Source organism: Choloepus didactylus, chromosome 21 (genome assembly GCF_015220235.1).
Source record: "Choloepus didactylus isolate mChoDid1 chromosome 21, mChoDid1.pri, whole genome shotgun sequence".
NCBI classification, from domain to species: Eukaryota; Metazoa; Chordata; class Mammalia; order Pilosa; family Megalonychidae; genus Choloepus; species Choloepus didactylus.
This window is the reverse complement of record NC_051327.1, coordinates 311,054-383,142: the sequence shown is the minus strand read 5'-3', so window position 1 is coordinate 383,142 and position 72,089 is coordinate 311,054. Positions and strand designations below refer to the sequence as shown.

Here is a 72,089-nt window from a genome sequence, read left to right as displayed (position 1 = left end):
TTTCCGAGCAGTTCCCCACTCCCTGCTGTGCTTTTCTAGGACCTCTGTTGAGGGAGGGAGGGCCGTGCCACGTCACAAGTGAGCGCCGGCCTCCAGGGAAGCCCTGGGCCACTGGGCTGTGTAGGGGCATTCCCAGCCCGCTTCAAAGATGGTTGAATGGGACACATTAACTTCCCCCTTTCTGCACAGCTCCGCTCTCCCAGCTCTGGGACAATCAGCCATGGGTGTATTAAAGGCCACTGTCCACAGCTGATATTGTGTCATGTGAGTGGTGCTGCGGGAAAGACTCCCTGTCAGGCTGGGTTTCTCGGCTGGGCTCTGTGCTGTGTGTTCGGCCCTGGGCAGGAGCAGCCCCATCCGCTGGGGTGATGGCTGCGAGGCTGGGTTTCTCAGCTCGGCTCTGTGCTGTGTGTTCAGCCCAAGGGAGGAATAGCCCCGCCCGCTGAGGAGACGGCTGCAAGTTGTGCATCTCCCCTTTGTTTCCCTGGACCCGAAACAATCAGCAGTGGGTGTGGGAAGGGATATCCTCCACCCCAGACACCGAGGCGTTAGTCCAGACCGCTCCCGTCTTATCTGCAGCTGTTCCCGGGTTTCTTTTATTTTTTAAAAAACTCCAACCCACCGTTTCCCCCAAATGCAGCATGGCCGAGGGATTCAGCCTTCTCACTCACTCGTTTCAGAATGCAGACTCCTGGTTTCACCAAACGCACGTTCCCTGTGGCTTTAGCAGAACTTGTCCAGCTGGTGCTACTTTGGAAGTGGTGTTCTGGGTCCTTTCTGGTTTTTTATCTAGTGTTTTCCACGGAGGTGTTTTTTTCTCTGTCTCACCTAGTCGCCATCTTAGGTTCCTCCCTCATTATAGGTTTTAAAATATCTGTACCTTTGCCCAAACCATTTTGTATTTGTACAACTAATATTAGTTTTTTTTTTTTACTAGCCAATTATTTCTGGAAAGAGGCTTCAATTGAAACTTTTGCATGAAAGTTGTACAGCACTGTTTCTTAAATTATTCATCTTTGCTTGTTCCTCTTTTCCCATGCACTCAAACAGGTGAATGTTCTCAGAAACAGTCTCTAACTGATATTTGTGAAAGAACACACAGCATTCTTCAAGTCTTTTAAGAAAAGATTCAGAAATCACATTATGGAGGAATAGAACTTTGCTGGTCATTTCAATCCCAAAATTTAGTGTTATCATAGTTAACAGAGGACAGATGGCCTCTTGTCCCTTACAGAGGAGACATACTACATAAACTTCTGAGTTTCTTGCCTTGCTAGTAGCGGGCTTGAATAGACTTGGTCAAAAGAACAGTTCAGCAGGTACATCAGGTTTATGGAACAATGTTCAAACAAAGTAAACATCTTCAGAACAAAAGAATCACCAACTCCAAGAGTTGTCATAGCAGTGACAACTTCACAGTAATGCAAAGAAGAGATTAAAGCATCTTGTTCACCTGGGTTTCCGTGGCAATCAAAATTCCCATCTGCAATGATCAAGTGAATGGTAGCCATGTTGCTTATCAAATTCTGAAGTCCAGTCAGATAGTTTAGGGTCATTATATCATTGGTGTCATCTGGGCCAAAGCACCACCAATGCAAGATATTTGCAATAAGCCCATCACCCATAATCATCATAAGATTATCATTTGCATCATGATAAGGATTCAGAGTACTGACTACCCAACTCCAGTCACAGGGGAACTGATGGGATTTTAAGTATTGATTGAGATGAGCTATAAAACCTCCTGGAACTTAACAAAGGTGTAGAGAATTCAATTTTCCATTCTGAAAAGCTTCTTATGGAGTAAGTAGAAAGCTGCACAAAATCTCATGGAACTTACATCATGCTTGAGTACAAAGTCCAGTGTTCACCGACTTTCATATGTGAGAAATTGTTTTTTCAGCTTTATTAGTGAAGACAGTATGTTCATGTCACTCATCCAGTTTCTTATCACTCAGTAGGTTTGTTTGTTTTGCTTCATTTAGGGGGCTCTTCAAACCAAGAAATGCATTAAATCCATTGTGTTCACAGGTGTAAACACACTGGCATCTGGTCACTGCCACTCATTATTAAGTGGCTTACCATAAGAAAAATTCTTGGCAAAGAGTTAAAAAATGTAAGCAAGAACATCTGGGTTAAACATTTCAGAACTAACTATCTGATGAACTGGTGATGTTCTGAACTTAACTCATTTTCAAAATAAATTAAAATCTCTCATGCTCATCTTGGACACTGGTCAAGGGAGCCTGCATTTGCTCTCTGCATGTGAGGGGACCATTCTCCATTTCTGCCCTTGGGGCTGCTTCCTGAAGTGGTGGCTCCTTGGGTCTGCAGCACCCCAGGGAGCAGGGAGGGAGGTGGCCTGGACCCACCTTCAGGGCACTGGGACCAGGAACTCATGCCCACCTCCAGCTGCAGTATGACTTTTAAGGTTGTCCTTTTATGTGCAATTGTTTTAACTTCACTAGAAAGCTTCCTTTACTCTCTTCTTTCTCCCAGAATTCTGCTCTGTACTTTGTTTTTGTGCAATTTCTTCCCACCTTCTATGAGATGTTTAACTTCTCTCTGTCTTTCAGTGTTCCTTTTCATCAGATTTTCCATTCCTGGGATCTGTGTTCCATTCCTGGGATCTGTTCTTCAGTCCCCCCGACCCCTGTTTTTTCCCTTGAGTTTCCTCTGCGTTCAGCTGCTTTTCCCCATTAGGGTATCCCAATGTTCAAAAAGGCCCATTTTTCCATTTATGTGATCCAGAATCAGAGACTGGGTTGAGTAAGTGCACCTCTTGGCAACAGTTCTGCTGCAGTCTCTTTTATTTCCTGGTGGTCCTTTTGTATGCACTCATTTGCCAGCCATTTGTGTTCTAACCTGGGTCTCTGTGGACTTGGGTATGCCTGGATATGCATGGGGTTTAACTTGCTACTGTGAGTGGCTCTATGGTCCAAATCTATGGTAAGAAGCCCCTGGGCTATGCTGCCTCCATGTGACTTTTAAGCTGCCCGAGACTGAATGAGGGGAAAGAATCTGGATTGACACACCTGTTTCACTGATCTCCTACTTTATTTCCTTTTTCATCAATTCAGCATTTGTAGAGTCCTTCTGCAGTTTCTATTGTCTTCTAGAGTTCTAAGCAAGTGAAATTTGTTCTTCTATTATTTGTTTTTGATGGGAGACTTTTTCAGGGGATGCCTTACATTGCTCTGTTAATGAGTGTCCGGCGCTTTCTCCGCCCCGCCTCGAGTCCTCGGTCGGCCGGCGATGGGGACCAGAGAGATAAGGGGAGAGAGGGTGCGGACAATGTCTTACCCGACGCACTCGTGATCACTCTGGACTCGCAGCAGTGAAGCATGTAGGCTTTTAATGGAACTAGGCAATCATCCTCTTTACAGGTTCCGCCCGGGGCAAGACGCCTCGGGGGAGAACAACCTCGATGCGGCCGTCAGGCGCGGCTCCTTGTGGGCTGTCTCTCCGAGCTCTGCCCGGGAACTTTCTTATAAACCTTACGTATATCCAATGGGCAAACGCCACGCATACAAGCATGATTGGTGAATACAGAGGGTTGTCACATACATCACAAAGCGGAAGCAGGATGTGGGCGCCATCTTTGCACCACTCGATGGGCGGGGGGAACTCAAGGGCAGGCTGCAGCTTGTCTACTAGGCCTAATCCGGAATGTGGCTGCTCACATCTCCCCCTTTTTGTTTTTATTTTGATGCCCCAGTGTCTCCAGTGATGAATGTGCTCCCGTGGACCTAGATGGCCCACAACGTATGTTTTGGTGCTTTGGGGAGTCTGGACTAGGTCCCGGCCATACTGCGGCGGGGCCTCTGGCACCGACCAGAATGCTCACTTCATATAGAGACCGGAGAGCCCATGAGCTGGAAACCATGTGGCTCTCCTTGCAGTACTCAGTCTCGCAACTGGGGGACAAGAGGGTTAGGAGAACGGTAGCCAGTGTCGAGGGCGTCACTAGGTGTCTCTGTGCAATGGCAGGGGTCCCGTCTGGCCACAACTAGGACTCTGCCCAAGAGATCTACCTGAGACAAAAATAGGACCACTGGTGCCGATTATTTATATCCGGGATTTTGCCAAATACTTAGCTGCGAACCTTGCCCCCAAATGCCCCGCTTCGAGTGGTTGGGATGGGTGCTGGGCAGAGGGACTATAGTCATCAGGAGGGTTACAGGCAGAGGACATGGCCATCATGGCGGTAACACGTAATTGCTGTTGTCTTTGAAACAAACGCTCCAGCAAACTCTTAACAATGATCAAACCTACTAATAACCCCACAGCAAGAAGAACCCAGTTGGTCAGATTAGGCCAAGAGAACCAGGAGGGAAAAAAGGTCAATATTCCTGGCCCTCTTCCCGGTCTGCTGGGGAGTGGTCGACACCGTCGACATCATTTGACCGCTCATCACGCGAGTTGAGGACTGGATCCAACAGGTCACGTTGGGGGTTTAACGACCCGTCAGGCTGCAGTTCTTTGGTGTTCTCAGGCGACTGCACGGTTCTCACCAGTCTTTCCGGAACCCACACTGGTTGACGTCCTGGTTCCTGGGGAAAAACACAAACAGAGCCTCTGGCCCAGCTGAGCACCGGGTCAGGGCCTTTGTACTCGGGCGGGGGGTACGGCAAAGGTTGCCCCTCCCCTGACCGGCCCATCGGGGTTTCCGGGTCTGGCAGCAAAGGATAATTACATTTACTGGGCATGGCCACTAGAGGGAGCTCTCGGCGAGGTCCTTTGGTGGGACCGCCCAAGGCGTCAGTTAGGAGCTGGGGTGTCCCTGGGGGTGCAGCGGTAGACATTGGCGGGGCGGAAGGCCGCACGGGTGTGGCGGGAGGCTCCTCCCACTCAATTAGCGGGGATGCTTCCGGTCCCTCGTCTGCCTCGCTTTCAGAATCTGAGTCAGAACTATCAGAACTAGTACTCGACTCTGGCGGCTTGCCCTTATGGGTGCCCTCCGCGGATGAAACGGACTGAGTTTCTTGGAGCGCATGTCGCACCTGCAACAAGGCAGCAGGCGTGGTCAGGCCCATGGCCGATTCCAGCTCAAGTACAGCACGAACAGTCTCCCATATAAGGACCAGGACTGGGTCCAGACAAATGCCCGTTTGGCGCGCTCGGTCTATATCACGACCAAGTTTCATCCAAGAGGGCAGATTAAGGCTGCCAGAACAAGGAAACCAGGGGGCAAAAGTGGCCACATCATCAAGAAATCGCTGGAGAGAACTTTTCTTAACTGAGATACCCCGCTGCTTCAAAAGGGTCTTTAAGGGGGTTAATAGGGGTGAGCTTTCAGACTGCCCCATGCTTGCAGTCGGCACTATCTCTTAATCACTCGGAGAGCTCTTCCGAGTCCCCGGGGCTACCTGAACGCCCACGGGCCCTAGTCCTCGCACGAAAAAAAAGGGGTGCTTACCTTCTCGCGGTGATCAGTCGCGGAAGTCAAGCCACGGATCCCGGGAGCACGTCTCCGTCGGGTCGAGGGGAACGCGAATGAGGGTCCCCGTACGGGCCACCACTTGTCCGGCGCTTTCTCCGCCCCGCCTCGAGTCCTCGGTCGGCCGGCGATGGGGACCAGAGAGATAAGGGGAGAGAGGGTGCGGACAATGTCTTACCCGACGCACTCGTGATCACTCTGGACTCGCAGCAGTGAAGCATGTAGGCTTTTAATGGAACTAGGCAATCATCCTCTTTACAGGTTCCGCCCGGGGCAAGACGCCTCGGGGGAGAACAACCTCGATGCGGCCGTCAGGCGCGGCTCCTTGTGGGCTGTCTCTCCGAGCTCTGCCCGGGAACTTTCTTATAAACCTTACGTATATCCAATGGGCAAACGCCACGCATACAAGCATGATTGGTGAATACAGAGGGTTGTCACATACATCACAAAGCGGAAGCAGGATGTGGGCGCCATCTTTGCACCACTCGATGGGCGGGGGGAACTCAAGGGCAGGCTGCAGCTTGTCTACTAGGCCTAATCCGGAATGTGGCTGCTCACATCTCCCCCTTTTTGTTTTTATTTTGATGCCCCAGTGTCTCCAGTGATGAATGTGCTCCCGTGGACCTAGATGGCCCACAACGTATGTTTTGGTGCTTTGGGGAGTCTGGACTAGGTCCCGGCCATACTGCGGCGGGGCCTCTGGCACCGACCAGAATGCTCACTTCATATAGAGACCGGAGAGCCCATGAGCTGGAAACCATGTGGCTCTCCTTGCAGTACTCAGTCTCGCAACTGGGGGACAAGAGGGTTAGGAGAACGGTAGCCAGTGTCGAGGGCGTCACTAGGTGTCTCTGTGCAATGGCAGGGGTCCCGTCTGGCCACAACTAGGACTCTGCCCAAGAGATCTACCTGAGACAAAAATAGGACCACTGGTGCCGATTATTTATATCCGGGATTTTGCCAAATACTTAGCTGCGAACCTTGCCCCCAAATGCCCCGCTTCGAGTGGTTGGGATGGGTGCTGGGCAGAGGGACTATAGTCATCAGGAGGGTTACAGGCAGAGGACATGGCCATCATGGCGGTAACACGTAATTGCTGTTGTCTTTGAAACAAACGCTCCAGCAAACTCTTAACAATGATCAAACCTACTAATAACCCCACAGCAAGAAGAACCCAGTTGGTCAGATTAGGCCAAGAGAACCAGGAGGGAAAAAAGGTCAATATTCCTGGCCCTCTTCCCGGTCTGCTGGGGAGTGGTCGACACCGTCGACATCATTTGACCGCTCATCACGCGAGTTGAGGACTGGATCCAACAGGTCACGTTGGGGGTTTAACGACCCGTCAGGCTGCAGTTCTTTGGTGTTCTCAGGCGACTGCACGGTTCTCACCAATCTCTCCGGTACCCACACTGGTTGGCGTCCTGGTTCCTGGGGAAAGACACAAACAGAGCCTCTGGCCCAGCTGAGCACTGGGTCAGGACCTTTCCATTGCCCCGACAGAACATCCCTCCAACGGACCAGGCCTCTATGCGGAGGACCTGGGGTGGTATGTTGTAGGGCAGGCGTCATGGTTGATGCGTTTTCATTTAAATAATTGTATGTAAATAGGGCGGCAGACAATTGGGCCCTGGGGGACAGACCATGACCTATTCCCCCCTTTTGCTTTTGTAATAATTCTTTAATGGTTCTATGCGCTCTCTCGATGATACCCTGCCCCTGAGGGTTGTATGGGATGCCATGTTTTAGGTGAACTTCCATAACATCACAAAATTTTTGGAAAGCCTTGCTGACGTAAGCCGGTCCATTGTCTGTTTTCAAAGTTTTTGGCTTGCCCCACATTGCCCAAGCTGCAAGGCAATGCGCAATAACCTGATGGACCTTTTCCCCTGTCTCGGCAGAGGCAAACATCACCTGAGAACAGGTATCAATTGACACATGCAAGTACTTGACCCTACCAAACTCGGCAAAATGAGTAACATCCATCTGCCAAATGTCTCCCGGGATGAGACCCCTAGGGTTTACTCCTATTGAGGGGATAGCTTTTCGAGTGACACAATTTCCACAGGCTCGGACTATGTCTCTAGCTATTGCTCGTGGTATCTTAAACCGCCTAGCCAGGGTACCCGCGTTGATGTGGAACCTGTGATGGAATTCTCGGGCTAGTTGGCAAGGCGTCAGTGCAGGAAAGACATGTGGCTGCCGAGTAGCCATATCTACTAAATGGTTACCGCGTGCCATGGGGCCAGGTAAGCCCGTATGAGCCCTAATATGAACTATGTGAAAGGGATGCCGTCTCGCGAGAATCACCGTTTGAAGCTCGTGAAAGAGGGTGCTCACTGTGGAGGAACCCTTTATAATGCCCACAGCTTCCAAAATTCGCAGAGAGTTAACAACGTAGATGGAATCAGAGATAATATTCAGAGGGTCTGGAAACTCTTTCAAGACCGTGGTGACGACCTGCAGCTCGACCCACTGAGGTTTGAGTGGCTGAAAGAGAACAGTTTTGGGAGCATCTCCTTCCACACAATATGCTCCTATACCCGAGCTGGAACCATCAGTGTACACAGTGAGAGCGCCTTTAATTGGTCTAGGCGACGTGACCCTGGGAAAAATCACCGGGTGTCGGGTGACAAACTGTAGGAGGGGGTCTTTGGGGTACTGATTGTTGATACATCCCGAAAAGGTGCATCGGAGAATGGCCCATTGATCTATACACCCAGTAAGCACCTCAAGTTGCTGAGAAGAATAAGGCACCCTGAGGTTTTTGGGCTGCAGGCCAAAATGTTGTATTGCTTGTTTAATGGCCTGTAGGGCCAGTTCAGCGACTGCAGTGGGATAATGTTCTAAAATCCTTTTAGGGGAAACTCCGGGGTGGACCCAGAGTAATGGTCCTTGTTGCCACAGCACCGCGGTGGGTTGTGCTTCTGTCGGTAGAAGGCAAACATCAAAAGGCTCACTGGGGTTCACTCTCTTTAATGCAGCATTGCTGAGCGCCCGCTCTACTTGGTACAGCGACTGCTTAGCCGCAGGGGTGAGATGTCGAGGTGAAGCTAGATCCGGGTCCCCTTTCAGCAACTCGAATAAGGGCAATAGATCTGCATTGGGTATCTTCAAGTATGGGCGGATCCAGTTTATGTCCCCCATAAGTCTTTGCAAGTCATTTAGTGTGTGTATATTGTCTAATCTGAGTGTAACTTTCTGGGGTGAGATGTGGGTGGGCGTGAGCCTTGCTCCCAAAAAGGTGACAAGCTCGGTCATCTGTATTTTTTCCGGGGCCACTTCTAAGTTGGCTTCTCGGAGTGTTAGAACTAAATGTGCTAATGTGGTCCTAAGGAGGTCTACTTGTCCATGGGTCAACAGGATGTCATCCATGTAATGGAGGATCCTTACTTGGGGAAAAAGCTGGCGGGTACTGGCTAATTTTTCAGCCACGTACAACTGGCACATGGTAGGGCTATTAGCCATGCCCTGAGGCAAAACCGTCCATTCAAAACGACGACAGGGCTCCTCCTGATTTAGGGAGGGCACAGTGAAAGCAAATTTTGGGGTATCCTCGGGGTGAAGTGGGATAGAAAAGAAACAATCTCTAATATCTATAATAAAGACAGGCCACCGCTCTGGCAGAGTTGAGAGAAGGGGCAGTCCCATCTGGACAGGCCCTAGGGGCTCCATGCAATTATTGATGGCCCTTAAATCATGTAATAGCCTCCACGTGCCTGATTTTTTCTTGATGACAAAGATAGGGGTGTTCCAGGGTGACGTGGAGGGAACGATGTGCCCCCTCTCCAGCTGATCTGACACTAAGGCGTGCAATGCTGAAAGTTTTTCCTGAGGTAAGGGCCACTGAGGTACCCAGACTGGAGCCTTAACTTTCCATGTTAACTTTATAGGTGTAGGCGGGTATGCACCCTCAGTGGCCCCTAGGAAAAACCCAGGCCTTGTCTACCGGGGTTAGAGTCAGCCTGAATGGGCTTCACGCGCCCTTGCAAGGAGGCCCCCAGCCCCCTGCCCGGGACATATCCCATTCTATTCAGCAACTGTTTAGAAGTTGGAGAGTAGCCTGTGGTTAGGGTTACATCCATTTGAGCTAGAATATCTCTTCCCCATAATGAAACAGGCAGGGCCAGCACATAAGGCTGGAAACTGCCCTGATGTCCTTCCTCATCCTCCCAATGGAGAGTAGTGGCACTCACCATGGGCGCTGAGATTTGGCCGATCCCTCTGAGGGTGTCTTCCGCTTGGTTCGTTGGCCAAGCGGGGGGCCAATCTTGCTGTCTTATAATCGACCTATCTGCTCCGGTATCTAACAGACCTAGGAAGGCTCGGCCTTGCACTTTAAGAGTCAGCATGGGTCGAGACTCCAGGGACATTTGAAGATCCTCAAAAACCTCTCCGGAGGATCCAAATCCTTTATTCCCCCTCTGTCCTGGCTTGCTTGGAAAGACTGAATGCAGGCTGGGCAAAAGCAGAAGCTGCGCCAACTTATCACCCTCTGCAATGACCAGAGTACCCTGCAGAGACTGTACCATAATCTGGACATGGCCTGTGAAATCTGAGTCTACAATACCTGGTATAACTGTTAACCCTTTTAGGGCTGTGGATGCTCTCCCTATTATGAGTCCCACAGTTCCTGCTGGGAAGGGCCCCTTGAAGGAGGTCCCCACTAGCTGGACTCCCATGGCTGGGGTTAGTACGAGCCTGGAGGTGGCACAGAGGTCCAATCCTGCTGATCCGGGAGATGCGCGGGTCTGGATGGGAGCCGCATCGCCCGCTGGTGTGTTTGGGGGCCCACCGCAAGGGTGGACCCCCTCTGCCCGTTTTTTGAATCCTGTTCGGGGCGGCCAGAAAGGCGTACTCCCTGCGCGCTGAAGGCTGACTTACAGTCCTCTGCGCGATGAGGCCCCTTGTAGCAGCGGCCGCACAGCTTAATGGCCGCACGCGGTCCGCGGAGGTGCTGAACGGCGGGCGGTTGATCTTTATTAGGGCAATCTCTCCTAAAATGTCCTGACTGGCCACAGCCATAGCACCTTTTTGGCCTTGCCCCCAAGGCTCCGGGGTCCTTTGCGGTTACCTGTAGGGAGCTGGCTAGCATAGCAGCCAACCCTGCATTAGTTAACGGGCTACCAGCGTCTCTGCAAAGCCGAACCCATTCTGTCAAGCTCTTCCCCTTATTCTGTGCCAGGATAACCTTACATTCCCTATTGCATTGCTCAAAAATCATCTGCTTAACTACAGTTTCCGCTACCCCTGGATCTGAGAAGATTCTCTCAGCCGCAGTCTGCATCTTTGCCACAAAATCCACAAAAGGTTCTGTGGGACCCTGGTGAATGCCGCTGAGTGAGGCCTGGGCTTCTCCCTCTCCTGTCAACTTTTTCCATGCCCCTATGAAACAGCGGAAAATTTGGGCGTAAACTTCCTGGGGGTATCCTGTCTGATTTTGGGCGTGAGCACTTTTCCCTAACAACATATCTACATTCCACCCGCCGTGCCTCCCCGCCGCATTCCTCGCTGCCTGCTCCTCAGCTAACTCCTCAAACCACGCTTTCCAATCGATAAACCGGCCGGGTGGCAAGCAGGAGCGAGCCAGCTGAAGGATATCAGCAGGTGTATGATTTAGGGTGGAGAGGTTCTCAACCATGTTCAGGGTGTAAGGGGCGTTGGGGCCGTACTGATGTACGGCTTGCCTCAGCTCCTTCAAGAGCTTGTAATCATAGGATTCATGCAGATTACGACCTTGGTGATTGATGATGACTGGGAACATTTCGGAGACCGGTTCGGGCTCGAGCGGTTGATAGCCGCCCAAAATGCCAAAAGGTCTGAATGTGGTAAAGGGGCTCCACTTCCAAAAATGCCTCCTATTGTCATTTGAGGGTGAAGGGCCCGGAGGGTCCACGTAGTCGGGCGGGGGTTCTGGGTGTTGCGAGGGGGGGTCATGGTCTCTACTCGTCATGGCCACTAGAGGGAGTCCTGTACAAGGGCCCCTTGCGGAGTCGGTTAAACCGTCCACCGGATGCAGGTGCTTCCTTAGGGGTGCAACGGTCGTTGCCGGTGGGGCAGAGGGCCGCGTGGGTGAGATAGGGGGTGCCTCTAGATCAATCAGCGGAGGCGCTTCCGGTCCCTCGTCTGCCTCGCTTTCAGAATCTGAGTCAGAACTATCAGAACTAGTACTCGACTCTGGCGGCTTGCCCTTATGGGTGCCCTCCGCGGATGAAACGGACTGAGTTTCTTGGAGCGCATGTCGCACCTGCAACAAGGCAGCAGGCGTGGTCAGGCCCATGGCCGATTCCAGCTCAAGTACAGCACGAACAGTCTCCCATATAAGGACCAGGACTGGGTCCAGACAAATGCCCGTTTGGCGCGCTCGGTCTATATCACGGCCAAGTTTCATCCAAGAGGGCAGGTTGAGGCTGCCAGAGCAGGGAAACCAGGGGGCAAAAGTGGCCACATCATCAAGGAATCGTTGGAGAGAACTTTTCTTAACTGAGATACCCCGCTGCTTCAAAAGGGTCTTTAAGGGGGTTAGTAGGGGTGAACTCCCGGACTGCCCCATGCTTGCAGCCGGCACTGTCTTGTAATCACTCGGAGAGCTCTTCCGAGTCCCCGGGGCTACCTGAACGCCCACGGGCCCTAGTCCTCGTATGGAAAGGGGGTGCTTACCTTCTCGCGGTGATCAGTCGCGGAGGTCAAACCACGGATCCCGGGAGCACGTCTCCGTCGGGGCGAGGGGAACGCAAATGAGGTTGCGGGTTCGAAGTGCCCCGTACGGGCCACCACTTGTCCGGCGCTTTCTCCGCCCCGCCTCGAGTCCTCGGTCGGCCGGCGATGGGGACCAGAGAGATAAGGGGAGAGAGGGTGCGGACAATGTCTTACCCGACGCACTCGTGATCACTCTGGACTCGCAGCAGTGAAGCATGTAGGCTTTTAATGGAACTAGGCAATCATCCTCTTTACAGGTTCCGCCCGGGGCAAGACGCCTCGGGGGAGAACAACCTCGATGCGGCCGTCAGGCGCGGCTCCTTGTGGGCTGTCTCTCCGAGCTCTGCCCGGGAACTTTCTTATAAACCTTACGTATATCCAATGGGCAAACGCCACGCATACAAGCATGATTGGTGAATACAGAGGGTTGTCACATACATCACAAAGCGGAAGCAGGATGTGGGCGCCATCTTTGCACCACTCGATGGGCGGGGGGAACTCAAGGGCAGGCTGCAGCTTGTCTACTAGGCCTAATCCGGAATGTGGCTGCTCACAAATGAGGTCACCACACATGTTGTTTTGAATGCCATGCATCAACCCAGCAATATGTGGCAGAGGTGCTCTAGTAGAGGGAATAGTCTTATTTAAAATTCTCTGTAGTCTGTAGTTAGCCTCCACTCATTAGTAGTGACTATAAGCACAGGCATTGAAAGATGTCATGGTGGGTATCAGCATTCCTTCTTTAAGTCAGCTATGATAGGCCTTAGCCCCAGGATTGTGGTACCACTTGCATGGGTAGGGAAAGATTAACTTGTTCCCCCCAGGCTGCACCCACCAACACCATAAAAGCCTTATGCTTGTTTCATGACACTACCTATTGACTGAGGAGATCCATTCCAATTATGCACAAAGGGATCATGTCAGGGAGAACAACCATGACAGAAGTATCTTTTTTTTCCTTTAAACTATTTATTTTGAAATAATTTCAAACTTAACAGACAGTTGCAAAAATAATATAAACCCCATACAGAGAACTCCAACATACCCAACCTCCCCCCTGCATCAGATATCCAGAGCCACAGATTCTAACATTTTGCCATATTTGACATATGATTCTATCTACCCATCTTTCTACCAATCATCTATATATATTAATCCAACTACATCTATTTATCTATCTACCAATCATCTATCTATATCATTTTCTGAATATTTGAGACTGGTGGCATACACCGTTCTCCTTAAACACAAAATACTTCCGTGTACATTCCCTAAGGACAAGGATATTAATTTATTTAATCACTTTAAGTGCAGTTATGAAGTTCAAGAAATTTAACATTAACATAGAGCTTATATCTATAGTCTAATTTTTTTCATAAGCCCCAATAATGTATTTTTTTATTTTGATATAGATTCAAAGTTATAGGAACAGTTGCAAAAACAATACAAACCCCATACACAGAACTCCAGCATAACCTGACCCCCCTCCCCTGATACCCCGATCCACCAACTTTAACATGCCATCACACTGCCATTTCTCTTTCCCTCCCTCCCTCCCTATCATCCATCATCTGTTGCTCTGTCTTCTGAACATATGAGAGCTAGCTGCACACATCCTTGAACATACACTATAATTCATGTATACACTTCCCATGACAAGAACATTCTTTTGTGCAATCCCATTAAGCACAGCTAAGAAGTACAAGAGATTCAACAATGATACGAAGCTTACATTCTATATTTCCTTTTCCTTATGTCTCAACTGTGTCCCTTTGAGCTGCCTGTCATCTATCCTCCAATCCCATCAAAGTTCATCCTTGGCGTTCAATTGTCATCTATTTAGACTTTTTTTTTTTTTCAATTGTGGAAACATATATACAGCCTAAATATTCCCATTCCACCCCCTCCTTAGCCTTCCATTAGTGGGATTAATCACATTTAGAATGTTGTAATGCTCTTTCCCACCATCCATTACTAGAAATTTCCCTTCACCTCAAACAGCAACCCTATACTCATTTCTTAACTCCTCATTGGCCCTTCCCCCATTTCTCTTAACCCAAACTCTACTTTTCATCTCTATGGTTATATTCTCTGATAATTTCTTTGTGTTTACTGTGGGGCTTAAAATTAACATCTTAAATCCATATCAATCTTGTTTTTCTTTGATACCACCTTCACTTCAATAGGACACATAAACTATGTTCCTATACTCCTCCATTCCCCACCTTTATATAGTTGTCTAAAATTACATATTTTACGTTGAGTTCAAAATCACTGATTTGTCATTAAAGTTTGTGTGTTTTATATCATGTAGGAAGTAAATAGTGGAGTTACAGTTCAAAAATTATTGACTTCTATTTGTATTCCAATGTGGTTGGAGAATGTGCTTTGAGTATATTCAATTTTTTTTTTTAATTTCTTGAGGCTTGTTTTATGTCCCAGCTTATGGTCCCTTCTGGAGAAAGACCCATGATCACTGGAGAAAAATGAGTGTCCTGGTCATTTGGGATGTAAGGTACTATATATGTCTGTTAAAATTCTCTATATCTCTTTCTCTTTTCTTTGTGTCTCTGTTGGCAGGGCTCCCTTTAGTATCTGAAGTAGGGCAGATCTTTTATTGGCAAACTCTCTCAGCATTTGTCTGTCTGTGAAAAATTTAAACTCTCCCTCAAATTTGAAGGAGAGTTTTGCTGGATAATGTAGTCTTGGTTGGAAATTTTTCTCTCTCAGAATTTTAAATATGTCATGCCACTGCCTTCTCACCTCCATGGTGGCCACTGAATAGTCACAACTTAGTCTTATGTTGTTTTCTTTGTATGTGGTGAATTGCTTTTCTCTTGCTGCTTTCAGAACTTGCTCCTTCTCTTCAGTATTTGAGAGTCTGATCAGAATATGTCTCAGAGTGTGTTTATTTGGATTTATTCTATTTGGAGTTCTCTGGGCATTTATGCTTTGTGTATTTATATTGTGTATGAGGTTGGGGAAGTTTTCCCCAACAATTTCTTTGAATACTCTTTCTAGACCTTTACCCTTCTCTTCTCCTTCTGGACACCAATGAGTCTTAAGCTTGGATGTTTTATTTTATTTATTGTATCCCTGAGATCCATTTTGATTTTTTCAATTTTTTTCTCCATTCTTTCTTTTCTTCCTTCATTTTCTGCTCTGTGGACTTCTAGGACACTGAGACATTGTTCAGCTTCCTCTAGTCTTGTATTGTGAATATCCAGAATCTTTTTAATTTGGCCAACAGTTTCTTTTATTTCCATAAGATCTTCTATTTTTTTATTTACTCTTGCAATGTCTTCTTTATGCTCTTCTAGGGTCTTCTTTATGTCACTTATATCCTGGGCCATGGTCTTCTTGATGTCCTTTAAATCCTTTGCCATGTTTTTGTTCCTTGATTGTAGTTCTTTGATTAATTGTGCGAGGTACTGTGTCTCTTCTGATATTTTGATTTGTGTGTTTGGAGTTGCATTAAGATTTTCTGTTGTTTTTGGCCTCTTGGCATTTGCTTTGCTTGATAGGGTTCTTTCAAGTTGTAAAAAAAATACCTATCTAATTTTTCAGAAACACAGGTTGGTGGCATACACTTTAACTAACCAGCAGATGGCATCTGTGTGTCACCTATACCCCTCAAGTCAGTTCTCCACCTTGTCCCTGCAGTGTGTGGGGAAATGATTCTTGTGGGGTTCAGTTGGAGAACTGAACTGAACTGTGTGTTGCTGGAGCCATCTGCCCTGAATGTGGGGTGTGTGTACAGGTGGCCAGGGAGGAAGGACAGCTTCAATATTCAAATCCCCCAGGTTCCTGCAGATTCAAGGCTGCCACAAGGGTCTAAGCCTTCATTTCATTTCAACCCCAGACCCTCTCTCACTCTGTCCCACAAACCACCAAACTTGGCATAGTGTCCCTGAGTTATCCGAGCAGGTCCCCCCACCCAGCCATGATCCTCCAGGACCTCTGCTGAGGGAATGCTGTGCTGTATCACCAGTGTGCGCCGTCCCTCAAGGGAAGCCCTGGGCTGCCGAGCCGTGCCGGGGCACTTTCAGCCTGATGCAAAGACGGCTGAACGGGGCATCTCCATACCCCCCTCCTCACACAGTTCCTCCTTCCCAGCTCTGGGACAACTGGCAGGGCTCTGGGCTATGGGCATGGTCCCAGGCAGGAGTTTGTCGAGCCCTCTGGGGAGCCAGCTGCTCGCCGTGGGGTTTCTTTCTGCTTCTGCCTCTTCCCTCCATTCCCCCAGCCCCAAGGGTATCTGCAGCAGGCTATCTTCCAGGCCAGACACTGACAGGCTGGCCCAGCCCCCTCTTGCTGTGTTTTACTGCATGGTTCCCACTATCACAGCTGCAGCCGCTCCTGGGTTTTTCCCTCCCCCCTTTTTTTTAAAGAGCCCGTTGTTCTCCAAACACCAAACCCTGGCTTCCCCAGACTGCCGTGTGGCTTCGGGTCTTCCAGCCAGCTTACTTGTTTCAGAATGCAGACTCCCAGTTTCACCAAGTATATGACCCCTGTGGAACTAGGAGACCTCATCCAGCTGCTGCATCACTGTAACTGGTATTCTGGGTCACTTTCTGGTTTTTATCTAGTGTTTTTCACAGAGGTGCTTTTTTGCCCTGTCTCACCTAGCTGCCATCTTAGTTTCTCCCAGTAATGTAGGATCATCATCCAGGATCATGTATTTCATTTGCCATTATATCTTTAGTCACCCTTTCCTTCCTTTTTTATTAATTATGAAAACATATTTAGAATATAAATCTTCCCATCCCTACCCCTCCAAAGCATACCATTCATGGAATTAATCATGTTCACAATGTTGCAGTATCCTCACCCATTTTTGAGCCTATACTTCACCTCAAACAGAAACCCTACAAACATTTGGCACTAACTTCCCATTGCCCCTGCTTCCCTCCCCTGGTAACCTGCACTCTACATTCTGTCTTTGAATTTGCCTATTTTCCGTATTTCCTTTGTGTTTAGCATGGACTTAAGTTTATCATCCTAAATCTATAAAAGTCTTGTTTGATTTGATACCACCTTAACTTCAATGGCTTACATAAACTATATTCTTATAGTCATCCATCCCCCATCTTTACATAGTTCTTGGCACACATTAAATCTTTATACACTATAAGTCGAAATCCATTGATTTATCATTACTTTTTAATTCATTTGCCCTTTAGATCCTGTGGAAAGTAAAAAGTAGAGTTACAAATTAAAAATACTTTAGTATTGGTATTCATATTTACCGAAGTAATTATCTTTACTGGAGATCTTTATTTCTACACCTGGCTTTGGTCAATTGTTTAGTGTCCTTTCCTTTCAACCTGAAGAATTCCTTTTAGCATTTCTTGTAAAATTGTTCCAGTTTGCTAATGCTGCTGTTATGCAAAATACCAGAAATGGATTGGCTTTTATAAAAAGGATTTATTAAGGTACAAATTTACAGTTCTCAGGCCATAAAAATGTCCAAACTAAGGAATCAACAAGAGGATACCTTCACTGAAGAACAGCCAATGGTGTCAGGAAAACCTGTTAGCTTGGAAGTCACGTGGCTGGTGTCTGATGATCCTTTGCTCTGGTTTCAAAATGGCTTTCTCCAAAATGTCTCTGGACTCATCTCTCTTAGCTTCTCTGGAGAAAACTCTGGGCTAGCATCTCCAAATATCTCCAAACATCTCCAAGTGTCAGCAAGCATCTGGGCCTGGGTGGCTCTTCCTAAAGGACTGCAGTAAACTAATCAAGACCTACTCTAAATGGGTGGGGTCAAATCTCCATGAAAACATTCAATCAAGAGTATCACCAACAATTGGGTGAGTCACATTTCCATGGAGACAACCTAATCCAAATATCCCACAAAATTGGATCAAAACATGGCTTTTTGGGGGGACATAATATATCCAAACTGGCACCTTCTACCCCCTGGACCCCTCAAAAGATGTGTTTTTACCAAATGCAAAAATACATTCATCCCATGACAATATCACAAAAACAAATCATTTCAGTAACAATAGTTGGGTACAAGAGCTTGTCAAAATCAGCTACAGGTGTGGTCTGTGTTAAGGCAAAACTCCCCTCTGGCTGTGGACCCTGAAACTTAGAACAAGTTAATTTCTACCAATATATAAAAGAGAGACAGTCCATAGGCCAAACATTCCCCTTGCCAGAAACTAAAAGAAAAACAGGGTTCATGGGACCAAACCAGATGCTAAAACCTGCAAGGCAAACTCCATTAGATTTCAAAGTCTGAGAGTCATTTATTAAATGATGTTTTATCCTTGGGGTTTGAGAGAGCAGGAGTCCAACCCTTTCCAAGGACCTTTGCAGCAGCCCTTTTCTCTCCAAATGTTGGGGGTGCATGCTCCAACCTATCCACGCACTGGGGAGATCACCTTCTTCTTGGCCCCACCCTCTTCAAACATTGGGGTGGTACCCAGACTCTCTTTCATCTCTGGGGCAAGCACTCAACCCTTTTAGAACAATGGGGTGGTGGCCAGGCTCTCCAATTTCCTGGGAATGTGCTCCACTCTCTCTGAGGCCTGGAGCAGCAGCACTCTTCCTGAGCATCCAGTTGGAAGACCCACCCTCTGCCTCCCAGGCAAACTCATCCTTTCCATGTGCATGGTTGCTGTGCTTTCCTTGTCCAAGATTTCTTGACTCCAGACCTCAATTCCCATGGTTCTGTCTTTAAAGAAATTTCTCCTTCAATTTGTTCCTTCTCCATCCCCTCCAGTCCAGACCGGCAGTGATTCCATTTATACAGATCTCACAAAAAAAAATTGTTGGCTTGGCATGAAGCATATAGGGGTCAAAACCATAAGACAATAGGACTTAACACAAATCCTTTCTGGATAATATAATATAGGCTCTAAAGACAGTTCTGAGAGGCTTTGAACAGAAATGTTGAATATGCCATTTGCAAACTGGAAGAAAGTTGATCCTTGCTTTAAAGTGGTGGAGAATTTGGCAAAACTGAGCCCTGGTGTCAGATAGAAGGCAGAATTTGAAAGTGACAAGCTGGGATACTTAGCTGAAGAGATTTTGAAACTAAAAGTTGAACATGCAGCATGGCTTCTCCTTGTAGCTTACAGTAAAATGTGAGAGGAAAGAGATAAGCTAAGAATTGAACTCTTGAGTACTGGCTTGTACTGAAATGGTGGTCAGGTTCCATGTTTGGTTAAATCCTCATGTGGGGCACTGTCCTCTGGGGTCTCACTTCCTGGAAGCCCAGAATTTTCTAAACCATGAATTTCTGATTTCATTGTACCCAAGAGTTCAATTTTTATCTTATCATTTAAAAAGCCATTCTGACATGTTCGGTATTTGCAAACTCAGCAACACATCTCTTCTCTGGTACCAAAATCTGTTATGGTTTGTTAATGCCGTTATGCAAAATACCAGAAATGGATTGGCTTTTATGAAGGGGATTTAAGTTACAAATTTACAGTTCTAAGGCCATAAAAAGTGTCCAAACTAAGGAATCAACAAGAGGATACCTTCACTGAAGAACAGCCAATGGTGTCAGGAAAACCTCTGTTAGCTCAGAAGGCACATGACTGGTGTCTGATGATCTTTTGCTCTGGGGTTCTGGTTTAAAAATGGCTTTCTCCAAAATGTCTCTGGACTTGTTTCTCTTAGAGAAAACTCTGGGCTAGCATCGCCAAATATCTCCAAACATCACCAAGTGTCAGCAAGTGTCTAGGCCTGGGTTAAGCATCATGACCTAAGGTTCTGCTGGTCTTGAGGTCTTAGTTCCAAAGGGAGGAATGATTCCACCCTAACTCCACTGAACTGAAACATCAGATTGCCACCTGAACATTTTGTGCTCTTCAGGCTCCTGAATAAATGGACAAAGGAGGTAATAATTATACTGGCTATAGCAATTCATCCTGATTGCCAATGTGAAATTGGGCTGCTACAACATAATGGAGGTCAGGAAGCTTATGTCTGGAATACAGGAGATCCTTTAGTGTGTCATTTTGTACTGCCATCCTCTGTGCTTAAAGTCAATGGAAAACTGTGGACACCCAATTTAGGTAGGGCTAATGGCCCAGAACCTTCACTAGTGAAGTTTTGTGAGACTCCCGCCAGGCAAAGAACTACTAAAAACTGAGGCACTTGCTGAGGGCAAAAGAATTAAGGAATAGAAGCTACAGGAAGCTACAGCCACATGAGCGCCATGGCAATGAAGTTTGTAATTGTTGTGAATATTTTTCTTAGTTCATTATGAATATGTATTTGTATATATTTATTTGTATAGTTTCTTTTTCCGTCTTATCCCCTTATCATATAACAATAAAACATATAGGTGCAGCATCATCTCTTGCCTGTGCTTCCAACCTACTGTTGACGTTCCCTACAAATTTCAGACTTGTCAGTCTCTACATGTGAGCCAATTGATTAAAATAAATCCTATTATCTATCTATCTATCATCTATCTATCTCCCCTATCTACACATACACACACAAACACATGGCCTATTGGTTCTGTTTCTCTGTGGAAACCTGACTGATATAGTATATATATCTGTGAACAAATATAGAGAAATAGATAATTTGTCTTATTTATATTTGTAATGTGGAAATTTGATTACTAATTTTGGCCAAATCTTTCCTTCAATTGGGGCATATTTTGGAATATTTCCCAGAGAATTGAAGTCAGTAGTTTATGAATATATTGAAGAAGACCTAGGCTGCCCATCCAATCTAAGTAATAAACTGGCTTATAAATTCATAAGTTAAATGGTGCCAACTACTTTTTAAATACATGTAATTTTTTTTGGTCAGGAAAGTAAAAATTCTAAAAGTTTGTATCATTTTCCCCCTACATATTGATTAAAGCATGTTATGTATAATAAATTGCACCTATTTATAATATATACATTATTGAATTTTTAATGTATATACAGCCATGAAAACCTCACTGAAAGGTAATAAACGTGTAAGTTCCCCTTTTAATCAATTTATACATCCCTTCTCTGTATTCCTACCATCCCACTTCCTCAAGCACAGATGAGAATTTTATGGAATTATATGTGACAGGATCATTAAGATTTTTTTGTCTGAATATTTGTCAGAATAAATATTTGAAATTTATCCATGATGTTTTGTTCTTTTGCATATTAAGAATTTCTGGGCAAGAATTTACCACAATTTATTCTTTACTTTGGAAAGAGACATGGTGCTTAAAACCTAAATCCAGAAAGTAACATGATTGTGAGAATTTTTTCATCTCATGTTCTACTTTTAGTGATAAAAATTAACTTATCCAACAGCAGCGTATGATTCAGAGGAATTCCACCAGAGCCATAGAGCACAAGAGGGAGTAGGACCCATTGTGAACCTGAAACTGAGCTCTACAACACTGCCAGTCAGGCAAGAAACATAAGGCTGCCAATGCTCAGTCTTCTCTGAAGCAGAATCCTATGGAGGCTTTTCAGGGCTGTGGTTAGCTATGGTGGCTGATTTGGGGTTTCTGTGGATGATTCTTCATGACTGCTTTAGTTTAAATTTCTTTTAGACTTAACATTATTTTGAATATTGTTATTCCAGCTACTTGGTATTTGGATCTCATTCTATGGATTTCCTTGGAAGCATGTTGTTATTGCCATCTATTTAGGGAATGCTTCATTTAAGATAGTTGTATAGGGCACTGTTCTTCCTGAGAGTATATTAAATTACTTTATTTATAAAATACCTTATATATAAAGTACATTATACTTTTAAACTTTGAGTCAAAAGTAAGCAGGATATATTTTTTATTAAATTCAGTTTTATTGAAATACATTCACACACCATACAATCATCCATGATATACAATCCACTGTCCACAGTATGATAACATAGTTATGCGTTCATCACCACAATCTATCTCTGAACATTTTCCTTACATCAGAAAGAACCAGAACAAGAATAAAAAATAAAAGTAAAAAAAGAACACCCAAATCATCCCCCCATCCCACCCCATTTGTCCTTTAGTTTTTATCCCCATTCCTCCACTCATCCATACACTAGCTAAAGGGGGTGTGATCCACAAGGTCTTCACAATCACACTGTCACCCCTTGTAATCTACATTCTTATATAATTGTCTTCAGGAGTCCAGACTGCTGGGTTGGAGTTTGGTAGTTTCAAGTATTTACTTCTAGCTATTCCAATACATTAAAGCCTAAGAGGTGTTATCTATATAGTGCATAAGAATGTCCACCAGAGTGACCTCTCAACTCCATTTGGAATCTCTCAGCCACTGAAACTATTTCGTCTCATTTTGCATCCCCCTTTTGGTCAAGAAGATACTCTCAGTCCCACGATGCTGGGTCCACGTTCATCCCCGGGATTCATACTCTGCATTGCCAGGGAGATTTACACCCCTCGGGGTCAGGTCCCACGTAGCGGGGAGGGCAGCGAGTTCACCTGTCGAGATGGCTCAGTTAGAGAGAGAGAGGGGGCCACATCTGAGCAACAAAGAGGTACTCAGGGGGAGACTCTTAGGCACCATTACATACAACTTTAGACTCTCCTTTGTGGTAATGAGCTTCATAAGGGCAAGTCCCAGGCTCGAGGGCTTAGCACATCAACCCGCCAGTCCCAATGTTTGTGACAACATCAGCACCAGTCCAGGTGAGGATGTCCAACACATCCGCACTTTCCCCCAGATCCTCGGGGCTGGGGAGGGGGAGGCTGTAAATATATTTTTTATTGTCTGCCCAAATTACTCTAGGATGTGTCACTATTTCACTCCAGCCTATACTAACCTACCGTATCTCACTTTAAGCAGGATATTTTATATTCACTGGCCCTTTCATTTGTTTCCTTTTGGATTACTAGCATAATCACAAATTTATGCTTAAAATGGAAGTTAACATGGTAGAATAATCTAATCTTTTAAGTAACAAACTCACTGAATAATAGAACTACTTAACCTCAATGAGAAAAGATCAATTTATAAATCCTTTCCATCAAAAATAAATACTAAATATTATGTATTTGGTGCATCCTTTGATATATTGTCAGTTTAATTATGAATTCTGAAAAGCAGATTAAGACTATATATTTGAAACCTTGAAAATGACCATGTCTTTTTATTTAGTATAATTCCACTTTTGATAATGTAACATAATGAAATAACCATACATGCATTCAAAGACCCGATATGAGGATATTCAATGGAATAGAATTCATTACAGTGAAAATGTGGCACAACCTTAAAGATTCATAGTAGTGAAATTATTTAATCACTGTATATTCTTATAGTGGAATATTAGGCAGCTTTTAAATTTATATGTTTCAGAGGCATTTCAGGGCATGTAAAATACTCTAGATATAATATCAAATGGAAAAAATCAGAAGGCTGGAGTTTCTGTGTAGTATAGTTAAAAATGTATATGCTTTTACAAACACATAGAGTGGAAAAGTCCTGCAAGAAAATACCATAAAATGTAAAAGAAACAATATTGATAGGGGATGAGATAATTTTATTTCTTTTTCCTAATACATTTCTATTTCCAAAAATTTTTAAAATTTGATCATGCACAGTTTTTCAAATGGAATATCTTTTTTTAAAAAAAATATAGATTATATAATGTCCAAAATCTAAAATTTGATTCCTTGAAGTGTTATTTTTGTGCAGAATTCATCTTTTTAAAAAGTTGTAATTGTACTTTTCTACATTCTTACTCTGAGAAATCATTTTTTAAAAATGTAAATAAGTTACTGATATTCTGATTATGTGAATGAGAACCACCACCATAATCAAGATATGGAACACTTTTGTGTCTTCTAAAATGTTCCCTTGTCCCTCTTTGCAGTTGAACTGTTCCACTTTTGATTTCAGGCAACCACTTATCTGCTCTTTGGCTGTGGATTCCTTTTGCTTGTGATAGAATTTCACAGTGATGCAATTACACAGTATGTCTTCTTTTGTGTCTGACTTTTCTCCTCAGCATAATAGTTTTGAGATTAATTCATGTCGTTGTAGGTATCAGGAATTTTTCTCCTTTTAATGGTTATTAGCACAGTTTATATACACATCTGTTGACATAAAGTTTCTTCTCCCTTTTTTCATTTAAAAGTATTTTTCCATGTTCTTAGAAACTCATATATCATTTATTTCTAAAGGTAAAGAACATTACTGTTTTTGTGATTATATCAGTAATACCTTCACTTAGAAGAATATATTCAAACAACATAGAAAAGTATGGAAAAGAAAACTGAGGCCCATTGAGATTCCTACCCCCCACCACAGGGGGACTTTTGTTGGCCTTGATTTGAATATATTTCAAATTAGCTTTCTGTTCAAAAATATACACAACCTTGCATAAATGAGATTTGTCTCTGCATGACTTTTGATTTTTAAACTCAGTATAATATTTTATGCATAAATATTTAAAGGCTGCAAAACATTTTATAGAAAGTAACACCAATGCTATGCCTTGAGATTGTTTTAGTGTTTTTACAGTTATAAATCTCTTGGAGGAGTGGGGAAGATGAAGTTTTAGAAAATCACAATATAAAACCAAAAATTATGGATATATTATTTTTATGCCTGTGTCTGTGTTTATTTTTTATGTTCCATGGCAGTTTATTGAACACTTTTTTGTTTGTTTTTTTAAATATGATTTATTCACATACCATTCAATAATCCAAAGTATGTAATCCATTGATCACATTACCATCGTATAGTTGTTCATTCATCACCCCAATCGATTTTTTTTTAATGTCCTTTGTCCCAAAGGCAACCTGTATTAGGGTTCTCTAAGGAAAGAGAATCAACAAGAGATATCTATAAATATAAGATTTATAAAAGTGTCTCATGCAACTGTGGGTATGCATGAGTCCAAATTCCATAGGGCAGACAGCAGACTGGCAACTCCAATGAATATGTTCAATGAACTCCTCAGGCAGCAAACTGGCAACTCTGATGAATGTGTTCAATGAACTGGGAACTTCAGTGAACTCCTCAGGAAATGATTCACTGGTCAGCTAAAGAAGAAGTGAAGGTCCTTTATCTGTCTTGCTTAAAAGTCTTCAAATGATTGGATTAAATCCAGCTGACTGCATTCTCTCATTGTGGAAGATTCACCCATTGTTGATTTAATCAGTCACAACTGCAGCCAATTGACTGCTGATTTAATAAATCAGCCTTCTGGTTTATCAACCAGCCACAAATGTCCTTGCAGTAATGGTTAGTCCAGTGTTTGATTGATCAGACACCTGGGTGCCATCACCTGGCCAAGTTGACACATGAACCTAACCGTCACACATTCTTTATGTGATTTCTCAGCAGCCTCATTGTTTTGTGGATTTTGGTGGTTCTGAGGAGTAATATAGACAATGTGCAGAAAGAGAATCCTTCCAGTTTTTTGTTTTTCTTCCGGTTAGAAGACTCACATTCTACCAACTTTCTCCCAGGATGTGGGTATCAGTGTGACTCTCTATAAAAAGAAATATATTTGTGCTAAAAGTTTATATTCAAGGAAAAAGTATTTTACACCATTCTAGAATGTACATATTTTACCACCAAAAAAAAGAAAGAACATCCATTGTAGGTCTATTCAAGTCAAATTTAGCTGATGTCCTAAGGACCACAAAGCCTACAAGCTTCAAAATATTAGGGATTCCTGAGGTAAATAAGAGCTTCATTATTGATTTTCCTACAAATAGGATGTGTATTAACAAATTTAAAAAAAATCACACAATTGAAAAATTAGGATCCCTTTAGATATAAAGAATATATCATTTCTTAAGAAAAAGTCAAAAAATATAATTTCATTTTAGCCACTGGCACTTGATATTGAAATGAATAATTGAAATGAATAATTTGTCTTTTTTTTAGTATTTTTTTTTTATTAAATTCAGTTTTATTGAAATACATTCACACACCATACAATCATCCATGGTATACAATCCACTGTTCACAGTATGATAACATAGTTATGCGTTCATCACCACAATCTATCTCTGAACATTTTCCTTACATCAGAAAGAACCAGAACAAGAATAAAAAATAAAAGTGAAAAAAGAACACCCAAATCATCCCCCATCTCCCCCATTTGTCCTTTAGTTTTTATCCCCATTTTTCTACTCATCCATACACTAGCTAAAGGGGGTGTGATCCACAAGGACTTCACAATCACACTGTCACCCCTTGTAATCTACATTATTATATAATTGTCTTCAGGAGTCCAGACTGCTGGGTTGGAGTTTGGTAGTTTCAGGTATTTGCTTCTAGCTATTCCAATACATTAAAACCTAAGAGGTGTTATCTATATAGTGCATAAGAATGTCCACCAGAGTGACCTCTTGACTCCATTTGAAATCTCTCAGCCACTGAAACTATTTCATCTCATTTTGCATTCCCCTTTTGGTCAAGAAGATACTCTCAGTCCCACGATGCTGGGTCCACATTCATCCCCGGGAGTCATATTCTGCATTGCCAGGGAGATTTACACCCCTTGGAGTCGGGTCCCACATAGGGGGGAGGGCAGCGAGTTCACCTGTCGAGATGGCTCAGTTAGAGAGAGAGAGAGGGCCACATCTGAGCAACAAAGAGATACTCAGGGGGAGACTCTTAGGCACCATTACATGCAAGTTTAGACTCTCCTTTGTGGTAATGAGCTTCATAAGGGCAAGTCCCATGCTCGAGGGCTCAGCACATCAAACCGCCAGTCCCAATGTTTGTGACAACATCAGCACCAGTCCAGGTGAGGATGTCCAACACATCCGCACCTTCCCCCAGATCCTCGGGGCTGGGGAGGGGGAGGCTGTAAATATATTTTTTATTATCTGCCCAAATTACTCTAGGATGTGTCACTATTTCACTCCAGCCTATACTAACCTACCGTATCTCACTTCCTATTCAAAGTTCCATGCAATTGTGGTGTTTGAACAAATTGACTGTAGAGTTGTACCATTTAGAAAATTTAGATCCTGTACCAAATAGATATCTATTGCCTTGGTCTCATATGGAAGTTGAAGTTTTAAAACACAATCAGTTTCAACCTTTACCCTTTGGCTTGGCTTGCCCTGGTCTTAACCAGACCTGCTTCATTCATATCACTAATTGAAGTCTGGGCTATTTTTCAGCTTGTTTTTTTGACAGTGGCTGTATGCACTAACACTGACATTCATATCTGCTGAGCTCTAGCTCTGAGTTTCAGGTGTTTCAGAGATATGCATTGTTCCAGAGACCAATCAGGCTATACGCTAGGGGATCAGCATCTCAAAGTTTAGAGATAGGCATTACAATTCAGGGATAGAGTTAACTGCTGTAAGAGCTTACAATCTAGGGACTATTACAATTATTATGTCCATGTTAGGCTATGTTCTAAGTTTCAATTCTGAGTTTACACATTGTAGTTAGTCCATATTGGTGAGGCATCATCCCTCTCACCATGTTTTCTCCAACACTTTTACTCCTATATATATATTTTCCTACAATTTTATAGTTATATTCACATACCATACATTTATCCACAGTGTACAATCAGTTGTTCAAGGTATCATCATAAAGTTGTACATTTATCACCATAGTCAGCACTTGAACATACTGATTACTACAAGAAAAGTTGTTTTTTTTTAGCAATAAGAAAAAAATGATAAAAAGAAAAACAATATGTCATACAATACAATATACTAGTAAGGACAGCAAATAGCACTGCTACCAAGAATCCCATATTCCTCCTCTATATCCCCCTCTCATATACATTTAGCATTGGCATAGTGCCTTTGTTACATTTAATGGAGGTATATTACAATGTTACTGTTGACAATAACCCCAATCTATTTTTTAACATTTTCCTTGTACCAGAAAAAGTGAAAGGATGAATGAAAAAATAAGAGTTAAAAACAGAACACCCAAATTGTCCCCCCAACCTATTTTTCCTTTATTTTTTTTTACCCCCATTTTTCTACTTATCCATCCATACACTGGTTAAAAGGAAGTTTGATCCATATGGCTTTCACAATCACATTGTCACCCCTTGTAATCTCCATTGTTACACAATCGTCTTCAAGATTCAAGGCTACTGGGTTGTAGTTTGATAGTTTCAGGTATTTACTACTAGCTATTCCAATTCACTAAAACCTAAAAAGAGTTATCTATATTGTGTGTTTAAGAGTGCCCACCATAGTGACCTCTCAGCTACTTTTGGAATCTCTCAGCCAATGAAACTTCATTTCATTTCATTTCACACTCCCCTTTTGTTCAAGATGTTCTGCTTCCCACATGTATATACAGATTCATCCCCAGGAGTCATATTCCCATATACAGATTATCCCCAGGAGTCATATTCCCTGTTGCCAGGGAGATTTACATCCCTGAGTGTCAGATCCCATTTAGGGGGGAGGGCAGTGATTTTACCTGCCAAGTTGGCTTAGCTAGAGAAAGAGGGCCACATCTGAGCAACAAAGAGGCATTCAGGGGAGAATCTTAGGCATGATTATAAGCAGGTTTAGCCTCTGCTTTGCAGTAACAGGCTTCCCAAGGGCAAGTCCCATGATAGAGGGTTTGGCACATCAATACCACCAGTCCTCAATGTTTGTGAGCACATCAGCAACCATCCAGGTGGGGAAGCCCAACATCTCTCCATTTTCCCCCAGTGCCTTAGGTGGGTTCTGCATATTTTTTCATTGTCCTTTTTCTAAATTAACTATTAACTGTATAAAAAAAATTTAAAAAATACAATAAAAAACATTTCAAACAAACCAAAATAAGGGAATAAGAAAAAGACAGCTAACCTAAAAGAACTACATTACTTTCAACATGTTCCTATTCTACCCCAAGAAAATATACAGACTATAACTCAGCAAAAGACTAAGACAGACAGATAACCTAAGATAACAACATTTCTGTGAACTTGTTCCTCCCATACCCATGAGAAATTAACAAACCATAGTCATTCCTGGGCAATCCTAGAACATTAAATTTACCCACAATATCTTATCTGTTCTTATTAGGTTATCATTTCCACTTCACTAATTGCTATCTATCACTAGGTCCCTTACATTCTACATCATAAACCATTTATTTTACATTTTTTCAATGTTCACATTAGTGGTAGCATATAAATTTCTCTTTTTGTGCCTGGCTTATTTCACTCAGCATTATGTCTTCAGCATTCATGCATGTTGTCGTATGTTTCACGACATCATTCCTTCTTACAGCCGTGTAGTATTCCATCATGTGTATATACCACATTTTATTTATCCACTCACCTGTTGAAGGACATTTGGGTTGTTTGCATCTCTTGGCAATTGTGAATATTACTGCTATGAATGTTGGCATGCAGATGTCTGTTCATGTCACTGCTTTCAGATCTTCTGGGTATGTACTGAGAAGCGCAACTGCTGGATCAAAGGGTAACTCTATATCTAGTTTTCTAAGGAACTGCCAGACTGTCTTCCAGAGTGTCTGAGCCATTACACAGTGCACCAACAATGAATAAGAGCTCCAATTTCTCCACATCCTCTCCAGCACTTGTAGTTACCTGTTTGTTTAATGGCAACCATTCTAATTGGTGTGAAATGGTATCTCATTGTGGTCTTAATTTGCATCTTTCTAATAGCTAGTGAAACTGAACATATATTCATGTGTTTTTTGGCCATTTGGATTTCCTCTTCAGAGAACTGCCTTTTCATATCTTTTGCCCATTTTATAATTGGGCTGTCTTTACTATTGTCATTAAGTTGGAGGATTTCTTTATATATGCAAGATATCAGTCTTTTATAAGATACATAGTTTCCAAAATGTTTTTCCCATTGAGTTGGTTGCCTCTTCACCTTTTTGACAAATTCCTTTGAGGTACAGAAAATTCTAAGTTTGTGGAGTTCCCATTTATCTATTTTTTCTTTTGTTGCTTTGTGCTTTGGGTGTAAGGTCTAGGAAGTGACCGCCTAATATAAGGTCTTGAAGATGTTTCCGTACATTATCTTCTAGGAGTTTTATGGTACCATCTCTTCTGTTGAGGTCTTTAACCCATTTTGAGTTAATTTTTGTGTAGGGTGTGAGGTAGGGGTCCTATTTCATTCTTTTGGATATGGATAGCCAACTCTCCCAGCCCCATTTGTTGAAAAGTCTGTTATGTCTCAGTTCAGTGGCTTTGGGAGCCTTATCAAAGATCACTTGGCAATAGATCTGGGGGTCTATCTCTGAATTCTAAACTTGATTCCATTGATCAATATGTCTATCTTTGTGCCAGTACCATGCTGTTTTGACAACTGTGGCTTTACAATGAGCTTCAAGTAAGGGAGTGTAAGTCCTCCATCTTTGTTTTTCTTTTTTAGGGTGTTTTTAGCAATTTGAGACATCTTCCCTTTACAAATAAATTTGATAACTAGCTGTTCCAAGTCTGCAAAGTAGGTTGTTGAAATTTTGATAGGGGTTGCATTGAATCTGTAGATGAGTTTGGGTAGAATTGACATCTTTTTCTTTTTTGGTTAAATAAAATATTTTATTAAAATTGGTTTCACCTATTTCTTTTTTTAATGTTCATTTTATTGAGATATATTCACATACCATGCAGTCATACAAAACAAATCGTACATTCAATTGTTCACAGTACCATTACATAGTTGTACATTCATCACCAAAATCAATCCCTGAAACCTTCATTACCACACACACAAAAATAACAAGAATAATAATTAAAGTGAGAAAGAGCAATTAAAGTAAAAAAGAACACTGGGTACCTTTGTTTCACTGTTTGTTTCCTTCCCCTATTTTTTTACTCATCCATCCATAAACTAGACAAAGAGGAGTGTAGACCTTATGGCTTTCCCAATCCCATTGTCACCCCTCATAAGCTACATTTGTATACAATTGTCTTCAAGATTCATGGGTTCTGGGTTGTAGTTTGATAGTTTCAGGTATCCACCACCAGCTACCCCAATTCATTAGAACCTAAAAAGGATTGTCTATATTGTGCATAAGAGTGCCCACCAGAGTGACGTCTCAGCTCCTTTTGGAATCTCTCTGCCCCTGAAGTGTATTTCATTTCCATTCACATCCCCCTTTTGGTCAAGATGTTCTCCATCCCACAATGCCAGGTCTGTGTTCCTCCCTGGGAGTCATATTCCACGTTGCCAGGGAGATTCACTCCCCTGGGTGTCTGATCCCACATAGTGGGGAGGGCAGTGATTTCACCTGCCAAGTTGGCTTAGCTAGAGAGAGAGGGCCACATCTGAGCAACAAAGAGGCATTTGGGAGGAGGCTCTTAGGCACAATTATAGGGAGGCCTAGCCTCTCCTTTGCAGCAACAGTCTTCCCAAGGGAAAATCCTGTGGTAAAGGGCTCAACTCATCAAACCACCAGTTCCCTATGTCTGTGGGCATGTTAGCAAAACATCACGGTGGAGCAGGCCAATACCCCTGCATTCTCCACCACCTCCTCAACGGGGCTCTGCATATTTTTTCCCTTGTTTTTTTTTTTTTTTTTTTCAACTTTTTTTAAAATCAACTGTATGAAAAATAAAAAAAATTTAAAAAAGCATACAATAAAAGAACATTTCAAAGAGACCATGACAAGGGAGTAAGAAAAAGACAACTAACCTAAGCTAACTACTTTACTTCCAACGTGTTTCTACTCTACCCCAAGAAAGTAACCTAATATAGCAATATTTCTGTGAACTTGTTCCTACTATACCCATCAGACATTAACAGACCATAGTCATTCCTGGGCATTCCCAGAACATTAAATTTACCCACGATAGCTTATCTGTTCTTATTGGATTATTGTTCCCCCTTCCTTAATTACTCTCTATCACTAGTTCCCCTACATTCTACATTATAAACCATTTGTTTTAGATTTTTCAAAGTTCACGTTAGTGGTAGCATATAATATTTGTCTTCTTGTGCCTGGCTTATTTCACTCAGCATTATGTCTTCAAGGTTCATCCATGTTGTCATATGTTTCACGACGTCACTCCTTCTTACTGCCATGTAGTATTCCATCGTGTGTATATACCACATTTTATTTATCCACTCATCTGTTGAAGGATATTTGGGTTGTTTCCATCTCTTGGCAATTGTGAATAATGCCGCTATGAACATTGGCATGCAGATATCTGTTAGTGTCACTGCTTTCCAATCTACCGGGTATATACTGAGAAGTGCAATCGCTGGATCAAACAGTAACTCTATATCTAGTTTTCTAAGGAGCTGCCAGACTGACTTCCAGAGTGGCTGAACCATTATACAGTCCCACCAACAATGAATAAGAGCTCCAATTTCTCCACATCCCCTCCAGCATTTGTAGTTTCCTGTTTGTTTAATGGCAGCCATTCTAATTGGTGTGAGATGGTATCTCACTGTGGTCTTAATTTGCATCTCTCTAATAGCTAGTGAAGCTGGACATTTTTTCATGTGTTTCTTGGCCATTTGTATTTCCTCTTCAGAGAACTGTCTTTTCATATCTTTTGCCCATTTTATAATTGGGCTGTCTGAACTATCATCGAGTTGTTGGATTTCTTTATATATGCAAGATATCAGCCTTTTGTCAGGTACATGGTTTCCAAAATTTTTTTCCCATTGAGTTGGCTGCCTCTTTACCTTTTTGAGAAATTCCTTTGAGGTACAGAAACTGTTAAGCTTGAAGAGTTCCTGTTTATCTATTTTTTCCTTTGTTGCTTGTCTGTTTATTTGTTAAACATTCAATATTAAGTAAACAATCAATAGTTCTCAGTATATTAACATATCTATGCATTCACCATCACAATCCATATGTGGGCATCCTTGCGTTTAAAGTCTATTTTATCTGAGATTAATATTGCTACTCCTGCTTTCTTTTAGTATGGTTGCATGGACTATTTTTTTTCAGTCTTTCTCTTTCAATTTCTTTGTGTCTCTGGGTAAGATGCATCTTCTTTAGGCACCATATTGATGGTTCATTGTTTTTAATCCATTCTGCCAATCTATGTCTTTAAATTGGATCATTTAATCCATTCACATTCAATGCTATTACTCTGAAGGCAGTTCTTGAACCAGCCATCATATCCATTGATTTTTATTTGTCAGATATATTTTTCCTTCTCTCTCTTTATTTCTTGTAATGTACCCTTACTAAATCTCTTTAGTTCTGGGCCCTTCTCCAGACCTCTCTCTCTTTTCTTTTTTCTCTGCTACTAGGGCTCCCTTTAGTATTTCTTGTAGGACAGGTCTCTTGCTACCAAATTCTCTCAGCATGTTTTTGTCTGTGAAGATTTTAAGCTCTCCTTCAAATTTGAAGGAGAAGTTTGCTGGATAAAGTATTCTTGGTTGGAAATTTTTCTCATTCAGAATTTTAAATATGTCATACCACTACCTTCTCATTTCCATGGTGGCTGCTGAGTAGTCACTACTCAGTCTTATGTTGTTTCTCTTGTATGTGGTGAATTGCTTCTCTCTTGCTGCTTTCAGAACTTGCTCTTTCTCTCCAGCTTTTCACAATCTGTTCAGAATACATCTCAGAGTGGGTTTATATGCATTTATTCTGTTTGGAGTTCACTGGTCATCTATGATTTGTTTATTTATGTCATTTAGAAGAATTGGGAAGTTTTCTGAAACAATGTCTTTGAATAATCTTCTTAGATCTTTACCCTTTGTTCCAGTTTGCTAGCACTGCTGGAATGCAAAACACCAGAAATGGATTGGCTTTTATAAAAGGGGGCTTATTTGGTTACACAGTTACAGTCTTAAGTCCATAAAGTGTCCAAGGTAACACATCAACAATTGGATACCTTCACGGGAGGATGGCCAGTGGCATCCAGAAAGCTTCTGTTAGCTGGGAAGGCATGTGGCTGGTGTCTGCTTGCTCCCAGGTTGCATTTAAAAATGGTGTTCTCCAAAATGTCTGCATCAGCTTACAACAGCAGTCTTCAAAATGTCCCTCTTGTATGTAGCAAGCTTGCTCCTTCTGTCTGAGCTTTTATAGTGCTCTAGAAAACTAATCAAGGCCCATACTGAATGGGCAGGGCCACACCTCTATGGAAATTATCCAATCAGAGTTATCACCTACAGTTGGGTGAGTCGCATCTCCATGGAAAAACTCAATAAATGGATTACAATCTAATCAACACTTATACATCTGCCCACACAAGATTGCATTAAAGAAGATGGCTTTTTCTGGGGGACATAGTATATAAGAACCAACACACCTTCTCTTCCCTTTCTGGAACACCAATAATTTTTGTATTTGCATGCCTCATGTAGTTTATCATACCCCTCAGATCCATTTCAAATTTTTAATTTTTTTCACCATTCATTCTTTTATGCCTTCACTTTCCAATACACTTTTTTTTCCAAGTTCACTTACTCATTCTTTGACTTCCTCTTGTCTGGTGCTATATGTTTCCAGAATCTTTTTAATTTTATCAACAGATTCTTTTATTTCCATAAGATACTCTATTTTTAAAATTTACCCTTGCAAATTCTTCTTTATGCTCTTCTAGGGTCTTCTTGATATCCTTTATATCCTGAGCCATGATATTGGTGATTGTGATTACTTCTTTGACTAATTGCTCCAAGTTCTGAGTCTCCGCTGGTTTTTAAATTTGGGCACTTGGGTTATCCGAATCTTCTGGTTTCTTCATATGCTTTACAATTTTCTGTTGTTTTTGACCTTTTGGCATTTGCTTATCTTGGTAGAGTTCTTTTAGGATATGCAGGCCTATTTAAACAATTATTTACAATTTGACAGAGCTACAGCTTGATGGATGCACTTTCTGTGGCCTACCAGCAGATGGCACTCCTGAGCCACTTCTTACCCAAACCAGTTGTGCCCAACTTCATCTATGCAGTGAGTGGGGTTCCAAACCTTGTGGAAGTCCAATCACTGCAACAATTTTCCATGTGCAGTGGGGATTGCCAGCACATTGGTTGGGGGGCATGCCCTGGGCAGTTTTGCAGGGAATATGGCTTTAAGTCCCAGTACTCCCAGCCATTCCTGTGGTTGCAGCTGGAATACCCTGGGGCTGAAGCACATGTCTAACCCTTCAGCTCAGATTCCCCACAATCCCTTTCTGCCATGGACCCACAAGTACCTGGGATTCGTGTAGGGCTCCAGGCACTTCTGTGCAGCACTCCTGCCTCTAAGCTGTGCACCCTGCATTCTTCTGCAGAGGAGGAGTGTGCATTGTCACAAGCCAGCGGAATCCAGAATTTGCTTGAGGAAGCTCTCAGCCCCAGTGCTGTGGAGGGGTGTTGCCCAGCTCACTGCAAAGGTGGCTGCATGGAGCATGGAAACTACTCACTTCTGCAATTGTCTGCCTGCTGCAGTGGCTTGTCCCTGTCTTGCGGGCTCTTAGCTGCAGGTGTATGAAGGGATATCTCCCACACCAGATACTGAGGCTGGTGCCTGGGTTGTGGAAGGCACACCCCACTGCACTCAATGTGGCTCCCACTGCTGGCTCCCCAGCCACTTTCCTGATCTTACTCTAACTCACCTCTGATCACAGTCTCTCAGTTTCTCTCCACCATGGCATGACTTTTGCTGCCATTTTTCCAGTAGCTCTCTAGATCAAATACTCACATGACTCCAAATGCAGTCTTTTGGTTTCTCCAAGTGCACAGTCACTATGAGTGTAGAAATCCCTGCCCAGCCAGTGGAACCCTGGAAACACTATCCTGGAGCACTTTGTCTTTTATCTAGTGTTTTTCACAGAGGAGAATTTTGCTCTGTCTCTCCTAATCTGCCATCTTGGATCCCCCTATTGTGCTTTTTTTGTTTTTTGTTTTGTTTTGTTTTTTTAATTTTGAAATAAATTCAAAGTTACCTGAATAGTTGCAAAAACAATACTAGCCCCATACACAGAATTCCATCATACCCTGACCCCCCTCCTCCGATAGCTCAAGCAACCAACTTTAACATGCTGTCACATCACTATTTCTTTCCCTCCCTCCATCCCTCCCTCCCTATCAATCATCTATCATCTATTTCTTTGTCTCCTGAACATACGAGAATTAGCTGCACACATTCTTGAACATACACTATAATTCACATATGTACTTCCCATGAACAAGAACATTCTTTTATGTAATTCCATTAAGCACAGCTAAGAAGTATAAGAGATTCAACACTGATACAATGCTTACATTCTATATTTCCTTTTCTTTATGTCTCAACTGTGTCCCTTCAAGCCACCTGTCCTCCACCCTCCAATCCCATCCAAGGTCATCCTTAGCATTCAATTGTCATCTAGTTAGACTGTTTTTTTTTTTCTTTTTTCAATTGTGGAAAGATATATACAGCCTAAATCTTCCCATTCCACCCCCTCTCTAGCCTTCCATTAGTGGTGCCGAGGGCCAGCCTCAGCAACGGTCAGGGTCCTGATAGGGGGGCTGGAGTCAGGGAAGGAAGGAGACAGACATCTTGTCGTGTCCGGGTATGAAGATGGAATCTCCGACCAAGCAGAGCATCAGAGCTTTATTTTTATAATTTTCTACAACATACACACTAGCATTTAGGCAAGCAATACTAGAATAGTTTGGCTAAATTTCAGACATTATTTATTCTTACACAATGATCAATGGGCTAGCAGGGACAGACTCCCTGAAGCGCAGCAAGACACAGTGTTTGGGCACAGGCATAACAGTTCCTATTATTTAGTACCAAGCAATCTATAACTATTTTTTGCGTTCATGTTTTTGAATTTGTTAATCATTACCTTTTTGTTTCTTTTAGCTAACTCTTTCAAAGCTTGGGAAGGGGGATTTCTGCCTAGTTGACAGGTGGCCAGTGGGAGTGAGCAGAAAAGGTGACCTATTGTCTTCTAAGAAAGGAGCAGGCATTGTCACTTACGCTGAAGCTAATGCAGGGTAAGCCGTTGGCTCATTAATGTAGCTAGGTGTGGGAGCATTCCACCACCACAGAGCCCAAAAGACGTCAAATGAGAAAAAGAGGCAGTATGAATATAAGAAACAGCAGCAAGAAACAAATTCCTTTTAGGCAGGAGTCATAGGCGCCACTCGATGCTCCGCCTTGCGGAACAGTCACCACGACATGTACTGAAGGCCCAGGGACTGTGCCACTAGGCCGACTGCCGGGTGCTGAATTGGCTGCCCACATAGTGGGATTATTCACCTTTAGAATGATGTTATGCTCTTTCCCACCATCCATTACTAGAAATTTCCCTTCACCTCAAACAGCAACCCTATACTCCTTTTTTAACTCCCCATTGCCCCTTCCCGCATTTCTCTTAACCCAAACTCTATTTTTCATCTCTATGGTTATACTCTCTGATAATTTCTTTGTGTTTACTGTGGGGCTTAAAATTAACCTCTTAAATCCCTATCAATCTTGTTTTTCTTTGATACCACCTTCACTTCAATAGGGCACATAAACTATGTTCCTATATTCCTTCAGTCCCCCACCTTTATATAGTTGTCTAAAATTACATATTTTACATTGAGTTCAAAACCACTGATTTGTCCTTAGAGTTTGTGTATTTTTTATCATGTAGGAAGTAAACAGTGGAGTTATAGTTCAAAAATTATTGACTTCTATTTGTATTCCATTGTGTTTGGAGAATATTCTTTGAGTATATTCAATTTTTTTTTTTAATTTCTTGAGGCTTGTTTTATGTCCCAGCTTATGGTCCCTTCTGGAGAAAGATCTGTGATTACTAGAGAAAAATGAGTGTCCTTGTGATTTGGGATGTAAGGTACTATGTGTGTCTGTTAAAATTCTCTATATCTCTTTCTTCTTTCTTTGTCTCTCTGTTGGTAGGGCTTCCTTTAGAATCTGAAGTAGGGCAGGTCTTTTATTGACAAAGTCTCTCAGCATTTGTCTGTCTGTGAAAAATTTAAACTCTCCCTCAAATTTGAAGGAGAGTTTTGCTGGATAAAGTATTTTTGGCTGGAAATTTTTCTCTCTCAGAATTTTAAATATGTCATGCCACTGCCTTCTCGCCTCCATAGTGGCCACTGAGTAGTCACTACTTAGTCTTATATTGTTTCCTTTGTATGTGGTGAATTGCTTTTCTCTTGCTGATTTCAGAACTTGCTTCTTTTCTTCAGTATTTGACAGTCTTATCAGAATATGTCTTGGCGTGGGTTTATTTGAATATATTCTATTTGGAGTTCGCTGGGCATTTATGCTTTGTGTGTTTATGTTGTGTAGAAGGTTTGGGAAGTTTTCCCCAACAATTTCTTTGAATACTCTTTCTAGACCTTTACCCTTCTCTTCCCCTTCTGGGACACCAATGAGTCTTAAGCTTGGATGTTTTATTTTACCTATCATATCCCTGAGATCCATTGCGATTTTTTTAATTTTTTTCTCCATTCTTTCATTTGTTCTTTCATTTTCTGTTCTGTGGATTTCTAGAACACTGAGATGTTGTTCAGCTTCCTCTAGTCTTGTATGGGGAAAATCCAGAGTCTTTTTAATTTGGCCAACAGTTTCTTTTATTTCCATAAGATCTTCTATTTTTTTATTTACTCTTGCAATGTCTTCTTTATGCTCTTCTAGGGTCTTCTTTATGGCACTTATATCCTGGGCCAAGGTCCTCTTGATGTCCTTTAAATCCTTTGCCATGTTTTCATTCTTTGATTGTAGTTCTTTGATTAAGTTTGTGAGGTATAAGGTTTCTTCTGAAATCTTGATTTGTGTATTTGGAGCTGGATTCTCCATATTGTCTGGTTTTATCATATGCATTAAGATTTTCTGTTGTTTTTGGCCTCTTGGCATTTGTTTTGCTTGATAGGGTTCTTTCAGGTTGTATCAAAAAAAAAAAGGATATTGATCTAATTTTTCAGAGACACAGTTTGGTGATGAACACTTTCTCTAACTAACCAGCAGATGGCGTCTGTGAGTCACCTATATCCCTCAGATCAGTTCTCAACCTTTTCTCCACAGAGTGTGGGGAAATGATTCGTGTGTGTTCAGTTGGAGAACTCAGTTTGGGTGTGTTGCTGGAGCCATCTGCCCTGAATGTGGGGCATGTGTATGGGTGGCCAGGGGGGAAGGGCAGTTCTACTGTTCAAATCTCCCAGGTTCCAGGAGATTCAAGGCTGCCGCAAGAGTCTAAGCCTTCATTTCAGTTCAGCCCCAGACCTTCTCTCTCGGTGTCGTACAAACCACTGGACTTGGCGTAGCGCCCCCGGGTTCTCCGAGTGGATCCCCCCTCCCAGACGCAATCCTCCCTCAGCCGAGGGAATGCTGTGCTACATCATCAGTGTGCGCCGTCCCTCAAGGGAAGCCCTGGGCTGCTGGGCTGTGCCACGGGGCTCTCAGCTTGTTTCAGATTGCAGAATGTCTGAGGCTGTCTTTACTTCAATGCCTTGTGGGCTGAGAACAGCTGAGGTTTTCTCCACAGAGAGAGAGCGAGGGACAGAAAAACTTCCAGGTTCACCCGTCAGCCAGATATAGCACCCGATCCTCTGGGCTCCCTATCCTGAGACAGATATGTTCCCCGATTCTCCCAAGGTCAGTTGTCACCAAAAGCCTCTGTCTGCTTGTTGAGAATTCACTGTCTGTATTGAGCAGTTAATATTAAAACCTCACTTGGAGCTGGGCTGAGAAAGTGCATGGTGCGGCTTCCGTAAGGGAGGGGCTCTCGGCTCTAGGCTCTCAGCTATCAGCGCGGGTCCGCAGTTTTACTTACAGATTTTATGCTGTGATCTTGGGCATTCCTCCCAATTCATGTCGGTGGATGCTGAGTGTACAGTCACGTTTGTCTCCCCACTGTTATTCCAGGTTATTTACTGTTTTTTTGTTCATTTATGAATTGTTCTGGGGGAGACTAAGTATTCCACTTCTTTCTATGCTGCCATCTTCCCAGAATCCCCTCTCTATTGTGTTTTTAATCACCATAAATTCTGTTATGCTTCTTTCTAGAATTTCTTATTTATTTATTTTCTTGCATTTTCATTGAGATATAGTCACATATGATACATCATCCAGAGTGTAAAATCAGTCATTCACCATGTCATCTATTGTTGTGCATTCATCACCACATCCATTTTTTGTACATTTTCATTACTCCAAAAAATTATAAAAATATAAATGAAAGTAGAAAAGAACACCAAAAACAACCCATCTCCCTCATTCCCCCTATTATTCATTAACTTTTTTGTTCCCCATTTTTCTACTCATCTCTATGTACACTGGATAAAGGGAATGTGAGCCACAAGGTTTTCTGCAATAACATGGTCACACGATATAACCTGTATACTTATACACTCATCTTCAAGAAACAAGGCTTCAGGGTTGCAGTTCAACAGTTTTGGGTATTTCCTTCTAGGTATTCTAATACACTAAAAACTAAAAAAAGCATATCTATATAATGTATAAGCATAACCTTCAGAATAACCTCTTGAGCCATTTGAAATCTCTCAGCCCCTGAAACTTTACTTTGTTTCAATTCTCTTCCCCCTTTTGTTCAAGAAGTCTTTCTTAATCCCATGATTCCAGAAGACTCATTACCAGGAGTCATTTCCCATGTTTCCATGGATATTTACAGCCCTGGGAGTTGTGTGTCATGTAGGGGGGAGGGAGCAAGTCCACCTGCCAAGTTGGTTTAGAGAGAGAGGCCACATCTGAGCAATGAAAGAGGTTCTCTGGGGGTGACCCTTACGTACAACTGTAAGTAGGCTTAGCCTCTCTTTTACAGTAACAGGCTTCATAAGCACAAGTCCCAACACCAAGGGCTTAGTCTACTAAATAGGTAGCCCTCAATTTTGTGAGAAGGAAAGGAATTCCCTGGGTGGGTAAATTTAATATTTCCACATTTCCCACAATCCCACAAGGGGGCTTTTCAAATACTTCTTTATCCTCTGCCCAAATTGCTCTGGGTTGTACTGGGGCTTCACTCTAACCTGTACAAACAAAACAGATCTCACTTCCTATTCAAGGTTCAATATAATTAGGGATTTGAATAAACTGACCATACAAATTAAATTATACAGCATGCTACAGAGAATAAAGATTTTCCACCAAATATACTTCTCTACATTTTGTCTCACATAGAAGTGAAGTTTTAAAATACAGTCAGTATCATCCTCTACCCTTTAGTCTGATTTTCCTTAGTCCTAACCAAGGCCATTTCATTCATATCTCTAATTGAAGTCTGATTCCCTTTTCAGCTTCTTTAACATTTGCAGTATGGGGTAATTCATAGCTACTGAGCTCTAACTCTGAGTCTCAGGTGAGAGACTCACCTGAAATTCAGAGACTGACCAGGTTAAACAAAAGAACTCTGCATCTCACAATCTAGAAATAGCCATTAAAATTCAGGAATAGAGGTAACTACTGTAATAGCTTACAATCTAGGTATCATTACAATAAGCATTCTCCTGATAACCTATGCTCTCAGATTCAATTCTCAGAGTTTGCCCATTATAGTTACTCCATATTAGTGAGGTGTTATAATGTCTGTCTTTTCATTTTTGGCTTATTTCATGCAACATACTGTTCTCAAGGTCCATTTATCTAGTTCTGTATGTCACAACTTCATTTATTCTTGTAACATCCAGTATTCCACTGTATGCACACACTGCAGTTCACCACACATCAGTCAATGTATGCTTAGGCCACCTCCATCCATTGCAAGTCATGAATAATGCCACCATAAACATCAGTGTGCAAATGTCCATTCACGTTCCTGCTCTCAGTTCTTCCAAGTATATCCCCATAAAGGGGTTGCAGTACCATAAGGCAAACCCATGTGTAGCTTCCTGTGGAACCACCACATTGCTCTCCAGATATGCTTTACCATTCAACTTCCCCACCAGCAAGGATTACGTACATCCCTCTCTTCACATTGTCTCCAGCTCTTGTAACCATCTGTTTACTTACTTTTATTTTTTAAATTATTTCATTTTATTATTATTATTATTATTTTTCAATGTTTTGATGCTTAATTCTCATACTTGTCTGATTTTACCCAGTAGAGAGCAAAAACATTATATTCTTGAAAGAAAAGGAAAGAGTAGACACAGATGCTTCTCTAACTTCAACTATAAATGTCATCAGTTCTGCTATTTGTAGGTTTCTTGTGACCCCAATCCATATATATATAAATAAGATTTCATATTTACTGAAATCTCAGTGAAATAATATGTTGGGAAGATAGAAGGCCAATAAATAATGAAATAAAGAAAACTATAACTAACCAAGAAGAATTAATGACCAAATACCCCTGTTGGGTACCAGAAGGGCAGCGTAATCAGGATGCATAATCCTTATTCCATGGAGACAAGCTGACCAAATCAAAATTATATTGTTTTAATTCTATTTCTTTTGGAACACAACATTATGTCTGGATGAAATAAATTATTCTCCTGTTTCGCAGTTGCCAAGGAAGGAGAACAGCACTTCTGCTGCTGCTTCTACCTTTTGTCCAAACTTTCTAGGTGGCTTTCTTTTTCTTTTAAGTCCTATTTATACTCCCCAAGCTTCTTTTAGTCCTTTTAAGCTAACATATATTTCCTCCATACTTTTTATTATTCCTTTACTTTCAACTATCACTTTTTTAAAGGCAATTTTATTGAGATATAATCACATAACATGAAATCATTCAAAATGTGCAATTAGTTGTTCACAGTATCATCAGAGTTGTGCATTCATCATGACAATCAATCTTTGAATATTATATTACTCCAAAAACTAAAACTAAATTAAAAAGGAACATCTAAAACACCCCATTCCCCTCCATTCCACATTGTTCATTTACTTTTTTCTAATACAGTTTTATTGAGATATATTCACATACCCTACTGTCATCCACAGTGTACAACCAATTGTTCTCAGCATTGTCATATGTTTGCGTGTTCATCACCAGAATCAACATCTGATCCTTTTCCTGACCCCAAAATAACAATAAAAGAAAAAAACACCTAAATCTTTCCATCCCATCCATCACACCCTGTTCTTCATCTACTTTTTGTCCTCATTTTCCACTCATCTGTCCATACACTGGATAAAGGGTGTGCGAGCCACAAGGTTTTCACATTCACACAGCCACACTGTGCAAGCTACATAGTTGTACAATCATTTTCAAGATTCAGGGCCACTGGGCTGCAGTTCAACAGCTTCAGGTATTTCCCTTGAGCCATTCAACACACTAAAAAATGATATCTATATAGTGCTTAAAAATACCCTCCAGAGTGACTTCTTCACTTCATTTGAAATCTCTCAGCCACTGGAAACTTATTTCATTCCATCTTGTTTGCCCCTTTTGGTCAAGAAGATTCTCTCAAACCCACAGTGCTGGGTCCAGGCTCATCTCCAGGAGTCATTTCTCACATTTCCAGGGGGCTTTACTCCCCTGGGTGCCATGTCCCACATAGTGGGGAGGGTAGTGAGTTCACCTGCTGAATGGGCTTAGAGAGAGAGGGGCTACATTTAAGCAATAGAGAGGATCCCTAGGGGGAACTCCTAGGCAAAATTGTAAGTAGGCTTAGCCTTTCCCTTCTAGCAAATGGCCTTACAAAGGAAAGGCCCCAGATCAAGGCCTTGGCCCCCTAAATAAACAGTCTTCAATGTTTGTGGAAAAATCAATAACCCAGGTGGGGAAGTCCACAATTTCTGCATTTCTCCCAAATTCCTTGGGGACCCCCACAAATACACTTTTACTCTCTGCCCATATCACTCTGGGATGTATTGTGATTTCACCCCAGCCTGTACAAACTCACCAAATCCCTTTTCCCTTTCATGGCTCCACACACCTATGGTGTTCAAACAAACTGATCATACAAGTTAAAGTATCTAGTGTGCCACAGAAAATATAGATACTGCACCAAAAAACCATCTCCTCCCTTGGTCTTGCACAAAAGTTGTAGTTTTAAAACCCAGTCACTATTGTCCTTCACCCATGGGCCTGATTAGCCTTAGCCCTAATCAGGTTCTCTTCATCCATATCTCAGTTGAAGTCTTAACTTTTTTTCAGCTCTTTGAACAGTTGCCATATGAGGTAATACTGACATTCATAGCTACCAAATTGTAGCTCTGAGTCTTGGGTGTCACACAGATACCCAAGGTTCCAGAGACCAACCAGGTTATACACAAGGAACTCAGCATCTCAGGATTTAGAGATAACTATTACAACTCAGGAATAGATGTGACTGCTGTAAGAGCTTACAACCTAGGGACCATTACAATAAGCATTCCCCTGATAAGCTGTGCCCTTAGATTCAGTTCTCAGAGTTTACACATTATAGTTAGTCCATATCAGTGAAGCATTATAATGTTTGTCCTCTCATTTCTGGTGTGCTTCAAGATCCAATAACCTAGTTGCATGTCTCACAGCCTCATTCCTTCTTATAGCCACTCAATTTTCTATTGTATGCATACACCACGGTTCACCATTCTATTCTTCAGTCATTGTACTCTTAGGCCACTTCTGTCCATTGCAAATTGTGAACACTGCCACCATGTAAACTGGTGTGTAAATGTCCATTCATGTCCCTGCTCTCCAATCTTCCAAGTATATACCCCAGAATGAGGCTGCAGAACTTTGTGACACCCACATACCTAGATTCTTGTGGAACCACCATACTGTCCTTCAGATAAACTGCACCATTCTACTTTCCCACCAACAGTGAATACATACATCTCTCTCTCCAAGTTCTCTCCAGCTCATGTGTCCCTATGTTTATTTCTTCCCCTGCAATTTTATAGGGATACATTCAAATACCATATAATCATCCACAGTGTACAATCGTTTACAATATCATCAAATAGTTGTACATTCATCATCACAATTAGCAATTACACATATTCATTACTCAATAAAAAAGATATAAACAAAAGAATAATGCAAAGGATAAAAAGACAATAACACTAATGCCAAGGATCCCATACCCTCCCTTATATTACCCTCTTATAGGCATTTAACTTGCATGTATTGCCTTAGTTACAATTAAAGAAAGCATATTGCAGTGTTACTGTTAATTCTAGGCTCTAGTTTGCATTGGTTGTGTTTTCCCCCCAATACCACCCATCTTTTAACACCTTGCAAAGTTGGCATTCATTTGTTCTCTCTAATGTAAAAACATATTTGTACATTTTATCACAATTATTGACCACTCTAGGTTTCACTAAGCTATACAGTCCCAGTCTTTATCTCCCATCTTTCGTTCTGGTGTCCTACATACCCCTAACCTTTCCCTTTCAACCATACTCACATCATCTTTGTTCAGTGTACTTACATTATTGTGCTACCATTGCCCAAAATTGTGCTCCAAACCTCTCTCTCCTGTCTTTTCCTATCTATCTGCAGTGCTTTCATCACCACAATCAAACTTTGAACATTTTAATTACTCCAAAAAATAAAATTAAAATTAAAATATAAAAGAACATCCAAAACATCCCATTTACTTCCTCCCCCACTGTTCATTTACTTTTCTTAAAATACAGTTTTATTGAGATATATTCACACACCCTACAGTTATCCACATTGTAATTGATTTTTGAACATTTCCCTTACTCCAAAATAAAAATAAAAGGAAAAAGAACCCCAAACTCTTTCCATCTCCTCCATCAAATCCTATTCCTCTATTTTTTGTCCCCATTTTCCCACTTATCTGTCCATATGCTGGATAAAGGGAGTGTGAGCCACAAGGTTTTCACAAGTCACACAGTCACACTATGCAGTCTTCATAGTTATACAATAATCTTCAAGAATCAAGGTCACTGGGATGCAGTTTGACAGCTTCAGGTATTTCTGTCTAGCCATTCCAACACAGTAAAGACTAAAAGCTGGTATCTATATAGCACATAAGGATAACCTCCAGAGTGACCTCTCAACTCCATTTGAAATCTCTCAGTCACGGAGATCTTATTTTGTTTCATCTCTCTTCCCCCTTTTTGTCAGGAAGATCCTCTCAATCCCACAGTCCTGGGTCCAGGATCATCTCTAGAGTCATTTCTTGCATTTCCAGGGGATTTACGCCCCTGGAAGTCATGTCCCACATAGGGGGGAGGGCAGTGCATTCACTTGCCAAGTGGGCTTAGAGAGAGAGGGAGTCAAATCTGAGAGCAACAAACAGGCTCTCTGGTGGGTGAGGAATCCTAGGCACAATTATAAGTGGGCTTAGCCTCTCCTTTGCAGCAGCTAGCCTCACAGGGTAAAGCTCCTGATTGAGGGCTCAACCCACCAAATTGGCAATTCTCAATGTTTGTGGGAAAATCAGGAATAGTCCAGGTGGTATGTCCAACACTTCCACACTTCTCGCCAGCTCCTCAGGGGACCCCGCAAATACAGGTAGGATCTCTGAGTACCTCCTTCAGTTATACCTTCTGAACTCAGAATCAACCAGCAGTTCTTCCACAATAGTTCTTTTCCTTTTCTTCTTGGGAATTCATGAACGATAGAAGTCAGCTGGATTGTCAACAATGGTCCAAACACTTGGGGAAGCCATCTCTATCATTTTTCTTGTAAAATCTTTTTGGGTCCATGCTAGCTCTCATTTTCAGTGCTTTGAGATCATTTTCAAGTTCATCTGTCAGTTCTGGATGTTTCATACCAACCCAGCCATCACCTGCTGTTTTTTGTCACTCTTTCTTTGTTTTTATCTGAAGTTGAAACTTGGATTAACTGTAGGGTGTGAAACAGTAGTTTTTTTCCTCAAAATCAGGTGTGATGATGGTTTTCTGCAGAAGCTTATTTTCCTTTTTATCCTTGATCTGTATTAGGGTTCTCCTGTTAGACTGTAATTTGTCTGCATTGAGGTAACTATACAAACCACCCAACTGCTTCATATCCAGACCAGGGTCTATGGTGCTGCTTGTCAACTTTAGAAGTTTAGATTCTGTGTTATACAGTAAGTTGTCTTCATCACTGAGATCATTATCTTTATTTTTGTCACAGTCTCATGGATCTTCTTCACTTTTTCAATCCTCTTCCTCCTGTTCTTCTTGCTCTTCCTCAGTGGCAATCTCACTTGCCTTGTCTTCCTCTTCCAAGTAAAAACTTTTATCAACACTCAATCCAGGTGTTGTGTCAATTACAAACAATGTATTGTCACATGACATATTTCCTGAGTCTATTTGATGATTCCCTTTGACCACCATTTTCAACAAAGCACAGTGTCCTCTTCATTCTCACTGTTTTCTGAGTGCTGGCCTTCATCAGTGCTGAAAACTAATAAAACAGAATCATCCTTTTCCTGAGATGCATATAATTTGGTACCATGTTCATAATCTCCATTCTTTTCATTGTTCATGTCTTTGCTAACACTTACAATTGTGCAGTCTTCTCTGTCATCATCACTATCACCAGCATCCCCACACCTATGAGGTTACTTGTTTTTAAGGTGTGCTCTTTCTCTTCATCCCATCTACTTCCACAACTATAAATGTTCAAGCTAATGATTTCATCATAGCCTCACAGTTCAGATTTAAGGACTTTGATGTGGTTTTGTTAGTTTTGGGTTATGAATGTCTTTGAGAGGCTAAATGCTGAAGTCCAGGGTCCTGAAGTTCAGAAGGACTCTTCAACTGAGAATTTTTCTCATTAGTTTCTTTTCTCTCATCTATTATTCCTTTGGCTTCTTCATCCAAAGTCCTAGAATTATGCTTTTTATTTCTTTAAGAGGTGGAACATTGGCTCTTTCCCCCTCTCTTACATTAAAATTTGGATGTTTTTTCATTGTGAGTATTTTTTCTGAATTTCCGCAGAAGGAATCATCATCAAAATTATTATAAGTTTCATTATTACAGAAGCCCATCTTGTTTATTTGAGCAAGAGAACTTGCTAGTAACTAAGAAAAAGTTTGTCCTTTATCTGAATCCTCTGAATTCATAGAATTCATAGGTGTAGCTATGATTTGCTTTTCACTTTCTGGTTTACTCTTAGAATCTTTTCTCCTCAGTCTGAGCTTGTAATTTCCTCTGCACACCCTGGTTTTTCTCCTAGTTGCAATTCCTAAAAATGAAGAAATGTCTGAGCATGATGACACAGCATCAGAAATATCTTCTGCATTAGATTCTTGGCTTGGATCTGTTAAGAATTTAGCCTTACGCTTTCTGGTTCTTGTAGTTATTACTGTGGAAGTAACAATTCTAGAAATACCTAAAACATGAGATTCTGCTTCAGAGACTTCTTCATTAGGGGACTCATTTACAGGAAGTATTTTCAGTTTTTCCTAATGCTGGACACAGGGATGCATGGAACTAATATCTGCCTTCTCTTAGTTACTCTTAAAATGGGATCCTGGAGCTCAGACACAGAACAATTGGACTCTGCTTCAGAGGTCTCCCCACCAGTAGCTGGTTCAACAATCATCTTGTAATGAGGCCTCAGTTCTGCTTTTCTTCTTTACAGTTTTAGGAGTTCTAGGGATTGGACTTTGTTTCTGGGTAACATGTGAATCAGCACTACTAGGTTCATCAGATTGGGATTCCTTTTTGCTTTCTGGGTGCTCTTTAAATTTACTCCTGGTAATTCCACTTCTTCTGTGGTGAGCTTTCAGCTGGTAAGTTTGGGATCCTGGTCTGAGGCCTCACCAATCTGGTAACCACCATCTTCCCAGCTCCTGACTCCCTGGCACCCACTGCCCCCCTATTTATTTATTTATTTTAAATAATTCAATTTTATTGAGATATATTCACACGATGCAGTCATACAAAGCATACAATCAATAGTTCACAGTACCACCATATAGTTGTGCATCCATCACCAAAATCAATTTTTGAACATTTTCATTACCAGACACACAAAAGTAATAAGGATAAAAATTAAAGTGAAAAAGAACAATTAAGGTAAAAAGATCACTGGGTGCTCCCCCCCCGCTTTTTTCTACTCATCCATCCATATGCTGGACAAAGTGTGATCCACGTGGCTTTCCCAATCACACTGTCACCCCTCATAAGCTACATTTTTATGCAATCGTCTTCAAGATTCAGGGGTTCTGGGTTGTAGTTTGATAGTTTCAGGTATTTACTGCTAGTTATTCCAAGTCATTAGAACGTAAAAAGGGTTATCTATATTATGCATAAGAGTGCCCACCAGAGTGACCTCTCAGTTCCTTTTGGAATCTCTCAGCCACTGAAACTTATTTCATTTCATTTCACATCCCCCTTTTGGCCAAGAAGACGTTCTCCATCCCATGATGCTGGGTCCAGATTCCTCCCCAGGAGTCATATTCCATGTTGCCAGGGGGATTTACACCCCTGGGTGTCAGATCCCACATAGGGGGGAGGAAAGTGATTTCACCTGCCAAGTTGGCTTAGCTAGAGGGAGAGGGTCACAGCTGAGCAACAAAGAGGCATTCAGGAGGGGACACTTAGGCACAATTATAAGCAGGCCTAGCCTCTCCTTTGCAGCAACAGTCTTCCCAAGGGCAAGTCCCATGATTGAAGACTCAGCCCATCAAACCACCAGTCCCCAATATCTGTGAGTATATCAGCAACCACTGAGGTGGGGAAGCCCAACACCCCCTACATTCTCCCCAACAATATTCACATTAGTGGTAGCATATAATATTACTCTTTTTGTGCCTGGCTTATTTCCCTTAGCATTATGTCTTCAAGGTTCATCCAAGTTGTCATATGTTTCATGATGTCTTTCCTTCTTACTGCATAGTATTCCATTGTGTGTATATTCCACATTTTCTTTGTCCACTCATCTGTTGAAGGACATTTGGGTTGTATCCATCTCTTGGCAATTGTGAATAATGCTGCTATGAACATTGAGGTGCAGATATTTGTTCACATCACTGCTTTCAGATCTTCCGGGTATATACTGAGAAGTGCAATTGCTGGATTGAAGGGTAACTCTATATCTGGCTTTCTAAGGAACTGCCAGACTGTCTTCCAGAGTGGCTGAACCATTATAGGGTCCCACCAACAATGAATAAGAGTTCCAATTACTCCACATCCTCTCCAGCATTTGTAGTTTCCTGTTTGTTTAATGGCAGCCATTCTAATTGGTGTGAGATGGAATCTTACTGTAGTCTTAATTTGCATCTCTCTAATAGCTAGTGAAGCTGAACATTTATGTGTTTCTTGACCATTTGTATTTCACCTCCAGAGAACTGTCTCTTCATATCTCTTGCCCATTTTGTAACTGGGCTGTCTGTACTATTGTCATTGAGTTCTAGGATTTCTTCATATATGCAAGATACCAGTCTTTTGTCAGATACCTGGTTTCCAAAAATTTTTTTCCCATTGAGTCGGCTGTCTCTTCACCTTTTTGAGAAATTCCTTTGAGGTGCAGAAACTTCTAAGCTTGAGGAGTTCCCATTTATCTATTTTTTCCTTTGTTGCTTGTCTGTTTATTTGTTAAACATTCAATATTAAGTAAACAATCAATAGTTCCCAGTATATTAACATAGCTATGCATTCACCACCACAATCCATATGTGGGCATTTTCATGTCTTCCACAAACAAAGATGAAGAGGAGAAAAAAGTCAAAAGAAAACGATAAAGGCAAATAAAATGATGAATAAGAAAATTAAAGAAAAAATAAAATAAAACAGAATGCATTAAAAGTTCAGACAACAACAGAACCACCAAGAATCCCATACCCTCCCTTATAGCCTCATCTAACAGATGTTTAGTTTTGGTATATTGCCTTTGTTATTTAGTGGAGGAAAATTACAATGTTACTGTTAACAATAGACTCTAGTTTGCATTGATTGTATTTTTCCCCCAATACCATTCCATCTTCCGCACCTCACAAAGCTGATATTTATTTCTTCTCCCTCAGGTAGAAAATATTCTTACATTTGTAAATTTAGTCACCATCATTGACCTCTCTAGTTTTCACTAAGTTATACAGTCCCAGTCTTTATCTTCTATCTTTCCTTCTGGTGTCATACATGCCCCTAGCCTCCCTCTTTCAACTGTACTCACACTCATATTTGTTCAGTGTACCTACAATATTGTGATACCACCACACAGTATTGTGCTATCCATTTCTTGATCTATACTATCAATCCTGTTAAACCATCTGTACTCCTTCAGTATCAAATGTCCAATCTCTAACTTCTATCTCCTGATAACCTGTGTTCTCAACTTTAACTCTCAAAGTTTGCTCATTAACGTTGGTTCATATTAGTGAGAGCATACAGTATTTGTTCTTCTGTTTCTGGATAATTTCACTCAACATAATTTCATCAAGGTTCATCCACATTGCTATATGCTTCATTACTTTATTCTTTCTTATAGCTGCATAATATTCCATCGCATGTATGTACCACAGTTTGTTTATCCATTCATCCATTGATGGACATTTGGGCTGTTTCCACATTTTGGCAATTGTGGATAATACCACTATAAACATTGGTGTGCAAATGTCCATTTCTGTTCTTGCTTTTAATTCCTCTGAATATATACCTAGTAATGGGATTGCTGGATCATAAGGCAATTCTATGGTTAGCTTCCTGAGGAACACCACAGTGCCTTCCTTGAGTGTTTGCAGCATTCTGCATTCCCTCCCACCCACAGTGAATAAGTGTGCCTCTTTATCTACATCCTCTCCAACACTTGTAATTTTCTGTTTTTTAATAATGGCCATTCTAGTAGGTGTGAGATATCTCATTGTGGCTTGATTTGCATTTCCCTAATACCAGTGAAGTTGACCATCTTTCATATGTTTTTGAGCCATTTATATTTCCTCTTTGGAAAAGTGCCTGTCCATGTCTGTTGTCCATTTTTTAAAAATTGGGTTGTTTGACTTTTTATTGTTGAGTTGTAAAATCTCTTTATATCTTCTGGATGTTAAACCCTTATCTGATATGGGGTTTCCAAATATTGTCTCCCATTGTGTAGACTGCCTTTTTACTTTTCTGACAAAGTCCTTTGATGCACAAAGGTGTTCAATTTTGAGGAGATCCCATTTATGTGTATTTTCTTTTACTGCTTGTGCTTTGTGTATAAGGTCTGGGAAGCTATCACCTATCACCAGATCTTTAAGATATTTCCCTACATATTTTTTCTAAAAGTGTTATGGTCTTAGTGCTAATATTTAGGTCTTTGATCCTTTTTGAGTTAATTTTTGTATAATGTGTGAGATCAGAATCTTCTTTCATTCTTTTGGATACGGCTATCCAGTTCTCCAAACACCATTTATGGAAAAGGCTGCTCTGTCTCAGTTGCATTGGGTTGACCACCTTATCAAAGATCAATTGGCCATAAATGAGAGCGTCCATTTCTGAACACTGATTTCCATTCCGTTGGTCAGTATATCTATCTTTATGCCAGTACCATGCTATTTTGACCACTGTAGCTTTGTAATATGTTGCAGAGACATGTAGTGTGAGACCTCCCACTTCATTCTTCTTTCCAAAGATATTTTTGACTATTTGGGGCACCCTGCCCTTCCAAATAAATTTGGTTATTGGTTTTACTACTTCTGCAAAGTAAGTTGTTGGGGGTTTAATTGGTCTTGCATTGAATCTATAAATCAGTTTAGGTAGAAGTGACATCTTAGCTATATTTAGTGTTCCAATCTATGAACATGGTATGTTCTTCCATTTTTTAAGTCCTGTTTGATTTCTTTTAGCAGTTTCTTGTAATTTTCTGTGTATAGGTCCTTTTTTGGCCTTTGTTAAGTTTATTCTGAAATACTTGATTCTTTTGGTTGCCATTATAAATGGAATTTGTTTCTTGATTGCCTCCTCCTGTTGCTCATTACTTGTGTATAGGAACACTACTGATTTTTGCATGTTGATTTTGCAGCCTACCATTTTGCTGTATTCATCGATTAGCTCTAGTAGCTTTATTGTAGATTTTTCTAGGATCATGTCATCTGCAAACAGTGAATGTTTTACTTCTTCCACTTCAAGATGGATGCCTTCTATTTCCTTTTTTGCCTAATTTCTCTGGCTAGTACTTCTAGCACAATGTTGAATAACAATGGTAGCAGTGGGCATCCCTGTCTTGTTCCTGATCTTAGAGGGAAAACTTTCATTCTTTCCCCATTATGTATGATGTTAGCTGTGGATTTTTCATATATGGCCTTTATCATAATGAGCAAGTTCCTTTCTTCATCAAGAAAGGATGTTGAATTTTGTCAAATGCCTTTTCAACATCAATTGTGATGATGATGCCATTTTTCCACTTTGACTTATTAATGTGGTGTATTACATTAATTGATTTTCTTGTGTTGAACCAGCCTTGCACACCTAAATCCCACTTGGTCATGGTATATAATTCTTTTAGTGTGCTGCTGGATTCAGCTTGCCAGCAGTTTGTTGAGGATTTTTTCATCTATATTTATTAAGGAGATTGGTCTATAATTTTCTTTTTTTGTAATGTCTTTGTCTGACTTTGGCATTAGGGTGATGTTGGTTTCCTAGAATGAGTTAGGCAGCCTCCCCTTCTCTTCACATTTTTGAAGAGTTTGAGCAGGATTCATACTAATTCTTTCATTCAAGAAAGAATTATTGGTAGAATTCACATGTGAAGCCATCTGTTCCTGGCTTTCATTATTTTGGGGCTTTTTGAAGACTAACTCAATCTCTTTACATGTGATTGGCTTGTTGAAGTTGTCTAATTCATCTCGAGTCAATGTTGGTTATTCATGCTTTTCTAGGAAGTTGTCCATTTTGTCTAAGTTGTCTAGTTTATTAGCATATAGTTGCTCATAGTATCCTCTAATTTTCTCTTTTATTTCTGCAAGGTCAATTGTTATGTCCCCTTTCCCAAATTTGATTGTATTTATTTGCATTTGCTCCCCTTTTTTTTGTTAGCCTAGCTAAGTGTCCATCAATTTTATTGATTTTCTCAAAGAATCAACTTCTGGTTTTTTGATTCTCTCTACTATTTTCTTGTTTTCAATTCCATTTATTACTGCTCTAATATTTGCCTTTTCTTTCTTTCTGTTTGCTTTGGGGTTGGTTTGCTGTTCTTTCTGTAGTTCCTCGATGTGAATAGTTAATTCCACAATTTTGGTCTTTCTTCTCTTTTAATATAGGCATTTAGGGTAATAAATTTCCCTCTCAGCACCATCTTTGCTGCATCCCACAAGTTTTGATAGCTTGTGTTTTCATTGCTATTTGCCTCAAAATATTTACAAATTTCTATTGTAATTTCTTCCTTTGCCCACTAGTTGTCTAATAGTGTGTTGTTCAACCTCCATGTATTTGTGAATTTTCTGACCTTCTGCCTGTTATTGATTTCCAACTTCATTCTATTATGATCTGAGAAAGAGTTTTGTATAATATCAATATTTAAAAATTTGTTGAGACTTGTTTTGTGACCCAACATGTGGCCTATCATAGAGAATGATCCATGAGCACTTGAGAAAAGTGTGTATCTTGCTAGGTGGGATGTACTGTTCTATACATGTCTGTCAAGCCCAGTTTATTTATTACACAATTCAACATCTCTGTTTCCTTATTGATCCTCTGGCTAGATGTTCTATCCATTGATGAGAGTGGTGTATTGAAGTCTCCAACTATTATTGTAGAGGTGTCTGCTTTTCCCTTCAGTGTTGTCTGTGTTTGCCTCATGTATTTTGGGGCACTCTGACTCAGTGAATAAAAATTTATGATTGCTATATTTTCTTGATGAGTTGTCCCTTTTGTTAATATATAATGTCCTTCTTTATCTCTTTTAATTGTTTTACATTTGAAGTCTCATTTGTCTGATATTAATATAGCTACTCCTGCTCTTTTCTGGTTGTTGTTTTTGTTGTTTGTGGTGTTTGTGTTGTTTGTTTTGTGTATTTCTGGTTGTTGTTTGTGTTGTTTTCCAACCTGTCACTTTTGGTCCATTTTTGCCCTTGTGTCTAAAGTGAGTTTCTTAGAGGGCATATGAATGGGTCCTGTTTTTAAATCCATTCTACCAAATTTTTGTCTTTTTATTTGGAAATTTAATCCATTAACATTTAGTTTTATTACTATAAGGGCCATACTTTCTTTTATCATTTTGTCTTTTGGATTTTATATGTCATATCTTATTTTCTGTCTCTCTCCTTTTGCCCTTCCTGATAGTCTTCATTTATACACTCTTCCCCAAACCTTTCTCTCCTGTCTTTTCCTATCATCCTGTAGCACTCCCTTTAGTATTTCTTGAAGTGCTGGTCTCTTATTCTCAAACTCTCTCAGAGTCTTTCTGAAAATATTTTAATCTTTCCCTCATTTTTGAAGGACAGTTTTACTGGATATATATTTGTTGGTTGGCAATTTTTCTCTTTCAGTATCTTAAATATAGCCTACCACTGCATTGTTATCCACATGGTTTCTGTGGAGAAATCTATACATTGTCTTACTGAGCTTTCGTTGTATGTGATGGGTCACTTTTATTTTGCTGCTTTCAGAATTCTCTCTGTGTCTTGACATTGGACAAACTGATCAGTAAGTGTCTTGGAGTAGGTCTACTTGGATCTATTCTGTTTGAATTTGTAATTTTATGCCTTTCATAAGAGATGGGAAATTTTCCATAATTATTTCTTCTATTATTCTTTCCGCCCCTTTCCCCTTCTTTTCTCCTTCTGGGACACCCATAACATGTATATTCATGTGTTTCATGTTGTCATTCATTTTCCTAAGATGCTGCTCATGTTTTTCCATTCTTTTCCCTATCTGTTCTTTTGTGTGTAGGATTTCAAATGTCCTATCTTCCAGTTCACTGATCCTTTCTTCTGCCTCTTCAAATCTACTGTAGTATATCTCCATTGTGTTTTTAATCTATTCTATTGTGCCTTTCATTCCCATAAGTTCTGCCATTTCTTTATTCAAGTTTACAAATTCTTTATTATCATTCAGTGTCTTCTTTAAACCATTCATCTCTTTTGCCACATTTTCCTTCAGCTCATTGATTTGATTTAGGAGATTTGTTTGAATATCTTTAGTTGTTTTAATTCCTGTATCTTTGTTGAAGTGTTAATTTGTCCTTTGGCTGGTCCATATTTTCATGTTTCCTATTATGGCTCATTATTTTCTATTGTCTAGGCATATGATTTTCTTGATTAGTTTATTCTGGACCTCATTTTCACTCTTTTACTCAGTTCACCTCTAACATAGCTTCTGTTTAGTTGATCAACATTTTTCACCTCTTTTTTTCTTGTTCTTGCCCTGTAACGTTTTTTTGAGAGGGTCTCCCCAGTTATGATTAACCAAAATCAGATTTTCCAAGTCCAGACAAGCATAGGCCTCAGAAGGATGTTATGATGTTTCCCTGAGGTTGTCAGACCATCCTCTGAAGCCTCTAGACTCTGTGCTTTCCCTATCCTGTCCAGCACATGGTGTTTGTCAGCCCACAGTTCCCCACCAGCATAAAGAGTTGCCACAAGTACCTTTAATTCTCCACAGATGCTTTTCCTTCCAGGGGCATGGCTGACTGAAGCTGGTTTCTGTTTTCCAGCCTCTGGCATCTGAGTTCTCTGAAGGAGGGCCACCACTTGGTTTATAATGTAGAATGTAGGGGAACTATCAATATAAATCAATTAATGAAGGGAAAACAATAACCCAGTAAGAACAGATAAGCTATCATGGGTGAATTTAACATTCTGGGAATGCCCAGGAATGACAATTGTTTGTTAATCTCTGGTGGGTATGGTAGGAACAAGTTCACAGAAATGTTGCTATATCAGATTATTTTCTGGGGGTAGAGTAGGAACATATTGGAAGTAAAGTAGTTATTTTAGGTTGGTTGTCTTTTTCTTACTCCCTTGTTATGGTTTGTTTGAAATGTTTTTTTTATTGTATGTTTTTTATTAAATTTTTTATATAGTTAATAGTTAATTTTTTTTAAAAAATAGTTAATTTAAAAAGACATAAACACAATGAAAAAATATGCAGAGCCCCTCTGAGGAGCTGGGGGAGAATGCAGGGGTGCTAGGCTTCCCCACCTCAGTGGTTGCTGATATGCTCACAGATATTGGTGATTGGTGGTTTGATGGGTCAATCCCTCTACCATGGGACTTGCCCTTGGGAAGACTGTTGCTGAAAAGGAGAGGCTAAGCCTGCTTATAATTGTGCATAAGAGTCTCCTCCCGAATGCCTCCTTGTTGCTAAGCTGTGGCCTTCTCTCTCTACCTAAGCCAACTTGGCAGGTGAAATCACTGCCCTCCCCTCTTCATGGGATCTGACACCCAGGGGTGTAAATCTCCCTGGCAACATGGAATATGACTCCAAGGGAGGAATCTAGACTCAGCATCATGGGATAAAGAACATCTTTTTGACCAAATGGGGGATGTGAAATGAAATGAAATAAGTTTCAGTGGCAGAGAGATCCCAAAAAGAGCCAAGAGGTCACCCTGTTTGGCATGCTTACACACAATATAGTAACCCTTTTTACATTCTAATGAATTGGAATAGCTAGAAGTGAATACCTGAAACTATCAAACTACAACCCAGAACCCTTGAATCTTGAAGACAATTGTATAAAAATGTAGCTTATGAAGGGTGACAATGTGATTGGGAAAGCCATGTGGCCCACACTCCCCTTTGTCCAGCGTATGGATGGTGGAGTGGACAAATGGGGGCAAAAAACAAAAACAAAAATCAAAAACAAAAGAAAACAAACACACACTGTTTTTTACTTTAATTGTTCTTTTTCACTTTAATTTTGATTCTTATTATTATTGTGTATGTGGTAATGAAAATGTTCAAAAATTAATTTTGGTGATGAATGCCCAATTATATAATGGTACTGTGAACAACTGTATGGTTTGTATGACTGCATGGTATGTGACTATATCTTAATAAAAGTGAATTAAAAAAAATAGTGGAGCAAGGAGAAAAAGTCAGCAGTTTTTTAAATAAACTAGTGAGTTTTGTTTAAAGAAAGTTTTATGTTACCATATGTACAGTCTAACATTTCCCTTTTTAATCACATTCAGATAAATGTTTCAATGTGGTTAATTGCAGTCACAATGTTGTGTTACCGTCACCATCATCCATTACCAAAATATTTCTATCATTCCAAACAGGAAGCTTGTACATTTTAAGAAGAAACAACCCATTCCCTTTCCCCACACCACTGCCCGGTAATCTATATTCTAGATTTTGACTCTGTGAGTTTGCTTATTCTAATTGTTCCAAATCAGTGAGGTCATTGTGTTTTAAGTAAGCTTAAAAACATTTTATTCATTGTTTAACCAAGCACAGCTTACTTAGTGACAATGAAGGAAACATGGAAGTCATTTTTGGTAAGTGATGATCCATTTTGTAGCTTTGTTACTCTGGGTTTCAAAGATTTGAGGACAACCAAGACACTTGCCATTTGTGATTTATATAATATTGATCATGTCATCAGGACCCCTTAGTAACTTCTTTATTTTATTAGGAGAATTGTGACAAAATATCACCAAATAATTATTAATTGTAAGTATTCACAAATTATTGCTGATGTTCCAGGGACCAATTCTTAAGAATCACTGGTATGGAGTATAAAGTAAACCTTAAAATACATGTTTTTCAATGACTACTTCAATCTTATAGTCTTCCTTGATATGCCACATACAGGAAAAAAATTGTTTTAACTAACCATTGTGTAAAAATTGTTTAAAAATAAGCTGCCTAGCTGTTATTTGCAAAAAAAAAAAAAAAAAAAAAAAAAAAAAAAAAAAAATAGCTGCCTGCTGCTGCCCACGTGAATTCAGTAAATAAATTTTATATGATTCAAAATAAGAAATTGCAATTGTTCACTACTGGTATATAGGAAAGCAACTGACATTTGACTTTGTTTTTCTCTTCTTGATATCTCCATTCAAAATTATTACATTTAATATTCTAAACTGTTCTTGATGATGAAAACTGTGAGTATTTGGTGATCGTTTTTTGACCTCATGAGCTCACTGTACTTTATATACTAAGCATGGCTCCCAGCAACCAGAGACATCACTTTTGTTGACGTGTTCTATTTTCCCCTTTAGAATACCTCCTGGGGGTCTTTAAGATACATGTGGGTAGAGAAGATATCTTCTTAAATACCTTTACTTTGTGTCTAGCTTTGTGTCTGCCAGAGCAGGGGCTCAATTAATATTAATAGAGTAATAATAATAATAAAAATACAAAGAATAATACCGCATACTAGATAAAGATGTTTGGAGACAACAAGAGATAATTGACATGAAAACACATGGTAACTTTTCTGTGGCCCTGCAAGGGAAGTTAAAAATGAAAATTGTGCAGAGTACTTATAAAAATAACATTTGATTACAGACTTATGTTCTTTAAGTTTTTATTTTATGTTTAGTATCTTAGAAACAAAGGCCTTGTTTTTACTAAAGGACTTACTTTTCACTTATCTTTCTGCCTTTTCAGTAATCCTCAAGTACCCACAAAGAGCTACCTGATCATATTTTCAGTAACTCCCTCAGGCTAGAGGGAAATAAATTGAACTTTACAATGTCTTCCAAGTCTTGTCAGCATATTCTCAGCCAATTTCCAGCCTCAGCCTATTTGTAGAGATCAATGTGAATCTCTATTTCAAAGGGTCATTTGTGAATGACATCCATGCCCTCTTCCCACGAGTATCTTCCCTGGATTTAATTCTAGAAATCATAAATTTGGTCAGATTTTTTAAAAGTACAATATATACAAGCAAAAATATGGACTATGTTTTTACAAAACATAATTTTTAAATATTGTATAAAAATGGAAAATGCACTTAACCATCAACTTCAGCTTCTCTTACCTCTACTTACCTAATGCAACTCTTTTCCTCAGTCTTTTGGCATTGAATGTAGCTGTGTGAATGAATACTTACCCATTAAATATTTATGGAAGTGAATGTTGCCCTGTACAGACTTGACCCATGAAAACAAATGCCTGTATCCCACTAAGGTTATTTCCCCTTTACAATGAGTGTATAGACTCCAGCAGCACAGTCACCATTTGAGACATGTATTGAGGCTGACAAAGTCTCAAGAAAGAAGGTAGCTAGTGTCTGGAACCACTGTTTGCAGCACAGCCAGCTAGGGTTGTCACTAATCAGGAATGATGGCAGTGAGCTGCTATATGAAAGAAAAAATAATTTCATATGGATTAAAATGATATTTTATTTCCAGTTAACTTTTACAGCAGCTAAAAATAACTGAAAGGATTCTTTAATCCTATGGAATTTTTATGAAAAAGTTCATCTCAAATAGTGCAACAGATAATGTTGCTTAAATATTGTGCCAGTTTGGATGTTTCATAGCCCCCAAAATGCCAGTATCTTTGATACAATCTTTTGGAGGCAAACATATTAGTGGTAATTAAGTTGGAACCCTTGGATTAGGTTTTTTCCATGGAGATGTGACCCACCCAACTGTAGATGATAACTCTGATTAGATAATTTCCATGGAGGTGTGGCCCCACCCATTCAGCATGGGCCTTTATTAGTTTACTAAAGCCCTATTTAACAGCTCAGACAGAGACAGCAATTGAGAGTGACAGTTTGAAGAAAAGCTGCAGCTAAGAGAGGACAAAATGCCCTAAGAGCAACATTTTGGAGAATGCCATTTTGAAATGCAACCTGGGAGCAAGTTGATGCTAGCCATGTGCCTTCTGAACTAACAGAGGTTTTCCGGAAGCCAATGGCCTTTCTCCACTGAAGATACCCTGTTGTTGATGCCTTACCTCAGACACTTTATGGCCTTAAGACTGTAACTTTGTAACCGAATAAACCCCCTTTATAAAAGCCAATCCATTTCTGGTATTTTGCATAATGGCAGCATCAGCAAACTGGAACAGATTCCGTGAAATAGATAAATGAAAATTGTAAATCATAAAACTATTCATTTAGGAAAATAGATCAAATTTTTTCCCTCTAAACCTTGATTGTGAGTTATGATATCACTGTATTGCTAAAACAATCTTATGAATTTGTTTTAGATATCTTTGAGCTGGTGAGAATTATTAGTCAGGATTGTTTTCTCAGGCTTTGCAAAAAGCAATATAATTGATTAGAGTCTAGACTCTGTAGCATAGCTTCTTCCTGTTTCCTTACTGTCTGTATGGGGATTGTTACACTAGAAAGCACACTTCAGATTCCCTCCTGACAACATCTCCGGCAAACTGGCTTTTACTTTCCTTTGCCTTAGACAGAGAATAACTCTTTGGAAGTTCCTCCAGACAACAATTCCCAATTGGAGACGTAAGAAGATTTTCTACTTTCTTCCTTGGTTCAATATTTTTCCTGATTTTGATCAACACCAGAGAGTAATGGATCCGAGATGATCTTATCCCAAGCTTTACTGAAGTTCTCTGGGTTGAAGAGGTGGAATAGCTGTTGGAAAATATGATGTCAGAAAGGGGTGGCTAGTGTCTTCCGAATTTAGATTTCAGGTCCTTCTGGTGGAAAACTGAAGTCCTTCCTGGAAACCACGTATGACATAGAGGGGAGGTTTTTCAGATATCTAAAATTCATGGAACTTTTCCTGTCGTCCAGGTCATGGCTCCAAGTCTTGCCGCTGCCAAGATGCAGGCAAGCCTGGAGCCTGCATCACCAGTACCCTCTATTTCCGTGGTTGCGCGGGACGGCCGCTAGGAGTCGGGCAACCACCGATAACCGGTGAGCGCAGACGCTTCCTGCGCGTGCCCAAACGACCCGCAGAGGGCTCGGAACAAGCCTGTTCTCTCCAAACCGCACCACAGACAGGGCAGGAAAGGCCTGTTTTCAGCCCTGCCGACCTTGGCCAAGGGAGGTGCTGCAGTGGCTTGGGACCAACTTGGTTAGTAAAAAGAGTTGTTTGGCGGCCCAGGTTGCTGAAGTGAGAGCTCTGCTGCGGCTTCCACCGTGATGTTTTCCTTAAGTAGGGATCACAGAACCGTCGTTTTCTGTGCCGTGTTCAAGTGGTTTATTGTTTACTTACTCGTATACTAGTTTGGCAAGGCTTATTTTATAAAAATATGCACTTATTGAGGACTTTGATGGCCCCAGTTCAGAGAAACTATAGTACTTTTTACACATTCATTACTGTTTCTGGGCAGAAATCCCGGTACAAATTCTGAGAAAGGGAAACACATATGCTATTGGCTAATGAGCATGCAAAATCCTGGCACCTTCAAGGCTTGCTAGGCTAAGACTTATTGGAGCCCAAGTGGAAAGGGAAGATGCACCTCTTTATATAGTCTTTCATCAACTTTTGTGATTACTTTTTTCCTATAACTTTAAAAATAGCTGCTGTAAAATACCGAAAATAGGAAATGTAGGTGTATTAAAAATCACAGTAGAAGCAAATACTTCAATTACTTTTTAAAAAATAAACTTCTTTGCTTATCTTCTTTGAACTGAGCAAACTGCTATGTTTGATAATTTCTCCTGACCCAGTGAGGATTTTAAATAACTTTTAACTTCCTTTTACTGAACAGTTTTTCACAGGATCCCACTTTTAAAAAGAAAAAGTCAAGGATACGTCCACATTCAGGTAACATTGCAATAAGAATAATTCTTTTTTTTAAAATTTTTTAATGCAATTTTATTGGGATATAATCACATAACACACAATCATTCACAGTGTACAATCAGTTGTTAACAGTATTGTCATATAGTTGTGTATTTATCACCACAAAGTTCAAACATTTTCATTATCCAAAAAATAAAATAAAGATTAAAATAAAAAATAACATCCCAAACATCCCATTCCTTTCCTCCCCTCCATTGCTCATTTGCTTTGCTTTTTTGCTTTTTTTTTTTGGGCCAATTTATTTTTGACAAGACTGCAAAGTCCACTCAATTGGGAAAGAATAATCTCCTCACCACATGGTACTAGGATAACTGGATATCCATATGCCAAAAAAAAAAAAAAAAAAAAAAAAGAATGAGGACCCCTGTCTCGCACCATACACAAGAATTAACTCAAAATGGATCAAAGACCTAAATATAAAAACCAGAACTATCAAACTCCAGAAAAAAAATATAGGGAAACATGTTTAGAATCTTGTGTTAGACAATGGTTTCTTAGACTTTACACTTAAACCACAAGCACTAAAAGAAAAAAGTAGTTAAATGGGACCTCATCAAAATTAAAAACTTTTTTATGCAACAAAGGGTTTATCATGAAAGTGAAAAAAGAACCTATTCAATGGGAGAAAATATTTGGAGACTACATATCCAATAAGGGTTTAAAATCCAGCATATATAAAGAAATCCTACAACTCAACAATAAAGAGATAAACAATTCAACTAAAAAATGAGCAAAAGACTTGAATAGACATTTCTTCAAAGGGAATACACAAATAGCCAAAAACCACATGAAAAGATGCTCAATATCATTAGCTACTGGGAACATGCAATTCAGAACCACAGTGAGATACCATCTCACATCGATCAGAATGTCTACTAGTTAAAAACAAGAAAATTATAAGTGTTGAGGAGGATGTGGAGAAGTAGGAACAGTTAATCATTGCTAAATGAATGTAAAATGATGCAGCTGCTGTGGAAGACAGTTTGACAGTTCCTCAGAAAGCTAGGTATAGAATTACCATGTGATCCAGCAGGGACTCGAACAGATACTTGTGCACTGATGTTCGTAATGGCATCATTCATGTTGCTAAAAAATGGAAGCAACCCAACCCAAGTTTCCGTCAACTGATGAATGGGTATACATATAATGGAACACTACTCAACATTAAAATAGAATAAAGTTCTGATGCATGCAAGAACATGGATGAACCTTGAAGATGTCAGGTTGCATGAAATAAGCCAGTCACAAAAGTACAAATACTTTATAATCTCACTGTTATGAAATAATTAGAATAAGCAAACTCATAGACTCAGAATCTAGAATACAGGTTACCAGGTGCTAGGTTGGAGGTAGGGAATGGAGAGTTAATGCTTAATACAAAGTTTCTCTTTGGGTGTCTTGTAAAATTTTGGTAATAGGTGGTGGTGATGGTAACACAAAATTCCAAATGTAATTAATAGTACTGAATTGTATATGTAAAAGGGGAATTTTAGGCCATATATATGTTATTTGAATAAAAATTAAAAGAAAACATCATCTAGGACCACAGTAACCACAGGACAATAAAATTACAGTTTAACAGCAACAGCAAAAAAGATGGTTTAAAATCTATGCCCATGGAAATAAGGAAGGTGGGACACTGCAACTTTAATCTGGTTAAGGAGAAATCAATTAAAATGGAAATTACAAACCATTGCAAAATGAACAGCAATAAGAGCTCTACATATAAAAACCAGTGGGGTGTAGCCAAACTAGTACTCAGAGGAAAATGCATGGCCCTAAATGCATTTATTAGAAATCAAAATTGAAAACAAAGAAACCAAGCTTTCTAGAATCTAGGTGAAAGCACACAAAGTAAGCTCAAATAAAAGTAAAAGAAAGTAATTAATAAAGTCAGAAATCATGAAAGAAAATACAAAAAATAGAGTTGAGCAATACACACAAAAAACTGCTTCTTTGCAATGACCAACAAATTAGACAGATTTTCTTTCTGATAAAGAAAAAGAGAGGGGAGACATAAATAATGATAGGAATAAGCTTCAGCTCCAGATTAGATTTTTTAACAAATAAATTTTCAAAACAGAAACATAATTACTTGGTAGGCAATCTTAAGTTACCAAAATTGTGTAAGAAAAGGTATAGGACTAGTATGGACCACTAGCCATAGCCATAGAAGAAAGTGGAAGGGTAGTCAAAGATCTACCTTTAAAATTTGCAGGCAGCCTCTAAAATGGCCTGTAATAGCACCTACTGATATTCACACCTTTGTGTAATATCCTCCCTTTGAAGGTGGCTGGACTAGCAACTTGCTTCTTCTAGCCAAAAGACTGCAGCAATAGTGATGGGATATTACTTTCAAGGTTAGGTTACAAAACAGTCACTCCTGTTTTGCTACATGAATCTCTCCCTTAGTGAAGACAGCTGCCAAGTTGTGAGTTGCCCTGGGGAGAGGTCCATGTGTCAAGGAACTGAGGGGGCCTCTGGCCAACAGCCCATGAATAACTGAGGTCTTGAGTCAGACAACCCACAGGAAACTGCATCTTGCCAACAGCCACATAAGTGAGGTTGGAAATGTATCCTCCCCCTAGATAGCCCTAAGATGACTGAAATCCCAGCCAACACCTTGATTGCAGCCTGTGAGAGATCCTTGCTTAGTTTCTTGATCTACAGAAATTATGAGGTCATAAATGTTGTTTTAAACCATTAAGTTTTGGGGATAATTTGTTACACAGCAATATATAACTAATACAAAAATAGGTCCCAGGCCAAGATGATTTTCTATATTATGTAAACACTTCCTAAGCATAGAAAAATATGGACAGCTATTCACCTTGCTTTTGGAAGTTAGCTGAACCCTGATACAAAAGCTGGACCAGAACAGGATATATAAAGAATATGATAAGTGAATCACTTTACAAACACCAAAGAAAAAGTCATAAGCAAACATTTAACAAGTGAAATCTAACAACATGGTAATTGAATACTGAACTGTAACCATGTAGAATTTACTTCCAAGAAAGCAATACTTTAAAAAATATATATCTAGTGCTTATTATATACTAGGCTCTGTCATAGGTGCTTTAGATGTATTTAGTGGGTTAACCTGCATAATAACCTAATGAGGTAGTACTTATTATTTAAACCCAATTACATGTTTGATGAGACTGAAGGGGAGAAGTTACATAAGCCCCAGCATTACCCTGATTATAAAACCAGATAAAGACATTACAAGAAAGGAAAACTACAAATGAATATCTCTTATGAATATAGATGCTAAAATTCTCACCAAAATATTAGCAAATCAAATCCAACAATATATTACTGAACCTTTCTCCATCTCTCTCTCTCATTTCTTTGTTTCTCTGTTGGTAGGGCTTCCTTTAGTATTTGAAGTAGGGCAGGCCTTTTGTTAGCAAAATCTCTCAGCATTTGTTTGTGAAAAATTTAAGCTCTCCCTCAAATATGAGGGAGAGCTTTGTTGGATAAAGTATTCTTGGTTGGAAATTTTTCTCTCTCAGAATTTTAAATATGTCATGCCACTGCCTGCTGGCCTCCATGGTGGCTGCTGAGTAGTCACTACTTAGTCTTATGTTGTTTCCTTTGTATGTGGTGACCTGCTTTTCTCTTGCTGCTTTCAAAACTTGCTCCTTCACTTCAGTATTTGACAGTCTGATCAGAATGTGTCTTGGAGTGGGTTTATTTGGATTTATTCTATTTGGAGTTCACTGGGCATTTATATTGTGTACAAGGTATGGGAAGTTTTCCCCAACAATTTCTTTGAATACTCTTTCTAGACCTTTACCCTTCTCTTCCCCTTCTGGGATACTAATGAGTCTTGTATTTGGATGTTTTATTTTAACTATCATATCCCTGAGATCCATTTCAATTTTTTCAATTTTTTCCCCATTCTTTCTTTTGTTCTTTCATTTTCCATTTTGTCCTCCTCCAGGTCACTGATTCATTGTTCAGCTTCCTCTTGTCTTGTACTATGAGTATCCAGAATCTTTTTAATTTGGTCAACAGTTTCTTTTATTTCCATAAGATCATCTATTTTTTTATTTACTTTTTCAATTTCTTCTTTATGCTCTTCTAGGGTGTACCAGTTTGAATGTATTATGTCCCCCAAAACTCCATTATCTTTGATGTAATCTTGTGTGGGTGGACTTATCAGTGTTGATTAGATGGTAATTCTTTGAGCATTTCCATGGAGATGTGCCCCACCCAACTGTGGGTGATGACTCTGGATAATTTCCATGGAGGTGTTACCCCACCCATTCAGGGTGGATCTAAATTAAATCACTGGAGCCATATAGTTGAGCTGACAACAGAAGGAACTCAGTGCAGCTAATAGTGACATTTTGTAGAGGAGCTACAGCCAAGAGGGACACTTTGAAGAATGCACAGAAGCTGAGAGAGTAGCTGCAGATGAGAGACAGTTTGAAGATGGACATTGAAAGCAGACTTTTGCTGTGGAGAAGATAAGAGAGGACAAACACCCCAAGTGCAACTAAGAGTGACAGTTTTGAGGAACTGCGGCCTAGAGAGGAACATCCTGGGAGAAAGCCATTTTGAACCCAGAATGCCACCACATGCCTTCCGAGCTAACAGAGGTTTTCCAGACACCATTAGCCATCCTCCAGTGAAGGTACCCAATTGCTGATGTGTTACTTTGGACACTTTATGGCCTTAAGACTGTAACTGTGTAATCAAATAAGCCCCTTTTTATAAAAGCCAATCCATCCCTGGTGTTTTGCATTCTGGCAGCATTAGCAAACTAGAACATAGGGTCTTCTTCATGTCCTTTATATCCTGTGCCAGGCTCTCATTGTTTGTCTTTAGTTCTTTGATTAATTGCTCTAAGTACTGCATCTCCTCTGATCTTTTGATTTGGGGGTTTAGCTTTGGGTTATCCATATTGTCTGTTTTTTTCACATGCTTGAAAATTTTCTGTTGTTTTCGGCCTCTTGGAATTTGCTTTACTTGATAGGGTTCTTTTAAGATATGTCAGCTAATTCAGACTAATCTCTAATTTGTCAGATGTACAGCTTGGTGGCATACACTTTCTCTAACCAGCAGGTGGCGTCTGCGAGCCAGCTATTCCCCTCAAACCAGTTCTCCCCAACTTTGTCTTTGTGGTGTGTGGTGGTATGATTCTTGTGGGGTTCCAATTGGTGCACCAAGTTTGTCTGTGTTGTTGGTGCTGTCCGCCCTGAATGTGGGGTGTGTGTCTGAGCAGATAGGGAGGGAGGGCGGCTTTAATAATCAAACCTCCCAGGTGTTCCTGGAGATTTAAGGCTGTTGCAAGAGTCTAAACCTTCAGTTCAGTCTCACCACAGATTGTCTCTGGCACTGTCCCACAAGTCCTTTGTATTGGTGTATGGAACCTGGGATTTCTGAGTGGGTCCATCTTCCAAGCCATGCCTTCCTAGGGCCTCTGCTGAGGGAAGGCTCTGCTACATCACAGGTGAGTGCTGTCCCCCAAGGGAAGTTCTGAACTGCTGGCCATGTAGGAGCATTCCCAGCCTGCTGTAAGGATGGCTATATGGGGTGTGTTAATTTCCTCCTTTTCACACAGATCAGCCTTCCTATCTCTGGGACAATTAGCTGTGGGTGCACAAAAGGCTATTTTCCACACCCAATATTGTGACATGTGTGTGTTGCTGGAAACACTTCCTATCACACTGGGCTTTTTGGCACAGCTCTGGGCTGTGGTGCTGGCACAGGGCAGGAGCATTCCCAGCCCACTGGGAAGATGGCTGTAAGGGGTGTGGTTATTTTCCCCTTTTGGCTCCCCTCTGCCTTCCTCACTCTGAGACAGTTAGCAGTGGAAGCACTAAAGGCTATCATCCACACCAGATATTGAGGTGTTGGCACAATATCTGCCATGCTTCACTCTGTGATTCTTGCTACTATATCCACAGCCACTTTTGGGTTTTTTAAAAAAGAACTAGTCTGACTCCAAACACCAACCTACAGTTTCCCCACACTGCAGCATGGCTGCCAGATATTCAGCAGGCTTACTCTTTCATTTCAGAATGCAGACTCCCAGTTTCACCAAGTGCACAGTCCCTGTGGATTTAGCAGACCTTGTCCAGCCGGTGCATTGCTAGAACTGGTGTTCTGGGTCACTTTCTGGCTTTTATCTAGTATTTCTCATGGAGGTGTTTTTTTGCCCTGTCTCTCCTAGTCACCATCTTCTGGAAGTCCAAGAATAATTCTTGAGAATCAGATTTAGAAGATCAAATCCTGATGGGGTTATTTTAGTACCAACTATTGATATTGCATACTGCTTGAATCCATTTAGATGAAATTTATAAATGAGTTAAATTGTCAGTATGTTTAAGAGCCAAGTCACTGACTACAAGTCAAATGTATTCATTGAAAATGAATTATTCCTGTCAAAAATTCAAAATCTGAAGTCATTTCATTTAATTTTTATATCTCCACTGCAAAGTTAAAATTAAATTGTGTATAATTTCCTTTAATTTTTAATATACCTATTGCCCATAATAATTCAATCTTCCACTCAGTGATTCATACATTTCCAATATTGTATCATTACTCTTCTTTTGTGTTAATTTTCAAATTCAGAAACTATGTTAATATGCCTTGCTAAAGTTTTACATTCTTGAAATATACTTTTGAAATTTCCATCTCATTTCTGGTAATCAAAGGAAAAAAGCCTTCCAATAAGCATGCAAGTTTATATATTTTCAGTTTTTCATTGGAGTTTTATGAATGTTTTGTTTGGTTCAAAATATCATCCTCCACTGAGACATTGCATAAAAATTTGTCATCTTTTTACACCAATATGCTTTTGATTTAAGCATGGTATATTTCTTCATTTGATATTGTAAATATTGCATTAATATTAATTTGCATGAGAAGTAGCAGATTGTATCGTACTATATTCCATTGGATACCTTCATATGTGTTTAGAAGATCAAAGCACAATGGTATTTTTAAAGTCCCAATTATTGATATTGCGTGCTGCTTAAAACCATTTAAAATGTAAAATGAATCCTATTATTAAACAAAGCAACATGATTATTTGAAAGTGGCAATTTTTAGTAACTAGTAATTGGACTAATTATTCAAATAATATATGCTACTTAATAAAATATTATAATAAAATGTTATATGATGTAAACATCTTATTTTACAATAGTTTTAGATTTACAGGAAAATTGTGAAGATAGTACAGAAGGTTCCAAGAATCCCAAATTGTTTCCTGTATTCTTTTTTTTGTTTGTTTTTGTTTTTGTTTTTGTTTTTCATTTTTATTGAGATTGTTCAGATACCATACAATTATCCAAAGATCCAAAGTGTACAATCACTTGCCCCTGGGTACCCTCATACAACTGTGCATCCATCACACTTAATTTTTGTTCAATTTTTAGAAACTTTTCATTACTCCAGACAAGAAATAAAGTGAAAGATGAAAAAAGAAAAAAAGAAAAGGAAACTCTAATCCTTCCCTATCCCTAACCAACCCCCCTCAATTGTTGACTCCTAGTATTGATATAGTACATTTGTTACTGTTTATGAAAAAATGTTGAAATACTACTAACTGTAGTATATAGTTTGTAATAGGTATATAGTTCTTCCCTATATGCCCCTCTATTATTAACTTCTAATTGTATTGTCATACATTTGTTCTGGTTCATGGAAGTGATTTCTAGTATTTGTACAGTTGATCATGGACATTGCCCACCATAGGATTCTGTTTTATACATTCCCATCTTTTGACCTCCAACTTTCCTTCTGGTAACATATATGACTCTGAGCTTCCCCTTTCCACCTCATTCACACAACATTCGGCACTGTTAGTTATTCTCACATCTTGCTACCAACACCCCTGTTCATTTCCAAACATTTAAGTTCATCCTAGTTGAACATTCTGCTCATACTAAGCAACCACTCCCCATCCTTAAACCTCGTCCTATATCTTGGTACCTTATATTTCATGTCTATGAGTTTACATATTATAATTAATTCCTATCAGTGAGCCCCTGCCATAATTGTCCTTATGTGTCTGGCTTATTTCACTCAGTATATTGCCCTCAAGGTTTTCTAATCAACCCATTTTTTTTTTAAATATGGATTTGTTCACTCACCATACATTCCATCCCAAGTAAATAATCGATGGTTCTCTGCATGGTCATACATTTATGTGTTCACCACCTTCACCACTATCTATATAAGGGCATCTACATTTCTTCCACAAGGCAGGAGGGAGAGTCAAAGAAGGTAGAGAGGCAAAAGAAAGAGGAAAAAAAAATGACAGCTAGGACGCAGCAAAAGGAAAAATAACCTTAAATCAAAGTAGAATAAAGAATCAGACAATACCACCAATGTCAAGTGTCTAACATGCCTCCCTTATCCCCCCCTCTTATCTGCATTTACCATGGTATATCACCTTTGTTACATTAAAAGAAGCATGATACAATGATTCTATTAGTTACAGTCTCTAGTTTATGCTGATTGCATCCCTCCCCCAATGCCTCCCCATTTTTAACACCTTGCAAGATTGACATTTGCTTGTTCTCCCTCATAAAACAACATATTTGTACATTTTATCACAATTGTTGAAAATTCTAGATTTCACCAAGTTACACAGTCCCAGTCTTTGTCTTTCCTCCTTTCTTGTGGTGTCTCACATGCTCCCCACCTTCCTCTCTCATCCATATTCATAATTATCTTTTTTCAGTGCACTTACATTGTTGTGCTACCATCTCCCAAAATTGTGTTCCAAACCATGCACTCCTGTCTTCTATCACCCTGTAGTGCTCCCTTTAGTATTTCCTGTAGGACAGGTGTCTTGTTCACAAAGTCTCTCATTGTCTGTTTGTCAGAAAATATTTTGAGCTCTCCCTCATATTTGAAGGACAGCTTTGCTGGATACAGGATTCTTGGTTGGCGGTTTTTCTCTTTCAGTATCTTAAATATATCACACCACTTCCTTCTTGCCTCTGTGGTTTCTGCTGAGAGATCCACACATAGTCTTATTAAGCTTCCTTTGTATGTAATGGATCGCTTTTCTCTTGCTGCTTTCAGGATTCTCTCTTTGTCTTTGACATTTGATAATCTGATTATTAAGTTTCTTGGCGTAGGCCTATTCATATCTTTTCTGTTTGGAGTACACTGCACTTCTTGGATCTGTAATTTTATGTCTTTCATAAGGGATGGGAAATTTTCATTAATTATTTCCTCTATTATTGCTTCTGCCCCCTTTCCCTTCTCTTCTCCTTCTGGGACACCAATGATATGTACATTATTGTACTTTGTTTCATCCTTGAGTTCCTGGAGACATTGCTCATATTTTTTCATTCTGTTCTCCATCTGCTCCTTTGCGTGTAGGCTTTCAGGGTGTTTTGTTCTCCATTTCCTGAGTGTTTTCTTCTGCCTCTTGAGATCTGCTGTTGTATGTTTCTGTTGTGTCTTTCATCTCCTGTTTTTGTGCCCTTCATTTCCATAGATTCTACTAGTAGTTTTTTTGAACTTTTGATTTCTGCTGTATATGTGCCCAGTGTTTCCTTTACAGCCTCTATCTCTTTTGCAATATCTTCTCTAAACTTTTTGAATTGATTTAGCATTAGTTTAAATTCCTGTATCTCAGTTGAAGTGTACGTTTGTTCCTTTGACTGGGCCATAACTTTGTTTTTCTTAGTGTAGGTTGTAATTTTCTGTTGTCTAGGC

At 40.5% G+C, this 72,089-nt stretch overlaps 2 pseudogenes; both read right to left on the bottom strand.

Moving 5' to 3' along the window:
* The window catches only part of LOC119518237, a 4,584-nt pseudogene extending 3,546 nt beyond the window's left edge, over positions 1 to 1,038 (bottom strand).
* A 34,052-nt stretch (positions 1,039 to 35,090) lies between these two features.
* On the bottom strand, positions 35,091 to 58,900 carry LOC119518023 (annotated as a pseudogene).
* Positions 58,901 to 72,089: the final 13,189 nt, after the last annotated feature.